The sequence below is a fragment of the Mizuhopecten yessoensis genome, unplaced genomic scaffold, assembly GCF_002113885.1.
Source record: "Mizuhopecten yessoensis strain PY_sf001 unplaced genomic scaffold, ASM211388v2 scaffold716321, whole genome shotgun sequence".
Taxonomy (NCBI): domain Eukaryota; kingdom Metazoa; phylum Mollusca; class Bivalvia; order Pectinida; family Pectinidae; genus Mizuhopecten; species Mizuhopecten yessoensis.
Window position 1 is genome coordinate 29,520 of NW_018480058.1, and position 72,089 is coordinate 101,608.

General features: G+C 35.5%; 6 protein-coding genes and 1 pseudogene across 6 annotated transcripts in view; 3 read left to right on the forward strand and 4 right to left on the reverse strand.

The window, feature by feature from the left end:
- Window positions 1-12,876: 12,876 nt before the first annotated feature.
- LOC110443036 lies at window positions 12,877-19,379 on the reverse strand. Its single transcript, XM_021486985.1, has 3 exons — window positions 19,226-19,379; window positions 13,729-14,092; window positions 12,877-13,481 (listed from the first exon to the last, which is right to left on the reverse strand). Exons 1-3 carry the CDS (start codon window positions 19,328-19,330, stop codon window positions 12,997-12,999), a joined length of 954 nt encoding a protein of 317 aa, XP_021342660.1. The 5' UTR covers window positions 19,331-19,379; the 3' UTR covers window positions 12,877-12,996.
- A 5,056-nt stretch (window positions 19,380-24,435) lies between these two features.
- Window positions 24,436-31,627, forward strand: LOC110443026 (perlucin-like protein). Its single transcript, XM_021486976.1, has 5 exons — window positions 24,436-24,540; window positions 27,236-27,333; window positions 29,970-30,060; window positions 30,797-31,026; window positions 31,503-31,627. The coding sequence occupies exons 1-5, from the start codon at window positions 24,489-24,491 to the stop codon at window positions 31,533-31,535; spliced, it is 504 nt and encodes a 167-aa protein (XP_021342651.1). The 5' UTR covers window positions 24,436-24,488; the 3' UTR covers window positions 31,536-31,627.
- Window positions 31,628-36,445: 4,818 nt separating this feature from the next.
- Window positions 36,446-41,313, reverse strand: LOC110443016 (TCF3 fusion partner homolog). The gene is given in 4 exon segments (XM_021486957.1): window positions 36,446-36,727; window positions 37,039-37,108; window positions 38,852-38,922; window positions 40,969-41,313. Coding segments are annotated over 4 exon segments (693 nt in total). The 3' UTR covers window positions 36,446-36,520.
- Window positions 41,314-41,875: 562 nt separating this feature from the next.
- On the forward strand, window positions 41,876-43,075 carry LOC110443017 (uncharacterized protein DKFZp434B061-like). The gene is made up of 2 exons (XM_021486958.1): window positions 41,876-42,548; window positions 42,648-43,075. Exons 1-2 carry the CDS (start codon window positions 41,876-41,878, stop codon window positions 43,073-43,075), a joined length of 1,101 nt encoding a protein of 366 aa, XP_021342633.1.
- A 1,982-nt stretch (window positions 43,076-45,057) lies between these two features.
- LOC110443037 lies at window positions 45,058-46,141 on the reverse strand. The gene is made up of 2 exons (XM_021486986.1): window positions 45,911-46,141; window positions 45,058-45,497 (listed from the first exon to the last, which is right to left on the reverse strand). Exons 1-2 carry the CDS (start codon window positions 46,039-46,041, stop codon window positions 45,212-45,214), a joined length of 417 nt encoding a protein of 138 aa, XP_021342661.1. The 5' UTR covers window positions 46,042-46,141; the 3' UTR covers window positions 45,058-45,211.
- A 13,499-nt stretch (window positions 46,142-59,640) lies between these two features.
- Window positions 59,641-66,523, reverse strand: LOC110443040 (annotated as a pseudogene).
- A 4,933-nt stretch (window positions 66,524-71,456) lies between these two features.
- Window positions 71,457-72,089, forward strand: part of LOC110443034 (perlucin-like protein) — a 7,388-nt gene continuing 6,755 nt past the window's right edge. Inside the window, exon 1 of the mRNA XM_021486983.1 lies at window positions 71,457-71,564. Coding sequence (XP_021342658.1) covers window positions 71,513-71,564 — 52 coding nt within the window. The 5' untranslated portion in view covers window positions 71,457-71,512. The remainder of the gene's footprint in view (window positions 71,565-72,089) is intronic.

Genomic DNA, 72,089 nt, shown 5'->3' on the forward strand with positions numbered 1-72,089 from the left:
ATGTATGTATGTATGTATGTATGTATGTATGTATGTATGTATGTATGTATGTATGTATGTATGTATGTATGTATGTATGTATGTATGTATGTATGTATGTATGTATGTATGTATGTATGTATGTATGTATGTATGTATGTATGTATGTATGTATGTATGTATGTATGTATGTATGTATGTATGTATGTATGTATGTATGTATGTATGTATGTATGTATGTATGTATGTATGTATGTATGTATGTATGTATGTATGTATGTATGTATGTATGTATGTATGTATGTATGTATGTATGTATGTATGTATGTATGTATGTATGTATGTATGTATGTATGTATGTATGTATGTATGTATGTATGTATGTATGTATGTATGTATGTATGTATGTATGTATGTATGTATGTATGTATGTATGTATGTATGTATGTATGTATGTATGTATGTATGTATGTATGTATGTATGTATGTATGTATGTATGTATGTATGTATGTATGTATGTATGTATGTATGTATGTATGTATGTATGTATGTATGTATGTATGTATGTATGTATGTATGTATGTATGTATGTATGTATGTATGTATGTATGTATGTATGTATGTATGTATGTATGTATGTATGTATGTATGTATGTATGTATGTATGTATGTATGTATGTATGTATGTATGTATGTATGTATGTATGTATGTATGTATGTATGTATGTATGTATGTATGTATGTATGTATGTATGTATGTATGTATGTATGTATGTATGTATGTATGTATGTATGTATGTATGTATGTATGTATGTATGTATGTATGTATGTATGTATGTATGTATGTATGTATGTATGTATGTATGTATGTATGTATGTATGTATGTATGTATGTATGTATGTATGTATGTATGTATGTATGTATGTATGTATGTATGTATGTATGTATGTATGTATGTATGTATGTATGTATGTATGTATGTATGTATGTATGTATGTATGTATGTATGTATGTATGTATGTGTGACTGCGTGTGGACATACATGACTATGTGCGAATGTATACATACATGCGTGCGTGTATGTATGTATGTATGTATGTGTGTATGTATGTATGTATGTAATGTATGTATGTTATATACATTGTAGGTATGTTAATTATGCATGTATGTAAGTAAGTATGTATGTATGTATGTATGTATGTATGTAGTAAGTATGTATGTATATATGTATGTATGTATGTATGTGTGACTGCGGGTGGACATACATGACTATGTGCGAATGTATACATACATGCGTGCGTGTATGTATGTATGTATGCATGAACATGTATATGCAACATGTGTACATGCGTATGCATGAATGTATGTATGCATGTATGTATGTATGTATGGATGTATGTATGTATGTATGCAATGTATGTATGTTATATACATTGTAGGTATGTTAATTATGTATGTATGTAAGTATGTATGTATGTATGTATGTATGTATGTATGTATGTATGTTAAAATACACGATTTTAATCTTCTATTTAATTTCAATATCTGAAATCAGAAATGGCCTATCGATTCTATCTTGTTTAAACCTATAAAAGTCAGGCATTTTCCACATTATACACATATTGTAAAAACGTGATGAAGGAGGTTCTTTTACTGCTAGCTCTCTGTCAGACGGTGTGGGGACACGGGCGAATGCTTGAGCCCCCCGGGCGGTCCTCAGTGTGGCGTTTTTACCCGGGGGATGACCGGAAAGGGCTTGATATAAGTTGTAAAACTTGTGCCCAATTCCATTACTATGTAAAAAAGGCAATAAAATATGTTTAAAACAAAACCGCTTTCTACCCAACTATTGTTCTGTGGAGGGTTTTCGGTAAGTTTATACATTCTTTATGGCGCAGAAGTTCATGGTTCCACTCCCTGTGTTAGGTCGCGGAATCGAACCCTGATATCTTTTCATGATAATGGATTGTGCGGTTCTGTTTTATTTTGTAAAACCTTCCTATATTTGGAGAACGGGCATACATTTGGATGAGTAGATTAAATACTCATAAGTACTCGGCACAGACTGAAATACGTAGACTGTGCATTAATCAATAATAAATATTAAATTTCATGGAATATGAAACAACACTCAAAGAAGGAAACATGGCAGAAGACGACTCGGGATGTCGATCATTAGATGTATGGGAAGCGATGTAGTACAATAGCTGAATACGAGATTCTGATCAAGAAGATTATTTAGGACTTTGGTAAAAATAGAAGATTTATATGATTTCTACATTTAATTCATATACTAGTAGTGAACTTCCAAGTGTAACAACAAACATCTGTGGTAGATAGTATAAGTCCTAAATACGCCAAATTCACTCCTACCCTCCGAAAAGATTTTGTTTCTCTTTTATGTCCTAAATACGCTTGTATTTTCTGATTTTTACAAACAAAGTACTACTAGTTAATGGAACGGCTCTACGTTATTTGGAGGCTTCTGGACAACCCTTTAAAAAGTGGTTAGTAGCGTGGTGCCAGCCTTAAGAAAGATTGGACATTCTGACAAAATCACCAAATTTTGCATGTATCAGTACATACCAATGCCTTTACTTTTAAACAACTTAAAATTTCCTACTTTGCTCTTGAACTTACACTTTGTGAAGCAAGGTATACAATTAAATTGCTTTGATTATGATGAGGGGATTATATCCACCAAAGTAATATAGGGAGATAAAGGTGTTTTACATGGGGAGCCCCCATCACCACCACGACCCCCAAACACGTTTTAAGCACGTGCCGCCTTAAAATAAATATTGCTTAGTTGTTATTGAAAATACGTTAATAAGAATTTCACCACTGTGACCAGTCTGGTTTTGGAAAAAAATTTCTGCTAGACAGATTAATTCAGGTGATTGGCAGGTGTAATTTGCTCTAAAACCAGACAGAGTACGAAAACAAGATGACAGTGATGAATCGGTCGGAACCATTATTAATCTGCTTTTGTTGGTTCTAGATTTTCGTTACACAGTTTTAAAATAATAAAAATGTTTGACAAAAAAACACGATCTGAAAGTAAACAAAATAATAAGTGGCAGCTTGCTTTAGTTTGAATTATCTCTTTACAAAAGTCAAACATGATGATAGCATACCAACACATTGTACCAGGTTTGGTCATTATACATAGAGTTAGTTTGTGTGTAAACAGCACAATGTAATTTACACTGACGGTATGTACATTAGTCTGAAACAGTTATCTTATATCATTTCAAATATATTTGTCTGTTGCAATTAACAATAGGATTGGGCACAGGCATTGCCTTTAACAACTCTTGCCATATAGAAAGACACACATTTCTAATATATACTGCATGTAAATTGAAGATGTAATATATTAAGTTTAGGTAGTACACTGAAGGGTAGGCTGAACCAATAAGCCAGCTTTATATATATGTACATAGCAGTCTAATTGGAATATCAGGAATATCAGAGATTTTAACAGGGTAGATATAGTGTTTGTTTAGGGCACTTCAAAGTCACTACACACAGTGCCATATTAACCAGTTACACAAGGATTGCAGGCAATTAATGGTACATAATATAATATGTGGTACAATATGGCTAAAACCTTCCAGATTTTTCTATATCATCCAGGACAGAAGTGAGAACAAATATAGTTAGTTTGTACTATATGCGCGTCAATTAGGCAGGATGCCAGTCCATGTGGGGTCTGCATTTGTTCCAGTTGGCGTTCTTGTTGGCTATGAGTTACAATAGAGTTTTACCTTAGGTATTAATGTACAGTTAGCCAATAATGTATCCTTAAGTATGGTTAGCTACCATAAACAATGTAGGTTTTAAATAAAGTAGATAAATAAGAAGAAATTTGACCGAAATAACTGATGTTTTACAGATATTGTAACTCGGCTAAATCTCTGACAGGGTTGACATCGCCACCATACATTGAGAGATCGAATCTCAATCTGACTATAAATATACATCTGTATTTTAATCAGATTGTATCCCTCTAGATATGTTATTATTGACAGTAGTTTGTCCCAATACATGGACATTAGAAAAACGATGACACACATTTGCCATCTTTCTATAGGCAATTTCTTTACTGTCGACTGATGGTAAAGTTTTTGAATAAGCAATTTTAAAGCCCTTTTACCTTTATTTTATACAACAAAGCCTTGTTTTACACCTATAGTCATCCCACAAATTGATAATTTGGCGTTGAAAAAACACAATGTTATATAAATTTATTTTTTGTTTGCGAGTAAAGCCTTCGAACGTGTTTAATATTGAAATTAAAATTCTATGGAATTTCATATGTTTGCGTATATAGTTAGATTGTATTTATAATTCCTAGTATGTAGTCTTATTTGAAGCAGGAATTCTTCAGGGATAAGTTATTGAACCATGTATATTAAATCAGCCTTTCTTGTTTTACAGATGATAAATCACTTTTAATGTCACCAACGTCTCGTCTTTTAAATTCGAGAAATGTTGAATAGAATAGAGCTCTGGAGACGTAAATACTTGGTGAATAGAATACAGCTCTTATTTGAAGCAGGAATTCTTCGCTGTCCTATAAAAACAGGACTTCAGTCAAATGCCTGTATTCATGAGTCGTGTTATAAAACAAATCTAGAAGCTAACCTATAACCGAACAAAATCTGTTATGCTTAAAAAAGATGTGTAACAAAAAAACTCCTGCTTAATTCAACAATCGTCTGTTGCCTTTATTGGAGAACATATCCATCACTCTGTGTAAGAAATGATAACTATGCAAGTTACTACAATTTAGGCTCTCTCATGCCATATCTGTTAGTTTTCCTACTCTTTATAGCAGAAAGTTCAGTGCAATCACTATATTAGCGTCTCGCCATCACTTATCTGTTTATAAGGCTGATAAATTGTAAGTTAATTATTACATACAATTTTGTAGCTCTGTTTACTTTTCAGAGCAAGTGTTGTTTATAGAGCAACTTGTTATAGTATATATCCTTGTGAACATGTTTATTACGAACAATTTAGAAATGCAATATTCATTCAGCATAGACTTTGATATCAAACAGTATTTTATTTAATCATTTTGCTTTTTCTCGTAACAATATACGGTGTAAATTTATTAGGAAAAGGCGTTAGTAACTCTTAATAACTGGTGCTTCATCCATTGCTCTACGTTTGGCAAAGGTCGGTTTCAATTAGAATTTGTACCTAAGTATGATATCGACCTTAACACTTCGGTGTACTGTGATGATAACTAAGACATCGACTAACTTAAATCCGCTTAGACAAATCTAGCTCTAGTCCAATAAATTGTGTACTGTTTTGACATTTTTGATTATTCCTTTCATTACAAATTGAGGACATGTCATCATTGTTGAATCTCTTTTCTCCAGACAATGGTGAGTAATGTCGGGAAATGTGGTACGTGTGGTGACCCATATAACGGGGAGCGTGAAAACGAGGCTGGCGGCAAATACGCAACTGGGTTCATCGCCCGGAACTACGAAAAAGGGAGATAATCGATATCACTATTGATCTCACAGCTGCACACATGGGGTTCTTCGAGTTCAAAATATGTGCCAACAATGACGTAACAACACCAGTAACTCAGGATTGTTTGGATAAGCATGTTCTGAAATTTACAAACGGGGATTTGAAATGGCCGATTATAACTACTGGGTTTTACAATGTCAAGCTTCAGTTGCCGCCGGATATGACGTGTGATCAATGCGTCCTTCAGTGGCACTATAAAGCAGGTAAGATGTTAATATATGAAAGGTCGTTATTTACGACATAGGATATGCAAACTTAATCAAAATTTGTCTTATTTGGTGATTTAATTACATAAAAAAGATATCCTTAATTTTTTTTCTTGTTGCGCAATTGTTAAGTCATACAATATGTCGTCTCAAAGTTTTGACACGGGTACATCGCATTATTATGAATAACATGACGTCACAAATAAAATCTTTTCACGGAATTCAGATACAAACAGACACCAATCGACATGCTGTTAAAATGAAACAATTACAATGTCCATCTCCTGTTGGCAGGTAACAGTTGGGTCGTGGATGAAATAACCGGAGAAGGATGTCTCGGATGTGGTGACCAGGAAACTTTCATTAACTGTGCAGACGCTAGCATATCCGGTACTGGTGGTCCAACTTCCGGACCACCACCCCAACAGACGACTACAACTGCGGAACCAACACCCCAGCACAGACAACTGCACCGCTAAGTCCAGAATCCACTTCCACCTCATCACCAATCACGACACTGTTGCCAGGTAGTAGCTCGTGCCTGGCTGGTTACAGGACGCGTTGCCGGGGTGAGGGAGTATTTGACGAATGTTGTAACACTCTCCGCCACAATCACGCCTGCAATCCGGCCTTTGTAACGTGCGACTGTGTTCCGGATATGACGTGTGAAGGCATAGGTCCCTTAAGGAACTTGCTATTTGCCGATGAGTATTGTTATTATCACTGTCCGGGAGGCTGGCCCGAGTTAAGTAACAGTTGCTTATGTCGTTTGAATTAGACAAACTATTCAAAAGCACGTATATTATGTATACATATGTATATGATGCTGCATAACTCTTGACACCATTGCAACTGTCATTGAAAGAAACCATGTAATATACTCAACCTATAATCAAAACATGTTGCTCGAAATAGTGCTCGAAAAAATCGTAATCTAAAATCCTACAAAGTCTAGTGAAAGCACTGTATAGTCAACGCGACTGTACGGTCTGAATATGGAAATATATTATCTAATTCTTTTTCATAGAAAAGAATAAATCAGGTCACTATTATAATTAATATCACTTGAAAATGGTGTCCGAAATACAACGTGGCGAATGTCTATATCAACTTGAACATCAATACAGGCAAACATCCTCCAGGCACATGTTTACAATGGGCGAAGTACTACCTATCCCATCCTCGATACTCCAGGGTTTACTCTCACTTCTGACCTCTGAACCCCTGGAATATGTCATAGCAGAATTAAAGAATTGATTGGTCTCAACTTTGGAAACAACTGACCAATCGCTAGGCTGATACCTGTCCTTTGAAGGTTACAGAGTAACGACACAGACTTCAAAGCCCGTCAATTTTACCGTTACGCGACTACTACATAAAAGGATCAAACTAGCTAGTCTTTTTGTCTCATACACAAAATGGTATCCACTGAGCCTTCAGTTTTGCTATAACATATTCCAGGTGTGAGAGAGCAAAATTGAGCGTAACCCCTGGAGTATCGATGATGTACATGTACCTATCATCTGTTCATTAATACACTTTACCACACATTATTGTATCCGGGCATTAGTTTTAGTAGACATTTCAACATACAGCTCTTTTACGTGTTTTTTAAAAGTTTTATACAATGTGTTTTAACACCATGGATGATTCGGAAGTGGACGAAATGGCAACAGGTTATTTCAGGTAGAAAAGTATCTGGCTATGGCCGTCCGCATTGACATACTAAACTTCCAAAACAAAAGTGCTTCCTTCTTCGTATTTGAAGCCCATATTTTTCTTTCCTTTTCTCTGCATGATTGATGATGTAGGTTGCCTATCATTTATTAACACTTAATCAGTCTGTTTTTCAAAGATAACAGCATGTCACACGTCCAACGGAAGCAAGTCAATACTAGCGGAAACGACAAGGTAGCGTACTGGGACCTTTATTGTTTGTTCTATACTTAAATGACCTACAGTACCAGATCTCATTGATTCGAACGCCCTGCTGTTTGCTGGTGACAGAGATATTCAGCAGGATTTAGAACTGAAGTAGAGTGCATGTATATGATTCACCCAGCCTGAATAAATCAAGGAGCAGACTAAACATTAGAATAGACTCTTTTACTCAGCGGGTTGTTACTGCAGCACTGAAATTCCCTTCCCGAGAGCAAGATTCAAGCGCCAAAACTAACGACATTTGAAAAAAGTCTTCATAAATTTTGGAGTAGTAAAAAAGGGTATTCACAACATCCGAGTGACATCACATCACAGACACTGTTATATACCTTAAATAAAATATGAGCTAAGATCTGTATGCTTCTTATTGTACAGCTACAGGTTACTTATTGTACAGTTACATGTAACTTATTGTACAGCTACAGATAACTTATTGTACAGCTACAGGTAACTTAATGTACAGCTACAGGTAACTTATTGTACAGCTACAGGTAACTTATTGTACAGGTAACCTATTGTACAGCTACATGTAACTTATTGTACAGCTACAGGTAACTTATTGTACAGCTACAGGTACATTATTGTACAGCTACATGTAACTTATTGTACAACTACATGTAACTTTAGTGTACAGCTACAGGTAACTTATTGTACAACTACAGGTAACTTATCGTACAATTACAGGTAACTTATTGTACAGCTACAGGTAACTTATTGTACATCTACATGTAACTTATTGTACAACTACAGGTAACTAATTGTCCAGCTACAGGTAACTTATTGTACAGATACATATAACTTATTGTACAGCTACAGGAATCTAATTGTACAGCTACAGGTAACTTATTGTACAGCTACATGTACTTTATTGTACAGCTACATGTAACTTATTGTCCAGCTACAGGTAACTTGTTGTCCAGCTACAGGTAACTTATTGTACAACTAAAGGTAACTTATTGTTCAGCTACAGGTAATTTTTTGTACAGCTAAAGGTAATTTATTGTACAGCTACAGGTAACTTATTGTACAGCTACAGGTAACTTTTGTACAGCTACAGGTAACTTATTGTCCAGCTACAGGTAAATTATTTTACAGCCAAAGCCGATACCTCAACATTCTACTGGATATAATACAAAGCAATTAACAACTACCAAAATAAAGGTTTATTGACGAAAACAATTCATAAAACAGGAACAAGCTAGTAAATATTCCAAAGTCTTCAAATGTAGACCAACTGAATTCCATAACTTCACGATTTCTTTTAATTTTCCCTGTACCAAATTATCCATTGTTAAAATATGTTGGTGTTATTTCACGTTTTCTTGACTTCAACACATTATTTTATATGTATCAGAAATTCATGGTAAAAGACACATTTCCAGTATTTACACTTATTTCCTGTGCACTCGAATTTTCCATTGACACAATTTGTTTTGTTTCTTTGGCTATAAAACACTTTGATCCGTCTTACTTTGCAATTATATTAAGGAACTGACATTAGCCATATGTTCATCATTCGTCCTTTTATATGAGGGCACAGCAGCAGGATTATGACCCGTTTTCTCCGCCACTAGTTTGTCGTCCACACCAGCATGATACAATCTTGTTACATATGTAGCTTCCAAAGAATGGTTGCTATACAAACCAGAAAATGCTGCAGATTTACAAAGCCTACGAACTGTAAACTGATGTACACCTGTAGGCGCTTCACTGTACCATCAGCCAGCCATCGGGTATATTTGAAATGGCAATATATTGCAATATGTTTTCAATTTATTGTTTGGGAGTTTAAGCAAAGTTATGAAATAATTTTACAGCATTAACATAAAGATTGAATCAATTTTATCTTAAAGCAGATGCTTGATGCAGGGGCGTAGCTGGGATATAAATCTTGTATAGGCACTTGAGCAATTTGCTGAAAAATTAGCTGTTTTCTTCTAGTTTAACGTCAGCAGTTTTAAAGTTTAATAAAATCCGTTGATAAGTGTACCAGTGCGTTTTATGTTAGCAGGATATTTAAACTCATTTCCACTGACGGCAACATTTATGAAATGATTTTAAAGTAGAATAACCACTCCCTTTTATCCAAAAACATATAAACTAAATCAAAACTCTTACTGGTAGGAGAGTGGTCCTTAAAATAATGGAGAATACCGAAGCGTAAACGAAGTGTGAACTCAAAATCGATAAAAGGGCAAAATTTGAATAAAGGCATGGCGACCATTGAAAAAATACAATGAAACAAGACCAGGTGTTCCGGAAGGGTAAATGTCTTCTGTATCAAATATAGGTCAAATCCTAGATAGTCACGTCCATAAAGCGAGAACTGGTGAAGTGACAACAAAACGACACTAATAAACATAATCATGAACATTAACCCTTATATCACGCACCCTTGTCAATAGTAATTCTTCATTAAGCTGCATCTTTAAAAACATGTGTTGTAACTTTGTCCGTCAGCAGTCTACATCTTTGATATCATGATGAAGTCTTGAAGTTATAACGTTATGCTTGCCACAAACTCTTAAATACAGACCGAATCAACATTGAAAACTGGGTTGTTACTGTCAAGAAAGAGAAAGATCACAATCGGAAAATCTAAATAGTCACGCTTATCGACGCGTAGTTTTAAGAGGTGTCTTTTCATTTTGATTTGAGCAAAGATTACGGAACGTGACTGGGGTAGAAGAGCCTGTAGTTTCCGTATTTCAAGCTCGGAAGGGTATATAAGATCGACGCGGTCAATAAAATTCTTGTAATTTACAGACAGCATACTGTCGATAGATATATTTGAATGTTAAATTGAAAGAATTGCAAGTGGCTAAGGTTTTTTGTCCTGATTGCATATCAATAAATTTATCCTCTTATGAACACCAAAAAAGTCGGCCTGGTTGAATATCAAGATGAGCCCGCGATAAAACGTTATTTGTAAGGATTCTGGCAAAATTCCACTGTCCAATACAGACGACGTACAGGTCCGTATCCTTATCCATCAGTGGCATCAATCACGCTTCTCTTTTACAATCTTTCTGAATACCCACTAATGGATAAGGATACGGACTTGTACGTCGTCTGTATTGGACTGTGGAATTTTGCCAGAATCCTTACAAATAACGTTTTATCGCGGGTTCATCTTGATACTCAACCAGGCCTTTATGCAAACCTAGTACAATTTAAACAGGGTTACTGCCGTATTGTGACTGTTCGGTAAGTGGAATAATTGGATTGTGGAATTTGAAGATTTCAAAGGAACATCTTATCGACCTTGAACATCCTCCTCTTTAATATGTTTTTTCTATCAAGCTTTTTTACTTTTTGACCCTGTAGTGTCTTACCGACGTGTTACCGAATCTGTCGTGGGGTTCAATAACAACACAAGAGGCCATCTTGTGAATCAACACAGTAATGACTTTATTGGTATTCAGAAACAGAGGAGTTCCACACGGAATGGAATGGAGCACGGAACGGTGCGGATACATGACAGACCCTTAACACAACAATTTCTCATACCAAATAGGAGGAACGCCTTTAATTCGTTTTCTTATTATGAAAGGGTTCTTCTCAAAAAGAAGGTCAAACAGCGATAGAAATATATGATTGCAAATTATTTTGGAGCATATTTTCTGAAAAGCACTTCAAAGGCTAAAATGAATAATTGAGTTCCTGGTTGAGTTCGTTATCAAGCCCAGTGGCAAGACTTTCCACCAGTAAGCTGACTGTAGGCATTCATATGGGAAGAAACTGTGCCCTCGTCTGGCCGACTGTTTTGGTGTTCATAAGAGGATAAATTTATTGATATGCAATCAAGACAAAAATCTATCCAATTGCAATTCTTTCAATTTAACATTCAAATATATCGACAGTATGATTTCTGTAAATTACAAGAATTTTATTGACCGCGTCGATCTTATATACCCTTCCGAGCTTGAAATACGGAAACTACAGGCTCTTCTACCCCAGTCAATTTCCGTAATCTTCGCTCAAATCAAAATGAAAAGAGACTTCTTAAAACTACGCTTCGATAAGCGTGCCTATTTAGATTTTTCGATTGTGATCTTTCTCTTTATTCTCAAACAATATCGGTCCCTGTACGCTGCCTTGTGATATTCCACTAGTATTGACTTGCTTCCGTTGGACGTGTGCAATGCTGTTATCTTTGATAAACAGACTGAGTAAGTGTTAATAAATGATAGGCAACCTACATCATCAATCATGCAGAGAAAAAGGAAAGAACAATGTGGGCTTCAAATACGAAGAAGGAAGCACTTTTGTTTTGGAAATTTAGTATGTCAATGCGGACGGCCATAGAAGGTAATTTTTATTTAAACATATTGCCATTTCGTCCACTTCCGATTCATCGATGGTGTTAAAACGCATTGTATAAAACTTAAAAAATACAACAAGTAAAAGAGCTGTATGTTGAATTGTTCATTTGTACACATATATAAGCTGTCTACTTAAACTAATGCTCGGATACATTAATGTGTGTTACAGTCTCTTCATGAACAGAAAATATCGAACGCGTAGCTATAATAGGTACATGTACATCATCGATACTCCAGGGGTTACTCTCAATTTTGCTCTCTCACACCTGGAATATATTAAAGCAAAACAGACGGCTCTGTGGAAGTTTTGTGAATAAGACAAAAAGACAAGTTAGTTTGAGCCTTTTTATGTACATCAAAATAATCTCGTAGTCGCGTAACGGTAAACCTGACGGGAATTTGAACTCGGTGTTGTTCCTCTGTAACCTTCAAAGGACAGGGATCAGCCTAGCGATCGGTCAGTTGTTTTCCTGAGACCAATCAATTATTTAATTCTGCTATGACATACTCCAGGGGACCAGATATCAGAAGTGATTGTAAACCTTGGAGTATCGAGGATGTAATAGGTACGTAATACTTCGCCCATTTTAACAATTTGCCTGGAGGATGACTGCCTGTATTGATGTTCAAGTTGATATAGGCATTCGCCACGTTGTATTTCGGACACCATTTTTCAAGTGATATTAAATATAATAGTGACCTGATTTATTCTTTTCTATGAAAAAGAATTAGATAATATATTTCCATATTCAGACCGTACAGTGGCGTTGACTATGCAGTGCTTTCACTGGACTTTGCAGTATTTGGAAAAAAAGTATTGTTATTACTATTGGTAGCAGAAAATAACAACAAACAACATGTTTTGATTATAGATTGAGTATATTACATGGTTTCTTTCAATGACAGGTGTTATGGTAACTGTGTCAAGAGTTATGCAGCATCATATACATATGTATACATAATATACGTGCTTTTGAATAGTTTGTCTAATTCAAGCGACATAAGCAACTGTTACTTAACTCGGGACAGCCTCCCAGACAGTGATGATAACAATACTCATCGGCAAATAGCAAGTTCCTTAAGGGACCTATGCCTTCACACGTCATATCCGGAACACAGTCGCACGTACAAAAGGCCGGATTGCAGGCGTGATTGTGGCAGAGAGTGTTACAACACTCGTCAAATACTCCCTCACCCCGGCAACGCGTCCTGTAACCAGCCAGGCACGAGCTACTACCTGGCAACAGTGTCGTGATTGGTGATGAGATGGAAGTGGATTCTGGACTTAGCGGTGCAGTTGTCTGTGCTGGGGGTGTTGGTTCCTTAGTTGTAGTCGTCTGTTGGGGTGGTGGTCCGGAAGTTTGACCTCCAGTACCGGATATGCTAACGTCTGCACAGTTAATAAAGGTTTCCTGGTCACCACATCCGAGACACCCTTCTCCGGTTATTTCATCCACGCCCCAATTGTTACCTGCCAACACGAGATGGAAATTGTAATTGTTTCATTTTAACAGCATGTCCATTGGTGTCTGTTGATATCTGAATTCCGTGAAAAGATTTTTATTGTGACGTCATGTTATTCATAATATAATATAATTCATAAGAAAAATATTAAAGGATATCTTTTTATGTAATTTAATCACCGAATAAGACGAATTTTGATTAAGTTTGCATATCCTATGTCGTAAATAACGACCTTTCATATATAACCATCTTACCTGCTTTATAGTGCCACTGAAGGACGCATTGATCACACGTCATATCCGGCGGCAACTGAAGCTTGAGATGGTAAAACCCAGTAGTTGTTATCGGCCATTTAACATCCCCGTTTGTAAATTTCAGAACATGCTTATCCAAACAGTCCTGAGTTACTGGTGTTGTTACGTCATTGTTGGCACATATTTTGAACTCGAAGAACCCCATGTGTGAAGTTGTGAGATCAATAGTGACATCGATTATCTGCCCTTTTTCGTAGTTCTGGACAATGAACCCAGTTGCGTATTTGCCGCCAGCCTCATTTTCACGCTCCCCGTTGTATGGGTCACCACACGTACCACATTTCCCGCCATTACTCATCATTGTCTGGAGAAGAGAGATTCAACAATGATGACATGTCCTCAATTTGTAATGAAATGAATGATTAAAACTGTCAAAACGTATAAGATATCTTTTAATGAAAAACACTCATTTTTGTTTACCAATGTTTGCAGATCTAACGCTTGGAAAAGATTGTTGTAAAAGTTGATCATGATTTTCTGAATGTTACAAAAACCTGATAAAAATCAGACCTGGAGTTAATTTGAACCTCAGAAGAGTAAATGTTAACTGCTTAAGGGACAAATAGACTTAATTTAAGTACTCTAGTTTGCTGTATTTCGTGCTAGAGAGAGATGAACATTAATGTGACAGACTGACATTGTAACAGTGTGTTACGACAGCATTGTCCGTGATACGTTTTACCGTCACGGAATAAACCAACTCATGAATTTAAACCTCAGTTTCCACAAAGGATTACATATGTTTATAAATGCGTTCAATACCTATATAAAACAGACTTAGAGGGCTTTTACTTTCAAAAGAATCGTGATATGTAACATAAATATAGATTCGATAAGTTCCGAATAAATAACTTCATATATATGAATACAATATAATCCCTGCCTGAAAGGGTGTTCACGATGCTATTGTACATGTAAAAAAAATAAAAAAATTCATACACTTGATTAGAGATGTATAGATATAAGGAATTAACAGGTGGTTTTATTACATACATAACAAGCAAAAAAGGATGTTTTTATTTAACCTCTTGTTCTACTTAAACCTACATGTATGAAGCTCACGATCAAAATGTTCCGCTGAACTTACGATGAATGCGACTTGCAACTGTGTCAAATATTGATTTCATTTGTATGTTAATTTTATTTGTATGTTAATTTTATTTGTATGTTAATTTCGTTTGTATGTTGATTTCATTTGTATGTTAATTTCATTTGTATGTTGATTTCAATTGTATGTTCATTTCATTTGTATGTTCATTTCATGTGTATGTTGATTTAATGTGTATGTTAATTTCATTTGTATGTTGATTTCATTTGTATGTTGATTTCATTTGTATGTTAATTTCATTCGTATGTTAATTTCATTTGTATGTTCATTTAATTTGTATGTTGATTTCACTGGTATGTTGATTTCATTGGTATGTTAATTTCATTGGTATATTGATTTCATTTGTATGTTGATTTCATGTGTATGTTTATTTCATTTGTATGTTGATTTCATTTGTATGTTGATTTCATTTGTATGTTAATTTCATTTACTAAAAAAAAGAAAAAAAAGTACATCATCCATTGGATTAGTGCTAGATTTGTCTAAGTGGATACATGTTAGTCGATGCCCTAGTTATCACCACAGCACACCGAAGTTTTAAGGCAGATATCATACTTAGGTACAAATTCTAATTCAAATCGACTTTTGCCAAACGTAGAGCAATGGATGAAGCACCAATCATATAAGTTATTAATGCCTTTTCCTAAAATACATTTATACCGTATATATTGTTACGAGAAAAAGCAAAATAATTTAATAAAATACTATTTTATGTCAAAGTCTATGCTGAATGAATATTGCATTTCTAAATGTTCGTAATTAACATTTTCACATGGATATCTACAATGATAAGTTGCTCTATAAACAACACTTGCTCTGGAAAAAAACCTGAGCTATATATGCAACATATTCAATTTACAATTTATCAGCCTTATAAATAGATAAGTGAAGGTGACGTCAAGTTTGGTGCTAATATAGTGATTGTACTGAACTATCTGCTGAAACTATCAGATATGGCAAAAGAGAGTCTAAATTGTAGTAACTTACATAGTTATCATTTCTTACAGAGTAATGGATATTTTCTCCAATAAAGGCAACAGACGAGGAGTTTTTTTGTTACACATTTTATCTAAGTATAACAGATTTTGTTCGGTTATAGATTCGCTTCTAGATTTGTTTTATAACACGACTCATGAATACAGGCATTTGACTGAAGTACTGTTTTTATAGAACAGTTTCTCTTTGCTCCAAATTATCAGATTAAAATTTATCATAACTGTGTCATAACTTGTAATCATATTTTTAAAACTGGTAACTTCGACTTTACTTTTCTCATTATAGAAGTAGAAGTGTAATCTCATAGACACGTTAGCACTTGAATAAAAATTACTCCTACATTGTGAGGATAATCAATGAAATTCAAGATTTTACCATTATCATACACTATGTCCCCATAATTTGAAATAAATATCCTATCTGCTCTTTTACCATTAAAAATAACCAATCCCTGTTAGACCAAGTATTTACGTCTCCAGAGATCTATTCTATTCACCAAGTATTTACGTCTCCAGAGCTCTATTCTATTCAACATTTCTCGAATTTAGAAGACGAGACGTTGGTGACATTAAAAGTGATTTATCATCTGTAAACAAAGAAAGGCTGATTTAATAAACATGGTTCAATAACTTATCCCTGAAGAATTCCTGCTTCAAATAAGACTACATACTAGGAATTATTAATACAATCTAACTATATACGCAAACGTATGAAATTCCATAGAATTTTAATTTCAATATTAAACACGTTCGAAGGCTTTACTCGCAAACAAAAAATAAATTTATATAACATTGTTTTTTCAACGCCAAATTATCAATTTGTGGGATGACTATAGCTGTAAAACAAGGCTTCGATGTATAAAATAAAGGTAAAAGTGCTTTAAAATTGCTTATTCAAAAACTTTACCATCAGTCGACAGTAAAGAAATTGGCCTATAGAAAGATGACAAATGTGTTTCACTTTGGGACAAACTTCTGTCAATAATAACATATATAGAGGGATACAATCTGATTAAAATACAGATGTATATTTATAATCAGATTGAGATTCAATCTCTCAATGTATGGTGGCGATGTCAACCCTGTCAGAGATTTAGCCGAGTTACAATATCTGTAAAACATCAGTTATTTCGGTCAAATTTCTACTTATTTATCTACCTTATTTAAAACCTACATTGTTTATGGTAGCTAACCATACTAAAGGATACATTATTGGCTAACTGTACATTAATACCTAAGGTAAAACTCTATTGCCAACACTCATAGCCAACAAGAACGCCAACTGGAACAAATGCAGACCCCACATGGACTGGCATCCTGCCTAATTGACGCGCATATAGTACAAACTAACTATATTTGTTCTCACTTCTGTCCTGGATGATATAGAAAAATCTAGAAGATTTTAGCCATATTGTACCACATATTATATTATGTACCATTAATTGCCTGCAATCCTTGTGTAACTGGTTAATATGGCACTGTGTGTAGTGACTTTGAAGTGCCCTAAACAAACACTATATCTACCCTGTTAAAATCTCTGATATTCCTGATATTCCAATTAGACTGCTATGTACATATATATAAAGCTGGCTTATTGGTTCAGCCTACCCTTCAGTGTACTACCTAAACTTAATATATTACATCTTCAATTTACATGCAGTATATATAAGAAATGTGTGTCTTTCTATATGGCAAGAGTTGTTAAAGGCAATGCCTGTGCCCAATCCTATTGTTAATTGCAACAGACAAATATATTTGAAATGATATGAGATAACTGTTTCAGACTAATGTACATACCGTCAGTGTAAATTACTTTGTGCTGTTTACACACAAACTAACTCTATGTATAATGACCAAACCTGGTACAATGTGTTGGTATTACCAAACCTGGTACAATGTGTTGGTATTACCAAACCTGGTACAATGTGTTGGTATGACCTGACCTGGTACAATGTGTTGGTATGACCAAACCTGGTACAATGTGTTGGTATGACCAGACCTGGTACAAGGTGTTGGTATGACCAAACCTGGTACAATGTGTTGGTATGACCAAACCTGGTACAATGTGTTGGTATGCTATCATCATGTTTGCATTTTGTTAAGATATAATGCAAACTAAAGCAAGCTGCCATTTAATATTTTTATTACTTTCAGATCGTGTTTTTTTGTCAAACATTTTAAAACTGTGTAACGAAAATCTAGAACCAACAAAAGCAGATTAATAATTGTTCCGACCGATTCATCACTGTCACCTTGTTTTCTTACACTGTCTGGTTTTAGAGCAAATTACACCTGCCAGTCACCTGAATTAATCTGTCTAGCAGAAGTTGTTTTTTTCCAAAACCAGACTGGTCACAGTGGTGAAGTTCTTATTAAGGTATTTTGAATAACAGCTAAACAATATTTATTTGAAGGCGGCACGTGCTTAAAACGTGTTTGGGGGTCGTGGTGGTGATGGGGGCTCCCCATGTAAAACACCTTTAGCTCCCTATATTACTTTGGTGGATAGAATCCCCTCATCATAATCAAAGCAATGTAATTGTATACCTTGCTTCACAAAGTGTAAGTTCAGGAGCAAATTAGGAAAATCTAAGTGGTGTACAAGTAAAGGCATTGGTATGTACTAATACAAACAAAATTTGGTGATTTTGTACAGAATGTCCAATCTTTCTTAATGCTGGCACCACGCCACTAGCCACTTTTTAAAAGGTTTTTCAGTCGCCTCCAAATAACGAAGAGCTGTTCCATTAACTAGTAGTTCTTTGTTTGTAAAAATCAGAAAATACAAGCGTATTTAGGACATAAAAGAGAAACATTTTTTTTCGGAGGGTAGGAGTGAATTTGGCGTATATAGGACTTATACTATCTACCACAGATGTTTGTTGTTACGCTTGGAAGTTCACTACTAGTATATGAATTAAATGTATAAATCATATAAATCTTCTATTTTTACCAAAGTCCTAAATAATCTTCTTGATCAGAATCTCGTATTCAGCTATTGTACCACATCGCTTCCCGTACATCTAATGATCGACATCCCGAGTCGTCTTCTGCCATGTTTTCTTCTTTGAGGTGCTGTTTTATATTCCATGAAATTTAATATCTATTCTTGATTAATGCACAGTCTACGTATTTCAGTCCGTGCCGAGTACTTATGAGTATTTAATTTGCTCATCCAAATGCATGCCCGTTCTCCAAATAAAGGAAGGATTTACAAAATAAATCAGAACTACACAATCCCTTTATCATGAAAAGATATCAGGGTTCGATTCCGCGACCTAACACACGGAGTGGAACCATGAACTTCTGTGCCATAAAGAATGTATAAACTTACCGAAAACCCTCCACAGAACAACTCCATGTCGTTATAGTTGGGTACAAAGCGGTCATCCCATGGGTAAAAACGCCACACTGAGGACCGCCCGGGGGGCTCAAGCATTCGCCCGTGTCCCCACACCGTCTGACAGAAAGCTAGCAGTAAAAGAACTCCCTTCATCATGTTTTTACAATATGTGTATATTGAGGAAATTACCTGACTTTTATAGGTTTAAGCAAGATAGAATCGATAGGCCATTTCTGATTTCAGATATTGAAATTAAATAGAAGATTAAAATCGTGTATTTTAATGTTGTTCGTGGAATCGTTTCTATTGAACATATGGTACTATTAGCCAGCACATTGTCAGGCCTGGGGTATGGACTTGTCCGTAAACACACGAGGATGTTTATAATTAGTATCAGTTTAACAGATACATTGTAATAAGTATAATAAGTTGTAAAGCTGGCCTAGTGTACGCGGAATTGTTCACATTACACCTGTTGTTGCCAGGAGCCCCCAGGTTTGGTTCGCAGTAATACGCATCCCACGTAGATTTATTTTTCAATCGGGAAGATAAATCGCTGAAGGCGATGAGGACGACGACGAGCGGCAGGCTTATGTCGGATACACGTTATCAATTGATGACGTCACTGATGGTATTGCTGTGGGTAGATAGTCGTAAACTTGTTTTGCACCTGAATTCTTTTCATAACTATGTAACCTCTTTTAACTGGGAAAACTCAATAATTAGATATCACACCGGAATTGGATGGTCTATTTAGCGGCTGTTATTTGGTAATTCAAAAGGATATGAGCAGATAAATGGCGTTTTCAAAAAAAGCCATCAAACAACGTCCCTCTTTAACGGTTAAATGTAATGGAACGCTCGTGACGTCACATTTTCAGAACCAAAAGACAACAGTGAAAATGGCCACCGATGACAGTCGTTTTTTTGTTGCAAAGAGGAGTTACAGCAGATTTTGAACGCTAAACGTAGCTTAAATACAAAAGCTGTTATAAAGACTGCAGTGAATTCACTTCAAACTTATTTAACAGAACGGAATGCCGGAAGCGTTGACGATTAATTAGGGTCAAGAAGGTTCAGAGGAGGTGAACGAGTGTCCACGCAAGTTTTAAGCAGAACTTAGAAAAGTGGATGGGACTAGATATACTCATATAGTAGGAAAACAATGGTGACTATGAGATACAGTCTATAAAAACACTGCTTGAAAGCTAGAAATGAAGATATCATCAACGACGATGCATACAGTACTTCCAATTGTTCATAGATATTGCCTGGTCCTTTAGCCTGAACAGTCAGTACATATGAACGAAGTCGACTCTGCCCGTCTCGCACCTGTCGTCCGTAATGCTCTTTTCATATCAATCAATCAATCAATATTTTATTATATAGTCATGCATCATTGAATTCACAAACAATCATTCATAAAACATCATATACAGCTAGTTTATAAAAGATGCCCAGCCGATATCGGCTTTTAAGACATTTATAACTATTTGGATGCACATCATGTGTGAAATGAAAGTGAAGACCTAGCATATGTGCATATTAAATATCCTCATAGAGTATTACATGTAAAAAAAAATGATAGAATAGTAGAATCACATTTCTTTCTTCATCACATTACAATTAAATCAATATTGCGATACATTATAATTTACAATTGTATATTTACACATTTAAAAGCGACCGCCTCCGTCTCATCTTAGAATAAATGGTTTTAGAAAGCGAAAATTGAAGCGCATTATCCTGCAATAAATAAAACAACTTTTCAGTTGAAGTAAGTTCATTAAAATAACTAAAGGAGTTCACTTCGTTTTTTAATAGATCATATCTTATATCACTATACACAGGACAGTCACAAAGGAAATGAAACTCATCTTCAACTGTGTTTTAACCAGAAAGGGCATTTCCTTTGCTCTACTGGCAACTTACTGTAGCGTCCAGTTTCCAACATTAAGGGGAGACGACCGAGTCTGAGTTAAGCGAGGTGGCTCCGATAGTGACGTGTATAAGTGACGTTATATAATGTTCCGTTATCTTGTCTTTTTTATATCTTCTGTATGTTCTTGGTTTGCTGCTTGCAATACTGTCGTTGCATGATTTCGAGAACCAAAAAGTTTCGTCATTCCCGTTAATGGAACCGGTAATTATACGTAGTTTGGTTTTAACAGATACGCAAGTGTTAAGTATATTTAATACCTTAAGTTTGTTTCCTAAATTGCGGACACGCCCTTCCCACGAGTTCCTTCTCCTAGATGACCACCTGATATACACCTTATGTAGATCAATATCTGTATCCGCATTTTGTAGTCTACAGTAAAGTCTAAAAACTTCTTTGTGTTGTTTTGCCCGACAAGATGACCATCCAAAATTTCACATTTCTTTTATGAAACGAGCTTTAGCGAGATTGCTTAAAGTTGATTAAACGACATTAATTTTTTTTTTAAACGAGTTTTAGCGGGATTAATAAAAGTTGAATAAACAACATTAGCGGTGTTTTTTTAATAATACATGGCACATACATAACGGGACCGGGTTGTATAATGGAATACATAACAGGTTTGTCTTCTGGTTGATATCACACACATACGTATTGAAAATGTATTATAACACGTCATAGCAGCCTGCGTTTATATGATAAATTGGGGTTATTTCATTGTGAAACATTGTGATTTGCATTTTGATGAGTACGCACATTACATTTGAGTTTAGTTAATGTACCGTACATTTTTGTATATTATATCATTTATTTCCTGTAAGATTCAATGTCCGCATGTACGCCTTGATTAACTTGCATTACGTTTTCAATTAACTACGCCTTTAAGACTCGTGGAAACCGTCAAACAATGAATGTAGTACTGATGTTAGTTAATAGTGGGAGAAGAGTTTCATTCTGGTATATTACAAGAGATTAAAATTCGTATGAAATGAATATAAACTTTATTTATTTTACAACAATTATGAAACAAGGTATATATACTTATACTAATCACTCTTGTTGGCCGGACGTTAGCGAATAGGGGGTCTTAATGTGGGAACAAACAGGAGTATCCGCAGAAAACCAACGTGGACGGGTAGGTGACCACATACCTTTTCAATCGAACCCCTGACGTCTTGTAGAAGGGCGAGTGCGCTATCCACTGCGCCACCTGGCCACCCAAGATTCGTAAGACTCGTATACCGTATTGCAATGTTGGTCTACCAATATCGTATACATATACCATAGTATTACCCAATACACAATTATCTGTCATGATTGATTTTGCTTACAAAATGTCTAAGAAAACACGAAAATAAATCAACAGAAATTTCAAACGTTGAGAATGCCTTGTCCTATCATTCAACGACCCATTTAGATGTGTAAACCACACGTTACTGTCATTACATTAAAGACAAAAAAGATCCTGTATATTATTATTCCAAAATCCAATGATTTAGAAGAAATTTAATGCCGGTCGATCCTTTCACAGAATGTGATTGAAAGACAAATCAGAGCATGGTCACGACTTTGTTTCATTTCCCTACATATTAATATGCTGCTACAATATATCATTTAAAGTAAATTTTGTATCAGTAAAGATAAAGTCGAGTGGTTATGGTTTGTGTGTGATAGAGTTTCGTTTCTTTAGATAAACATGTAAGCGGAAGGAATGGATATTTAGAATAAATCAAAAATTTGCGGTAACAAGACCGGTTAGCATTATTGAAAACATTATTGACTGGATAATACGGAAGCACTTCGATGTGCATGATAATGAATCAAATTATATATTCTTTTGGTTTTGTTATAACACCAAAAAATATGTGTATTTTTTTATTATAAAATCTTAATCTTTTTCGACAAGGGGGGATGTGTATGTTTAAGACTGTCTTATTAATGCTATAAAAATATAAATATTGCAAAACTGATTCGGGAATAAATAAAGATCGCACTTCAGGGCCCTTATTCATGAAACTATTATCATACTTTATCTTCCGGCGATAACTTGATTAAGTTTCACATTTTGTCTGTGATTAAGAAGAATTTTCGAGAGATTTAAAGTAGAATCCTTTTTTGCGATACTTACACTACTTTTTACCTTGTCTCATAATTTAAGAAAGTTTAAAGAAAGTTTATTTGAGCACATAACCCATGCATGAGCATAAAAACGGTTACAGGAATACCAAGGCCCGTATTCATGAAACAATTCTCGGCTCAAACTCGGATTTTGTGCTCCAACCCAATATCTTGTTTTTGTGATAAATCATTAAAAAAATACATTTTGTCAAAGATATGGAAGACAGCTGAAACCTGTTTTCAATGCGATAGCTTGATTTTTTGACCGTATTATATGATTAAAGAATTACAAGAAAGTTGGCTTGAGCACAAAATTCATGCTTGAACATGAGAATGGTTTCTTGAAGACGGGCTCAGGATTAATCGAAGAACTTTGGCCTTCGTATAATTAGTTGATGATTTCCAGGTGGTAATATTGGCAATGAAATATAATGACAGAGGTGTTATTTATTGACTTCCTTAATACGTGATATATCTGAGTTTACCTCAGGACAATTGGCCATTTTCAGAGCAATAGTCTGTCGACATTCTAATGAATCCTTCACTATTTCCCAACGTATACGTACTAGCCGTCAATGTCGAACAGAAGACCACATTAGATTTACGTGTAAAAGTGTTCGATAGAATGGAGTATATGCCAGTATGAATATGGAAGAATCACATAATAGTATACTGCAGAACATATTGATAAGAAATGAGTGATTTTTTAAATCATTTATTAGAAATACTTCTCCAATATGTTTCATAACATACACAATACGTGAAAAAACCCCAATAGGGCCTGGTTTAGAAATAGTCGTTGAAACTTTATAAGTAGCACATACACTATTTGCACTTTTATTCTTTATGAACTCCAGGTGAAGAGATTTTAACGCTTCATTAAATGACGAACAACTTAAGGAAGAATACGTTAACACTCGCGGAGGTGTTTGATTGGGTTAAACTCCAGTCCGGGTAACAGGTGTGTTGTCACAAGGAGAGGAATTACAACCTTACTACATGTTAATTTGAGGTTCATTGACCAGTCACAAGTAAACATAATCACGGATTGAGGAGATAACATAAGGTGTACATACCACGATACATGTTTGTGTTTTTAATGCTCTCACCAGATGTGACTACGTAACACCTACCTATAAAACAGGTGCCCGCCTTCTCCTCACGCATTCCTCTTGGTAACCACTGACTACGTCGAAGATGAATGTCCTGTTGATGTCCCTGGTGTTTAGTGCCATCATGGTCACAGAAGGTATGGTTCAGTACATAGAGAAAACAAATTGGATAATCTGTATTTCTTTTTTTATAAGTTTATCATTTTACATGTATTGTCATTTTTATCAAAGAGTCAAAGTCAAGAACCGTTTTATATTTTCAGATGTTTTATATTTAATGATAATCTTTCAAAAATTCCAAATAACTAATCGTTTATCGTATTTATTAAGTTTGATAAAGTGCTAACTTTAACCACAATTTGGACCTGTTTGTATAGTGGTCGACGTCATTGTCTATGTGAATATGGTGTAGGCGAGCAAGGTATTTCTCCTCGAAAAGGGCTCCGTGAAACCTTCGATCTCGTTTATATAAAGACTTGGTCGAAATCAAGTTAGCATCTACTTTTTTTCCGGTTAGTATCCCACGTTGGACAACGCTCGGCAGCGCGGTACATACCAAGGATCGGCAATGCGGCGCTCGGTCATGATCACTTGATGATCAGCGTTTGAACCTTTGCGTCATATTTATAGAAAGTTTATTACAATGAATTCATTTTCTCATATATATAGGATCTTACATGAGTTTTCATTTCATATTAGATTTATGAAACGAGACTTTTTTCAATTTAGCGAGCCTCTGGCGAGCTAAAATGAAACATTTGTGACGAGTTTCATAAATGAAAACGAGTATAAGATCCTTTTCATCACATAATCAAGATTAGTGGCATTTATTCGTGTAAAACGACAATTTTCATACAACAATGAAATGAAAAAAGCCGCCGTTTTGACTCCAGCGCGTAAGTTTGTGACGTCATGTACTTGTCCTAGGCGCGACGTCACAATTGAAACAATTGAAACTTATAACTAATCACAGGGCTACTAGGTCATATTGCATGGGTTAATATGCAAAAAAAGACATGGGTATATTCACTGGATAACACAGTACATTATGTGATAAAATATTATCTTGAAAAATCATCTAAATACAGCGCGAGGTGCCGCCGGGTTTGATCTGTAAACACTTCAAGTACTTAAAGTACGTGTGTAAAAGCCTTCTGGGAAATTGAGGCCGCATACTGTCTACAAAAATATGATGGTTAACCCTATGGTATCGGTATTTATTACACTTTACTAGTGAAATATCATGAATTCTCCATATCTTCAATGCAGTGAATATAAACGAAATAGTATATCTTCCCAATTGAAGACGTCACTCTAAGTAGTGTCCAATCCGAACGGTATATTCTATTCTCTGCGGTGTTTTTCAGTTTCAAGTTTAGATGAAATGACGGCAGAAAAGTGGTTGTGTTGTCTACCATTGCAGAATACATTATTGCTCTTACATAACTACACTATAAATATCATTTTTGTCTGGAAATTTTACCAGATTGTAGCAGCAAATGGCAAAATTGCCGTAAAAATCCATTCAAAATGGTTCTCTGATTTGCTGTCAAGAATGACGTCATTAGAACTTGGCGTCAAAAACTACGCTACACATTCCCGCGTTTTTCTAATGTAGCAATATTTGGGTGGTGTGACGAAAAAAAGGGGAGAAATAGACAATTCCATGGTTGTACCGTTCAATACGATATATTTATTTCACTTGTTTAAAACGAACATATGTGTTAACAACCAAAAAAACAGCGTTGTAACGAAATGTGTCTTCGTAGCTTTCTCGTGACGTAATAACTATTATTCAAAGGTGCGGGGGACTACGATTGACGCTTTAACCTAGAGGACGGTTGATATTTTATCCAAAAATAGTCAAATAGGTACACATTGTCAAAAGTAATATTTGCAAAAGTCGCTGCGATTTTGACAAAAGGTATAAATGATATTTTATGTAAATTATATTATGTCCGGCTTCTCTCTCTCAGAAGCTTAAGATGACATTATTATTAAATCGTTAACAGTTATGCCTAAACGTGCGGTTAAAACTAATTAAATAATTTCGAGTATACAGGATCCGTTCTCTCGTGGTTGTTGGACTGTCAGTACGTCATTTGCATAAACAGATTTGGTGTCCAGCAGCTTTGCTGCATTTTCTTGTTTTGGTTTTTGATGCTTTGATATCTTGTTGGATTTTTTAAATAAAAACTATAATATTTATAAAATATTTAGATTTTTGGGTATTTTGAAATTTTACATAGGTGTTATACATACGGATCTTTCCCAAATTGTACGTAGAATATCATTATTAATTAGCGTGATTGCGTTTTTCGGAAAGTTAGAGTTTCTATAAAAGACGTGTTTACTGTTCCTGTTATGATGATTGCAGACATATTGTCTTTGATTAGTCTGGAGACAGCAGGTCGGATGCCACACATGGTGCGGAGATCACTGAGCCTTCCGAAGCTTTATTTTTCTCTGTTTACTGATTCTTGTCCTGTTGATGTCTCTCGTATTATTTGATCTAGCGTATCACCGATATTTTCAAATGTTTAGTTTTATTTTGTCCTTGTATGTTACTGATATACTTTAATTGCATTTTGTCCTAGCGTGTCACCGATATATCTTTAATATTTTTAATTTCATTTTGTTCTTGTGTTTCAGTGATATTTTTTTTATCCATTTTACTTCTTATACAACACCATCAGCGAACATCTTGTATCAGAAGTAAAATTGATCGAAACAAAAATTTGAAATGATTTGCATATTTTCCCAAATTACCTTTGTCCTCTTTCCACAAAGTATCAAAATTAACATAGGGTGGTCCGATATGTTTTGTTTCAGTGGCTGGCTGGGCCTGTCCGAGGGGATGGGTGCCTTTCTGTAACCATTGCTATTACTTCAGCAATTCATACGAAAAACAGTCCTGGTTCCAAGCATCGGTAGGTACATTCAAATAGAAGATTCAAGCAAAATGGGATAAATATATTTGATAAAAAACCCACCTGAACATGTCTTAATCTGTCAGTAGCTTATTTCAAATTGTAGTTCATCCTGATAACAGACATTACGTACTTTAGCTGTTTTCTACGCTGATTGGCTGGTTCTGTGTGAATGGTATTTATACGCAAGGGTACTACCTACTTCTTGTCACTAAGTAAATGTCCCGTCCATTATTGGTGTATGACGTCACTAAGTAAATGTCCCGTCCATTGTTGGTGTATGACGTTACTAAGTAAATGTCCCGTCCATTGTTGGTGTATGACGTCACTAAGTAAATGTCCAGTCCATTGTTGGTTTATGACGTTATTAAGTAAATGTCCCGTCCATTATTGGTGTATGACGTCACTAAGTAAATGTCCCTTCCATTCTTGGTGTATGACGTTCCTAAGTAAATGTCCCGTCCATTGTTGTTGTATGACGTCACTAAGTAAATGTCCCTTCCATTCTTGGTGTATGACGTTACTAAGTCAATGTCCCGTCCCTTGTTGGTGTATGACGTTACTAAGTGAATGTCCCGTCCATTGTTGGTGGATGACGTTACTATGTATATGTCCCGTCCATTGTTGGTGGATGACGTTACTATGTATATGTCCCGTCCATTGTTGTTGTATGACGTCACTAAGTAAATGTCCAGTCCATCGTTGGTTTATGACGTTATTAAGTAACTGCCCCGTCCATTATTGGTGTATGACGTCACTAAGGAAATGTCCCGTCCATTGTTGGCGTATGACGTTACTAAGTAAATTTCCCGTCCATTGTTGGTGTATTACATTACTAAGTAAATGTCTCGTCCATTATTGGTGTATGACGTCACTAAGGAAATGTCCCGTCCATTGTTGGCGTATGACGTTACTAAGTAAATGCCCCGTCCATTGTTGGGGTATGACGTCACTAAGTAAATGGCCAGTCCATTGTTGGTTTATGACGGTATTAAGTAAATGTCCCGTCCATTCTTGGTGTATGACGTTACTAAGTATATGTCGCGTCCATTGTTGGTGTATGACGTTGCTAAGTAAATGCCCCGTCCATTATTGGTGTATGTCGTCACTAAGTAAATGTCCCGTCCATTGTTGGGGTATGACGTTACTAAGTAAATGTCCCGTCCATTGTTGGTGTATGACACCGACAGTGGGTGAACTACGTGTCTCCATTTCCTCGCCAAGTGACGTCACATACGAAGTGCGCTCAATTTATTGAACTTTTATTTTAATTGCAAATAACAATTTTACAGTTGTAAATCATTCTATGTGTGTGTTAGATACAGGACGATATGACTGTATACAATTAAAACGTCAACTTCCTTAATTTAGGTTATATATAGAACTATTTCTCCTTTCGTCGGTAAATTGGGCCTACTTCGGGTTTTGCAAAATGTTGACGATCAGCTTACGATGACAGATGGCAAACAAACTATGATGAAGTTAAACAATGGTTATATGTCACGTGGTAAATCAAATCTGTCATTGATATCCCTTCATATAAGATTAAGGATACAGAGGCTTGCAAAAATAATAAAAAATAAATATAAACTCGTCTCATAGATCTTATATGAAGGGAAACTCATGACATATTCTCTATACATGTTTCTTTTATGCATTGAATTTAATAAGCAAGACATTTTAGTATTAACATTATAAAATACGTTGCAGTATTATTATATGTTAGAAGTTAAAGTATTATTATATGTAAGACGTCCTTGTATTATTTATACATAGGACGCTCTAGTATTATCATATATAAGATTGTCTAGTATTATATATCCGACGTTCTTGTCGGATTTTTCTGGTCGGTTATCATATTTCAGACAAGGGAAATAATTTTGCATCGTTTCCAGAAAATATGATTTGAGTATAAATAATTGCTAAAATATTATAAAAAAAAATATAAACAGGAAATATTACTTAATAAAAATCCAGTTGATCTATGAAAATGAAGTAGATAAATAATTTATCAATGAATTTCAAGCATGCACAAAAAAAAAGCCTTCATAGGTTATCAACCCGTACAATGTTAAATGAAAACGTACAAACAGAATAAGACCATGTGTTCCTGGAGGATAACAGCCTTTTGCTGCAGACACAGCACCAGTTATGTAAAGTTTGATAAAATCCAAGTAATGTCATGTCCTTAAGGCAAGAATCAGGGCAGTGATAACGAAACAACAAACATTAATGAGCATTATCAATAAACATTCTTTATATAGCACAAAGAATATTTCCAATGAGATCATGATGATGACCTCAACACTTTTCATCAACCTTCACCTCTCCAAACCGTGCGTTTGTCCGTCATTGTGGAAATCATGATATTCCAGACAAGCTCTTGAACACTTAATCAACTGAGACATGTAAACAGCAATGGGGAAGCAGTAAAGTTACCATCAAGAAAGAGAAATTTCATGATCGCAAAATCATATTTTTATGTTTGAGTTAAAAAAAAAATTGACGACCAAGATTAGATTTTTAAATTGTATCTTGTATCTAACCAATTTATTCATGGATAATTCAAAATGCATTATGAGTTTATATTTATTACCATTCTGACAGTAGTTATATATTACCTTTATTTCACACAGTATACCTGTGCTGCTGCGGGAGGGGCTCTCGTCTCATTTAATAGTCCATCGGAGTTACAGTGGGTCAAGGGATACGCCAGAAAATTATGCCGTAAGTATTTTTACGATTCAAGTTACTATGATTTCTATTCCCATTAAACAAATTACAGATATAGAATTTACCAAACACGTAGCTTATGTACAGACACATTTTGTATATAATTTCTTAATGTTACCGTTTACTTTTTTCAGATGAGAGTTCTCCTTGATTGATAATTACTGTGAAAAAATAAAAAATGGTCATCTGAACACTTACATAATTCCACTGAAACGTTAAATTTATTTAAAGTAACCCACAATAACTAGATATAACCATTTGAATGGTTACATTAAACACTGCTCTGTAGAAATTGTATAGAATATGTAAAATGCCCACGTAAATCTGCGTCACGAGGGTTTGACCTACGCCAGAATAACAAATCGTTGACGGACTATTCGGAATGGGTGGTAGGATATAACCTATTTCTTGACGAAAAGGGGTTCTAAATGAGCTAAAATGTCCATGTTTTTTTTAAAGAACAATGATAATGATATGTAACAGGCTTTTTATTAGCCCCTTAATCGTATGTTTTAAACTCCCCCAATGTGTCGTTTATATTTGATATGTGTTTTTACTCCTAAATTTCTGGGGTAAACATTATTTTACAAATGTACTTCTGAAAGAGCTTAATACCATGGATCAACTGAAATGCCTATTTAAGAAGCATACCCCCTTGTTAATGCATTTCCATTATAACATTGTGTCTCTTACCACGTGTCTTACGAGTGCCTTACGTACATCTCTTTAGGGGGAGATTTCTGGCTCGGCGGAAATGACATCAGACAAGAGGGGAAGTGGGTGTGGAATCCTTCAAACGGATTCCCTGTCAACAGAGACTGTACAGACTGGGCCAGTGGGGAACCAAACAGCTATAAAGGTATAAACCAGGACTGTATGCTGATGTGGGCCAAGAGGGACTTCCGCTGGGACGACGAGCAGTGCCACATTCAAAGGTCGTTCATTTGTGAAAGATACATGGTAAATATATTTTTCGGATTATTTAGTTCGATTGAAATACTTTTGGTAATCTGTCATTGATTAGTACGATTTTGTTTGTGGTTTTTGCGATAAGTTAAAAAAGAAAACACACACAACTCATACACATACAACTCATAAAAACAAAGCACAGGCTTAATGGACCGAAACCAGGTGCTTCGATATCAAGAAAAATGTTAAGGTTCCGACTTCCTTGCTCCGGGAACCATAGCTTATTGTTCGAACGATCTATATTTTCGATAGTTTATTACATCTACTATAGAGGTATGGTTTCAAGTTTATTAAACACTTTCATTAGCTGTCTGTGATGAGGTCAGTAAAAACCATATTTTTCAACTACACATAATTTATGTACACCATCTTTTTTTTCGAAACGATTTATTTATTTGTATAATTTCGTACTTGTTATTTTTGAAAATACAGCAATTCTTACGGAATTAACCATGATGCTGTTTTAGTTTTCAGAAAAGGTGTGCAGTTGTCGGGTGTAGGAGGTTGACACGCTCACAGTATATATCAAGTACGTGTATAGGCAGAGTCACGGAATGTACCAGTAGAACAATAAAGAGTCCTGAAGACATTATGTACTCATCTGTGTTTTCTTTTTGTCTGTTCAAGTCACTTCAGATTAACCATTTCATATCAGTTATATAGAGTGTTAGAATTGACCAACCAAGCTAGAACGAGTCTTCCTAAATCACACACTTTCCGGTTGATGTTTTATATGCCTATTTCCACCATTTGTTCAGCTTTTTGTGCAACATTATATCATACATTTTTTTACCTTGGTAAAATCTGGAATAAAGTATTAGTTTTCCATTCAATACGATATATCAGTCTGGAAATATTATCAGTTTGGAGATACACAAACAATTTACGCATTGGTATTCATTTCCTGACAACGTGACCAGTCGGTCTTGAAACGTTGTGACACGTTTAATACATACATTATTTGTGTAAAAAGTAAAAGTTTGATATTATTTGCTTTACATATAATGCAGATGACTGTATATTGAATATCATTATAATTGAAATGGTATGGTTTCTGTCTGGCTTTGCAATAAGTTTCTATCTAACACCCTAATTATAATAACAGACAAGTCTTATGTCCATTATCACATTAGTGCTAGCTTTGAATCTGAAAAGTCCGTTTTATAGTGTAACATGACTTCCATCCTATGTAAAATACATAACAATGTAACTGTTTTCTTTTTAATTCTCGGACGGGTCATCGGACAAGTCTTACTGATATATCAAGTTCGAGAACGCAATATTCCTTGTTTATTCCATATTCAGGTTTCAGGTTTGCCACGGACTTAGATCTAACTCCGTGCTTTTGCTGAGCATTTTAACCTTTTCCTTTGAGTCTCCATGACAGCGTTGATTATATTCGAAAATTTGTCAAATTGCTCAATTCTTCCATAGAAAAATTGGACTCGTCATCCGTTGTCATGACCACGGTATTCATTCGATAATACGCAGTCGGTTATAATTTGGTTGTTGCATCACGTGACTTGAAATCGCTGGACAGAGGTCGAATTTACACTTGATGAACTCACGAAAATGTGTTGCTGTTTAAAACCACAAGTGAGCAATGTTTAATCATATTTACATCTTTATACCAAACGAGTTAATAACCGTAGTTTTAAAATCTTAGAAATGTTAGAAGCGTCTTCTGCGTGTTTCTTAATTGTTTGGTGCGTACATGTCCAATATCAGTCGTTTTGCATGAAAAAATATTTTGCAAGATATCTGTATTGAGATTGTTAATTAACAAGATTTTTTCTTTTTTTTTTAATTCAAGTGTCTTACAGAAATACATCTTTACAGCTCAAGAATCAGGAATGTCTTTTAAAAACAGTTTTCTTTGTCTGTAAAGTATATTTTACTGAATACAGCAAACCAGGAATAAAATGCTCTGGTATCTGTTACACACAAGTGTCTTTCAGATTTTTGACGTTGCATGTCACAAGCTGATGCTAATGAAAATATTAGTTACTTATTAATATAATACATTGCATCAATAAAGTTGAGGTTAATCAGCCAGCAAGTTGTGTCATATCAAACACAGGAAGAAAACATCCATGTACATTAATGTAGAGTTATCAGAGTGGTCAGGTGTCAGGTTGATAGACCCAACAACATGTGTAGGAATCAGGAAGATTTCCTGCTTAATTCAAGATTCCTCAGATGGACCTACCGATCAGTCAACTAGGTAATGGGCTTATTTTTTTTAGCCAATCAGAATATGTGTTACAAAGAGTTGACATGATTAACATGTTGTCCATCAATTAAGAAAAAAAATGTGAACACATGACCAACCTTGTAAGTCCCCGCCCATCTACTATACTACATACTTATAATCAAAAATATGTATCATCATTTTATTTTCAATTTGAAATTCAAATGCTTGGTTTGTAGGTATACTTGGAGGACCATAGCATTCTTGTCTGCAAAGTATATGTTACAAAGTGTGGCAGTAGGCCCAGACTTATTGTCTGCAAAATATATGTTACAAAGTGTGGCAGTAGGTCCAGACTTATTGTAAGTCTAGGAAAATAGAATACGTTGGTGTCTCTTACATATATAACCAAACAAGTATTTTGTGGTTGCATTACTGTTGAAGGGTGTTTTACAGAAAAAAATCTAGTGATATCTGCTGCTGGTATAATACATGTCAGTATTGCTGCTATAAGTTAAGTTGAATTTTATTATTCAAAATGGATAAACCATCTACAAACTTGTACTGATATTGCACAATTTCTTCTGCAAGGTAAAGCAAAAACTAATGTTGATATACCATTTAAGACGGCATGCAAACAGGTGCAGTTTCAATAATATTGCAAATATGAGATTCTATGTGTCCATGATGATTGCGTTGACAGCACTATGAGCCTAAGTAGCCATGGCAACAGCACTCGCCTCACTTGCAGTTTTCTCAGCTGTGGCACTGCCCTCTCGCTCATGGTATTCCATTACTTCTCGGTCATATCTTTCCTTCTCCTGCTCGTACAAATCATAAAACACCTGTAACCCAGAACAAATACCAATAACTTTCATCACCTACAATTTAGGCCTTATGTTAAGTAGACACTATAGTCTATAACATTTGGGGAATTATAATTATATTTTGGTGTTCTGTTTTTCATTTTTAGAATAATAACTGAAACAAGTGACACAACAAAATGACTATACAGATGTGCTATGAATGTCCAGAAGGCAACAACTTGGGTGTGAAAATATTTCGGTTTATAATTATATCACTGTACAGTAAAACCTCAAAATAATGGTTCTTGCGTCATAGGTCAACGTTGTACCTTAATCTTCCCTTTCTTCCTTTTTCTCACCAATTCCTTTATACATAGATCTATCAGTATATTGTGAAACCATTGCTGAACAAATTCTGGTAATATAGTGAGATGTTACACATGCTCTATATCTAGTAGTAATCACACAGTTTCAAGATAGTGCCTTATTGACACACATTTTCAGCATGTTTGTCTCAATTATTTATTAAACTTTTTGCTATAACGCAGATTTATTATATAATTCTAATAAGATAATGTAGCCCACCAGCTTAGATGATACAAGCAGCTAAAGATAATACATCAATATGTTGATCTTTGCAAGTTATCCAATCTTTTTGATTTGTCAATCCTATAGAGTTAACCACTGTGTAAACTGTAAGTAAGTACACATATTGGAAACTGGTATTTTTCTGGTATGACTATAGCTTTGATAAATCATTTCTGAAAAGAAAAACATACCTTGCAGGACTTTCATGAGACATAATAGATAAACAAATGTTGAAATGTAAATTAACAACAGTGTTCCGAGTGCAAAAATGCAGTGGGGCCAGAAAGGGATTCACACCCTAGACTTCAAATTGTTCTACAGTCATTATTTTCAAATGAAAGATAAGGGGAGGTTACTGTATATAGGACAAACCATAGTGCAGTGGGACATGGATCCTTAATATGAAAATGTGTACAAGTTTTGCTACATCCTCAACTCACCCTTTTTGTTCTGGATTTAGACTGTTCCACAGGTGAGCCAATCTTTTAGTCAGCTCATGGTTTGAGATCTCTTTTTGCAGACATAAAACAATTCCATTATGTGAACAAGCTTGATCAAGTGACCAACACCAAAGTCTCACATTTACCTTGCTATAACAAATACACTGTAAAAGAATGTTGAGTGTGAATCACTTGGTGTCATTCATACTTAATTTCCACAATTATCATCACTAAAAGTTTGGAGAGAAAAAAAAAAGATATTATTATCACAATAATTTTGCTCAGTTTGTCTGAAATTCAAATATTCATGATAATTTCTTTGTAATCAGCCTTCTGCATTAATTATACATAATAAATAATTATTCTTGAGATCTTTGTGTAAATAATTATCGGCGTAACCCAATTACTTGTGAAGTATTTTGTTACTGACTTTGTGCTAGAAAGATTAATGATTCGTAGAGATATTCAAATTTGTGATTAACTCTATATATCTCCAGCCTTCAATGGTTGAAGTTTGGTAAGATATTCCAATTCATATTTAACTATCCAAATGAATCAACAATTGTTTAAAAGCTATCTTAATTTGTGATTAACTTCATGCATGAATGATTCATTGTCCATGATATACAGTCGAACCTCGTTTTCTCGAACTCGTATAACTTGAAGACCCCGTTTAACTCGAAGTATTTCATCGGTCCCAGCCAAAACTCTTCTTAATCTTAGTAATAAAAACTCTGATAATTCGAACTCTGAAAACTCGAAAAACTCGGATATACCGAAGTGAAACATCGGTCCCAACAACATAAATCCTACATGAAAATATCTCCTACCTCGAAGTTTCTTAAGATTCACAAGTCTATCATGTATTCTTTAATTATTTGATACATATTACACGCAGTGCTACGGTAAATATCGTTCTTATTGAGCAGCTTACGCTCGGTCATAATTACTTCGATTTAAAAATATTAGCCACACCTATGGCATTAAAATGTGTTTGACTGTAAAAACATTGAATTATTGAATTAAATTTCTGTTAGATATTCTCCAGCAATGATTTAAACAATACATGTCAAGATATTAAAATTTGTGATTAATATCTAGTGACATTAAGCCACAGTGATTGTGTTAAAATGATAGCTATATACATTGGGATTAACCTTGAAGTAAGCCTCCTGAACAGTCGTCCTCTGTTGCTGACAGAACAAGAGAAAGGCATTGGCAGTTTTTTTTGGATCGCTGGGATCCTTCTCCTTGTCAGACTTTGCCTTCTTGTGTTGATGATAGTTATGCGTTTCGTATAAATATACTAGTCTGTATTTTATATACACCGATTCTGTAATATCATGTAACCTCTATCCCATAATACTCTCTCGTGTAATAAAGATGGCTACCTGCTAGTATTGCCTGTAACACGTGTTTGTGTTTGTGTGAGTTCTCCAGTCAGTAGAACGTCCCAGAACTCAACGATTTCTGGATTTTCCAGAAGATGTAGCTGTCGGACTACCATGGGATCCAACTTCCGCCATTCCATGGGCAGCCAAGATTGGATTTATTGAAGATAAAATGTCTGCCACTGGACGCTCCTGTTTGATCTTTGGTGGCTGGGTATCTGGAATAAGCTCCCCTCCATTCTTTGTTGGTCGTATCCTTTTAAAGATCTGATCCTCCTAGAAAATAAATTTGTTTGTTAACATGTAAATGCTTTTTAACAAATCTGCAATTGTTTATGTAACGAGGAAATCCTTCTTATATGAATTTTTTATCAAAGTTCTGAAAGAATATGTTATCCAAAAATATAATAGTCCTCAAGTACAATGTTTGCAATAATATTAAAAATATCAATAACAAACTTACTTTTAAGCCGAGTCGATGACATACCTTTGTACAGAGAAGTTGGTGTAAAAACAATCACAAACATAAGGTGAAAGCTTGCTCAATGAACTTTTACAATGACAAGTTTTAATTTCTATTAACTAACCTCCCACATGAGGGGCACTTGTGACTCCTGATAAGAATCACCGTACTCGTCTAACTTACTGGCCAGATATCTAAAACAACAATGTCAATCATAAGAGTACACATCACACACTCTGTGTTGTACAATATTTAATGTACCTCAAGCATTGACAAATTACTTATGATAAGCTAATTTATATAATAATCAGCTATAACGGATAATCTTGCAATTGGATTCAAACTAAACTGTGTGATAAATGGCAAGGGTTAATATAATTTCTCATAACCAATCATTGTTAACAGAGTTCACCGATCAGGATGTGGATCCAAGGGACCAATAAAAAGCTATAGATAATGTGAATACACAATAATCAGGTAAAGTCATTGAGAAGGGGAGAAGAGAATATCATTTGTGATAGCTCGATGTTCCAGGCGTATTTGTGTTATTATATACATCTAAATGAGTAATGACCGAATGCTTGTGTAATGGCAAATTGGTGGTGCGAATTGGCACAAAATTCATGTGTTACTATAGCTAGGTATCATCACACTAAAACAGACTCGGGGATCAAGCTATCATATTTATCTCAACCATGGTTGTTAATTTAAAATTGTCAACAGATATTGAAGTTTTACTGTGCCTCAGAAGAGAAGAAATCTTTAGTAAGTAAGTGAGAAATCTGTTTCTCATAGACCCATTGTTTATGGTGTGGAAATCCTCAGTTCTAAACTTACACTGCCAATAGGTGTAATTACCAAGGCTACAAAATAAATAATTATTACGAGGTAATATGGTTCATTATTGGCCCTTTTATGGAAACAATTCCCTTCTAAATGTATTTTTAACAACAAAAGGCCCAATGGGCCTGCATCGCTCACCTGGTATAAATCTCACACTTGTAACCTTCAAAGTCATTCACTTTAACAAACATATATAGTAGTCCTTGATCCCAGCATGCTACTGACTAAATATCATCACCCTGGGTATTTTAATTATTCAGAAGAGGTTGTTTAACCCTTTCACCCCTATGTAACTTTAGTAGACTCTACCATGCATTGATATGGATGAGTCCATTATGGTCTACAGTGTTAAAAGGGCTAAAGTTTTTAACATATTTGACCCCTGTGACCTTGCATATGGGTGAAGGTCATTCATTTGAAAAACTTTGTAGCCCTTCATCTCAGCATGCTACTGGCCAAATATCATCACCCTGGGCATTTTGGTTATTGAGAAGAAGTTGTTTAAAGGTTTTTTTTAAACAATTGACCCCTGTAACCTTGAATATAATTGAAGGTCATTCATTTGAACAAACTTGGTAGCCCTTCACCCAAGCATGCTACTGGCCAAATATCATCACCCTGTGCATTTTGGTTAGTGAGAAAAAGTGGTTTAAAGTTTTCAAACAAATTTGACCCCTGTGACCTTGAATATGGGTGAAGGTCATTCATTTGAACAAACTTTATAGAACTTCATCTCATCATGCTACTGGCCAAATATCTTCTCCCTGGGCAGTTTGGTTGTCGAGAAGTTGTTTAAAGTTTTTAACATATTTGACCCCTGTGACCTTGAATATGGGTGAAGGTCATTAATTTTTACAAGCTTTGTAGCCCTTCATCTCAGTTTGCTTCTGGCCAAATATCGACACCCTAGGCCTTTCGGTTATTAAGAAGAAGTCGTTTAAAGTAAAATATTGACGCTGGATGGACGCCGCGCCACAGCATAACCTCACTTGGCACTTCGTGCCAGGTGAGCTAATAAGTTATTGTTTCACACTTAGGGTTATCACAGATGCTGTTTATTTTTAGATTATGTAATATCAGATGTGATTTTATACCTTCGTTCTCTCTTCCATCTTTTAATGAGCTTCTTCACATGCTGAATTCTGTTCACACCTTTTTCATTTGCCTGCAAAATAAAATGAATAGTTTAGATCTTGTTTCTTCCTAACTAATGCATAATGTGAACTTGCAACCAAATGTTCTTCTGTTAGATTTCCTGCATATCATGATCATCCCCCACTTTTAATTCAAGAGTTAATCGCTATATTCAAAACATATTTAACAGTTTTAATTAATATCTGACAAGATATAACTCTGAAAATGATTGTAGTCCTTCAGACATCTTTGCGTTCTTTGACCTTCTTCATTAATGCGAAATATTTCCATACTCATGACTTTCGCTGCCCTGGGTACAGATGCAAGTATCGCTTGGTCTGCCTGCTGTTTTAAACATGATTATTACGGGAATATTTTTGTACCTAGCTATTTGACCATTAAAACCTAAATGTTGTCTTGATTGGAAACTGTCATTTTCACCAAATTACAACTAAAGTATGCATTGAATTGTTTATTCTTATGCAATGAACAGTTTTGATAATCGGAGAACACCAATACGTGTATACCAAAATTAAAACAAGTGTCAACCTAAATACCCATTTTTTTCAGTGAGTCAAGATCATGATAACCTTAGGCTGAAACATACCAAATTTTTGCTTTGGTCTTGCTACAAATATTTTTCCTGTTAGAATTATCAATCACTAAAAAATTAAGACAGTGAGGCAAAATTGGACTGGGGCTATTGTCAGCGACCAGGTAGCCCAATTGGTAGAGTGTCTCTCTGGAGTTTGGAGGTCCCAGGTTTGAATCCTAGCCTGGACATGTATTTTTAGAGTACAAGGTGATCAAGAAAGCTAGGTAATTGGGGATACCCAAACATGAGTTGTCAATAGTGTTATCGCTGGGGCGAAAATTCAGAAAAGGAGACAGTTCGGAGCGTCCCGGTTTCAATCCCAGTCTAGCTGTGCATAATATTTTTGCTCTTTGGTTATATATATGTAAAACAGGCCAATGAAAATATCATTTGGAATTTAAGCTTTATCATATTTAAGAAATCTAATTTAATGTACATTATAAATATCCTCAATGCATGTCAGTCGATGGGAGTATAAATTCCAAGTTCTAAGACTGCAGGTGTCTTGTTTTAGTCAGTACATACAACACTACTTTATATACGCATCCATTTCTCATATCTGAAATGGAAAGGATCAATTCTATTTGCAGTGCTCTTATGCTGTGCGCATGTGCTTGCGCGGCTGAAAGGTTTTTCCAGACCATCTCGGAAAGTCGAGGGAGTCCGCACAGCCCGTTTAAAAATATATTTAAATCAGTTCAAAAACATTTCATTATCTCATGCAAAGTACTATTTTATATCAATTGGTGTCAATATTTTTGCGCTGAAGTTGTTAGATATCAGAAGTTCAAGGAAGAATCCTGCTGCACATGAACAGGTTGGGCACAACAGCGCATATGGGTAATAATGCTGCTTTCGGGTAACAGTTACCAGTTACCAATTTCAGTAACAATTTTATAACTGAAATGGGGAATTAAGTGAAATAAAAACACGCAAAGTTCTTTTAAACACTTGGAGCAAAAAGGGTGTCATTCTGTAAACTAAATCAAATAAATAACACAATGAAGTACATTTTACTACAATCTTATCTCCCCCTACTGCCCTAGTTTAGAACTTTAAGGATCAGACATCCAAATGATCAGCATTTTTTGAGTTAAAACTTTTTTCTTAATAATTCAATATTCTAGAGCCGGTGGCCAGTCTAATGTGACAGGTGAGCATGCTTTTTTATGTGTGCTATTTATAGCTTCTGTACAACACACTATAAGCAATGGAGGTGATACAATTTGTCATTTTCATACATTTACATTTGACAATTGTTACAGTACCTCATTGTATTTTTTATTTGATTAACGCCCTTTTTTGTTCATAATGTGTTTAAGAACTTTGTGTATTTATTTCACTTTATTACCCATTTCAGTAATAAAACCAACCTGCTGAAGAGGCGATTCGTCGAAACAGGTAACTTGAAAAACAGAATGATAAAAACACTGTTTTCAGTTCAATCAAAACACTATATACTAGCTTCCTGATGATACATACTTGTTGTAGTTGTTCACATTTCGTCCTTAGTGAAAATTATTTCTTCAGAAAAGCATTTTCGTTTGCTAACACTGCTAGCTGCGCTTCCCGAGGCCAACTCGATTTGCACTCTTCTACTTCTAGAATATAACTTCCGGTCACTCGATTTGTAGCTTTTTTGCTTCTGGAGGGTCTTCTACCTCTGCCGTCTCGGAGCGGGAAGATTTCTATTCCAAGATGGCGGCGACCATGTTTATATGTGCGACATGTGGGGTATTGAGTTTTACTAGAGAAGTTTTCATGGCAAATGCGTGTACAGGTTTGTGTTACAGTGTTAATCAGGTTACAGTTATCCTTCGAACGCATTTTAGAAGTTCTAAGGTTAAGAGTCGTTTCGTTTTTGTAACAATGCGTGGTGAAATCGGGTTCTCCAAAAAACACGCATAGAAAGATTTTTATATAAAATTAGAGTCTAGTAATTTATTGACGTTAATATATGTTAAGATGTATCGGATGTTTTACTAGTCCCATAATATAAGACGGTATTAAGGTTCATATCGTGGATTTTTAAATTTTTAATTATTATTGGATACTAGTATGTTCATTTTTTATTTACTGTGCTGTATGTAATAAAAAACGATCACAATATGAACCTTTTTAAGTATTATGAATCACAGGACTAATGTTTTTATTTACTCTCTTTTGGAATATATTTTTATTGTTATTAAATTTTATTGTTAAGTACATTTTCTTTCAGATACCCCAGCAAGTGCAAGTATTACAGTAGAAAGTGCAAGTACAAGTACAAGTGATACAGCTGGCAGCAGCACTAATAATAAATTAACATGGACAGACAGTAAGAGCAGGACATTATTACACCTGTACAGGGACAGTCTTGATGGGTTCAACAGTTCCTCTGTTAAAAACAATGGACTATGGGAGGAAATTAAAAAACATTATAAACAAATCCACCAACTCCTCCTTCACAACAACACAAGTTGAGGGCAGGTACAAAACTATTTTGGCCGCCTACAGGAAACATAAAGACAACATGAAGAAGACGGGGGCTGCCAGAAAAGACTTTCAATTTAGAACAGAAATGGATGAAATAATGGGTGACTCTCATTCAACTACCCCAAAGTTTGTTTTTGGAAGTGCAGAATTGGCTGGTCCCAGTACTAGTGCAGAATTGGCTGGTCCCAGTACTAGAGCAGAATTGGCTGGTCCCAGTACTAGAGCAGAATTGGCTGGTCCCAGTACTAGTGCAGAATTGGCTGGTCCCAGTACTAGTGCAGAATTGGCTGGTCCCAGTACTAGTGCAGAATTGGCTGGTCCCAGTACTAGTGCAGAATTGGCTGGTCCCAGTACTAGTGCAGAATTGGCTGGTCCCAGTACTAGTGCAGAATTGGCTGGTCCCAGTACTAGTGCAGAATTGGCTGGTCCCAGTACTAGTGCAGAATTGGCTGGTCCCAGTACTAGTGCAGAATTGGCTGGTCCCAGTACTAGTGCAGAATTGGCTGGTCCCAGTACTAGTGCAGAATTGACTGGTCCCAGTACTTGTGCAGAATTGGCTGGTCCCAGTACTAGTGCAGAATTGGCTGGTACCAGTACTAGTGCAGTATTGGCTGGTCCCAGTACTAGTGCATAATTGGCTGGTCCCAGTACTAGTGCAGAATTGGCTGGTCCCAGTACTAATGCAGAATTGACTGGTCCCAGTACTAGTGCAGAATTGACTGGTCCCAGTACTAGCGCAGAATTGGCTGGTACCAGTACTAGTGCAGTATTGGCTGGTCCCAGTACTAGTGCAGAATTGACTGGTTCCAGTACTAGTGCAGAATTGGCTGGTCCCAGGACTAGTGCAGTATTGACTGGGCCCAGTACTAGTGCAGAATTGGCTGGGCCCCGTACTAGTGCAGAATTGGCTGGTCCCAGGACTAGTGCAGAATTGGCTGGTCCCAGTACTAATGCAGAATTGGCTGGTCCCAGTACTAGTGCAGTATTTACTGGTCCCAGTACTAGTGCAGAATTGGCTGGTCCCAGTACTAGTGCAGTATTGACTGGTCCCAGTACTAGTGCAGAATTGGCTGGTCCCAGAAACATCTCATCGGACAGCGATGGCCATGACTAAGGTGATGACATATTACAAGGAAGTGATGAAGGTAAAAGGAAAAAGAAGGGTTGTAAAAAACAGTCTAAAAAGAAATGAACATCTGGTGCAACTCAAATGATTGAATTCCTTGGAAGGTTCACCGATAGATTAGAAAAAAAGAGATGAAGATGCTAAGAAAAAGACTGATGATGCACAGAAAAGGGCAGATGAAAGACACAATGAACAAATTAAAATGATGCAAGGACTAACAGCAGCTTTACATAGTTTTGCGAAGTCGTCCGACAAAAAGAACTGAACAAACTAATGGTACTAGCTAGTTAATATTGACTCACTGTTTATAATGGTCTTTTGTTCTTCTCTGAAATGGGTATTACACTAATTGGAATTAATTATTAATTACAAATTATAAATATTGTACGACACATCTATAAAAAAACTATTGTGACGTCACAAATACTTTATGAAGTCATAAAATATATGATGTGGCGCATTTGTCTGAAAAAAAATTTGAAATTCCTGGCTCATATAGAAAGAAATTTTGAAATTTTGACTGATATCTTCATAAAACTGAGTTATGTGATAAACAGATTTTTTTTACTTTATGATAGGAAAGTTATAAAACTTGTTAAATAATTTGATAGTCACTACTAGCTCGCCTCAATTAATTGAAATCATGTTCATTTAACAAATTTCATAACATATATATTATATTCACACATGTAATTAAAGATCCTCCATTTACTCTGATTTCGCATTTCAGACTTCAGCCAGGATTCTTCAGATGTAGCAACAGTGATGGTTGATGATGATGACACAGACAGTGATGGAACATTAACAGGACTTCCTATTTCATGTGTATGGAAAAGGTGCAGTTAGAACTTAGAAGTGGATTTCTTATATGATCTTGTGACAATTTTTTAGTTTCTTTTACATGAATTAACAGTAGGTAGATGATCAAAATGGACTGACCTGATGATCACCTTAATAATTCAAAGAGTTTGTGGAAAACTATAAACCCTTACAGTGTAAGAGTACACAAAATTGTGTGTATAAAATGCAATAATACAAATATATACTTCATTTTATTTTGTGTGTGTGCGTGTGTGTTTAAAATGTTAAATCTTAGAGATTCATTCGTTTCTTATGATGTTAACGTTACAGATAGTAACCTCTAGTCAAATATATAGCTTCAAATTATTTTATTTCATTGATACCATTTTTTTACATGTTATTTTTACATTCTTGTTCCAAAATAATTAAAATTCATTTGTGATAACTCATTGTTTTTTTGTCTTAATTGTATCCTGAAAGAAGTCTTCATATTAACTCACTGTAATTCATAGATGAAGCTTCCATGTTTTACTCTACGCATCTTTTACAAGTTAACTAACTGCCAATGATTTATTACATCATGATGATATCACCTAGTATTCATTAACTGACGAGTAAGTAGCATGCGTTTCAATGTCCCTTCAGCCTCATCTGCAGGGATATTTATGCAAATAATATCATCTTCAACTGCTGCGTCAATACTATCATCAAGTTCATCTTCATTTAAGATACAGATATTGTGCAAAATGCAGGATGTTACAACAGTTTTTACTATATATTCAATGCTATGCAAGTTTATGTGTTGAAGTCTACGAATTCGCCCTTTCAGCATGCCAAATGCATGCTCGATGACAGTTCGAGTACTACACAATGATTTGTTGAAAAGTTTTTCAGCATTTGTTAAATGGTCTGTGTCTCTGTATGGCTTCATTAAAAATCTCGAAAGGGGATATGCACCATCACCAATTATATGATTCTGTCCAACTAAAGCAGGAAAATTTCACTCAAATGGGAATTTCGGAATACACGGGCATCATTGACTCGTCCTGGCCAGCCACAGTAAATATCTGTGAACGCACGGTCATTCTTGCACACAGCTTGTAATATGATGGAATGAAAGTTTTTGTGGTTTGCATAATCTGGTTCGTTATCACTTGGTGGGGTCATTGGAATATGGGTTCCATCTACTGCACCAATTGTACCAGGAAATCCCTTCACACTTTCAAAGGCTCTTATCACTTCTTGTTTTTCAATGTCATTAGGCCACTTGACAAACTTCTTGCACAGATATTTACAAAAAACATCTAAAAGTCTCCTGTTGTGTCATATAAAAGTAGACTCTTGCACATCAAACCTATCACATATTGATTTTACAGTTTCCTGAGTCCCTAAAAACCAGAGGGTCATAAGTAATTCTCTTTCAAGTGAAATTTGTGGTCTACCAGCTTTAGTTTGTCGTCGTGCAAGTTCAGGTATAGTTGCTAAATGATGAAGAAGTATCTCAAATGTTTCTTGAGAGAGTCTAAAACATCTTTTGAAGTCATCAGGTAGATAATTATGCACCACATCCTGGACATATTTTTCAACTTTTTTCCTGTCGTCTCGGTTTCTGTAAGAAACAAAGTTAAATGCAGAAATAAAAGAGACAGCCACGAATTTATATTTTTTGTAATGATAACTTTAATGTATACAGATTAAGCCAATTAACTCAATACATTTTTGTCATGGTTGTCTTGAATTAATATTAAAGAAATATTTCGTACTTGCCATAATCAATTCTTTTCTTTACAGTGGCATTACAAAATCTTTGATTTATATAATAATAATAATTTATTCAGACAAGACATGATTATTTACATTCATTTTCACATGTTATAAAATTATTTGTCACAAATTATGTAAGAATTAGGCCTAAATATCGTTATGAAATAAATAAGACTATTATTCAAAGCCCACGGCGTCAATATACATACATGATTAAATAATGGCTCTTTAACCGTGTTATACATGTACGTTACTTACACAGCAGCGCATACTGCTGTTATAGCTATCAGTTCGGCATTATCGCCATCATTGACGTCTGTAGCTAATGGTTCTTCAAAGTCTCCAAACAGAGTCCCAACCATGCCAAGGGTCACGACGATATCCTCCATGTTATTTTGAAGAAGATCTTCCAGCGAACTCGATTTACTTCCCTTAGAAGGCAACCTATCGTGTAGACTTCCCTTCTGAGAAGAGCGCAAATCGAGTTGACCTCAGACCTTCCGACATGATTGAGGGGAGCTTACTCCAACATACTCTAAAACTAAATTATCTAATGATGAAATGGAAGCGGAGAAAATATCCGGAATCTCGTTACAGGAATCACGCAACTAATTAAAATTGGCAAATCAGTAGTCAGTGTTTGTACTTTCAACGTAAAATTAGGGAAGAATTTAAAATGTAGCGATTATGACAGATGTTTGAATTATTGAAAACAATAGGTACTTGTAACTTACAAATTAAAATATTGCAGGTAGACTACTGTACTAATATGTCTGAACGGAAGTATAAAAAAGGAAAAAGAGGGACTTTCCGAGTCATTGGTCAACGGTTGCACTACAAGTTCGGGTCCCCTTCTATGTTATGTGATTCTTTCTGAAATTAGTATTTTAATAAAAGTTTAAGTAGCTTTTGGTGTGTTGTTCTTGTGTATATAGTAAATACAAGATACATTTTTTTAAATTTAGAGTCGTATATGTTGTAACGGAAACATTAGCTCTGTAGAGCTATTTTTACGACAAACAAAGGTATAAAAACAGGATATATAAGACAATATGCAGAAAAATCAGGCATATAGTAAGGTTAATACACACACAGACAAGAAAAAATACGTAAGTTTGACGTGCCATCCGTTTATTCGGTCAATAAAAATGCTGTTTTACAACTTTAGGAAATTTAAACGAATAAAATGTGTGTTTTTTTTCTTGGCAACATAATCCAATGTCTCCGGACAGATCTCCTACATACAGCAAGATGTGAGGTTAATGACGTCGTGCAAATACGCCTACAGTATCAAGGTGAATAACGTAACCTCATACCGTCGTTAATATATAATACGCTATTACGTATAGACAACGTACTCTTGCAGAATTTTAGTCTGTGTAGTCTGCATTACCTCACTACAGGGCCATGTATAGACCCAGTCTACGATACACCCCTGCAGGTCGGGGATTGAGAAAGGTGATCGTAAGAGGCGACTAATGGGTGATCCCCCTGCATGATTGGGGACTTGCTTTAACGACCAATATGAATCTGCTGCACCCATTGCAATATCTGGGATCTTTATATTTCCCTCTACTTCTAACTACATATTATTTCCTAGCGCATTGCTTAGCAACACCTCACTTTTGGCTTTAATGTTGAACGTTCGCCCAGGTGAGGAAGGCAATGGATTCTGTCCCTAAGCCGGGACATACCAAAGTTCTTAAAAATGTAGCTGTTATTCCCAGCTTAACGTTCAGCGTTTGGGGCAAAGGCAACAACTGGTTCACCCGTTGTCAGTATAATGTGACCGGGCGGAATACTGTGCTTGGTGCCTTCGGCATTTTATTACAGTGAGGTAGCACTCTAAAGCCGGCATCGGATCCGCACTTCCATAAGGAGGCAAACACACCAACACACCATGCCTCCAGCACACAGCAAACAAGATTGCATACACAACACATATGGAGGCACGTCCTTATATGACATTAGCTGTTAAAAGGACTTCAAACAAAATAAAAACCAAAACTAAACACCAAAAGCTTAGAATCGCACTAACACTCCTTGACAGATGCAACAACATCATCACAGAGCAGGGCAATAGACCCAGAAAGGAACAGCACTTAAAAGACACACTGGTCCATTGACAAATTCAAAAGTGTTATACACGAATAGGCAGAAAACAAGAAACAGGGACAAAAGAAAAAAGATTAGAACCAAACCAAATGCAAAGACTAGTTCACAATACCCCTACATGAAAGGAATGTCTGGGGCGTTAACCCGGGTGATGAGGAAACACCATTTCAGCACCCCGAAGAGGCCATTAACAGGGGCGTAGCTAGGCCCATCGTAGTCCGAATTATTCTGACGTTTTATCGACATTTATTTTATATATCGGTCGAAGCCCCCCGACGGAAAGTGAGTTTTAAGATTTGACGAAGCATTCAAATTGTTATCCGAGACAGATATTTAAAGACATTTTTTTGTGTCAAATGCGCTGAAATGAAGAACATCACATAACTTATGTTCGTTATAATATTTATTTCATACTACACGTTGCCCAGCCAACATGCAATTTACAGCTTACAGCTAGAAATGTCTAAATAGGAATTTCTCTGTGAACATGCAGCATTGCTAGCGAGGAAAGACGGTCTTGGTTTATCTTGTAACTATTCAGTAAAAAATGTAAAGTAAAACCGACTTCCGCTGAACTATAGTTATATATATAATAAATTTCTTTTCTAATTATGATTTTAGACATTGCTTATCAGACGCCTTTTGAGTACGTTAATAAAAGCAGCTCATAAAATCAAATGAATTAGTCCCACTCCCTCAAAAAAGAAGCAGAAAAATATATAATTAAAGTTCTATAAGTTATAAGTATATAAATCCCGACTGATCTACCCTATTTTTTCAGTCATGCTATAACCAGAAGTTTGTTTTCTATCTAACCAGTCTAAATACCATGAGGGTCCAAGCAAGTGCTTTGCTGTGTGATGTTTGGACCTGCGGATGGACTTCAGCAATATTTGCATATACCGGGTTTTTAGTAACATGATGTCATTTTTTTGTTTGTTTCAGCGGCTACTTTTTTGACAAATGGCACACACGGTAAGCCCGGATTTGTTTGTATTCTATGGACGCTACGCCCCTGATTGATAACACTTGGACAGTTACTCGTGCACCCAAAATACAAGACGGACTTTATAGAAAGAAACAAGAATCGTATACCAAATTTCTTGCAAGAATTGTCAGCAATGATATGTAGGAGAAACTGTGATATTTGGAACTAAAAACACATCAAAAGGACGATAGAAGGGAACATGAGCAACACCAATTTTACCGGAAACACTCACAAAACATCCGTCAACTAGTACTAGAAAGGAACAATATCATATCGTCGATTGGGACAGTTACACAATAGGTGAAAGGGAACACTATACATATAATGAGAAAAAAATAAAGAAGCAGTCGAAACCAGGAAAACTCCTAACAATAGCAGAATGAGCTGTGTGAGTGCACCAGCCTAAGTCATCTGTATGACCAACTACCAAAAATTCACAATTTCGTTACATCGCTTATTGGAACATTGTTTGTGTACCAAGAAATAGAATGTCTGTGTATTTTTATCTTCGAAAATAGATGGATTCAGTCCGTGCTGACCTTTAGTTTACAAATGTTGATTTATTCTGTTTGTCATTATTGACAGGTCGTGCTCTTCACGATTTCGAAGATTGTCCATGCCAACTACTTGTTTGTTAATAGCTTCACATCATGTTAACATATACATGTTCAAATGCGATACAGTTGGTATGCTTTGTACTACGATCACAGTAAATGCATTTTGTTTTTAGTTCAATATGTTGTGAGTTGTTGTGAACTCCAGTAATAATAAATATATCTAAGAGTGTGTACATATTTAAATATGACCCCCACTTGTGCCAATTGGGAAACAAACCTTCCATATCGTCATGGAAAATACATAACTATCCTCGAATGAAGGTATTTTTACGTACTCAACATTAGATTTTTTCATGAATGCACCCAAAATACGCTAAATGGGGTTTGTGGGATGTCCCTTATTTCTTACATGTTTATACCACACAATTACATGCATCAAGATCACCCATGCAGATCGGGGATTCGGAAAGGAAAACACCTGACGTTACCCACTACATGTATCGTAAGAGGCGACTAATGTGGGGAAACCCCTACAGAATTGGGGATACGATTTTTTGCTCTCTACTTACGGATATAAAAGCGACCATAATAAATCTGCTACACCAATTACGATATTTAGAATCTTTATGTTTCTCTCTTCTTCTAACTACTGTTATATTTCCTATTGCCTTGCCTGGCAAACACCTCACTTTTGGCTTTAATGTTGAACATTCGCCAAGGTGTGGAAGGCAATGTGTTCTGTCCTCAGGTCGGGACATACCAAACCCCTTAAAAAAGTAGTTGTGATTCCCTGCTTAACGTTCAGTATTTAGGGAAATGGCAAACACTAGTTCAACCGTTGTCAGAATAACATGACCGGGCGGAGTGCTGTGCTGGGTACATGCGGCATGGCATTTCAGCGAGATAGCACTATGAAGTCTGCGCTATCACAAGAAGGCAAATGCACCAACACATCCTGTCTCCGGTTCACATTAGCACATGCACGCATACAAAACATAAACGGAGGCACGTTTTTAAATGAACTAAGCTGTTGATAGGACGTTAAGCAAGATAAAACCAAGACCAAAACTTACCAAGGTCATACTTAAAATTAGGTGATAGCGATGAAACGTAGACACAAATTCTAACGTTGATAATCATGTCTCATGCAAATAAACAATTACTAAATCCCGTTTTGAATTATTGACACGTAAAATGTTACATGTAACTGTTTTTTCAATGTCTAAAATTATTCATACAAATATAGGCTATTCTCAGACATCTGAGACGTATACTTTATATTGACTTTGAGTGGTATGACGTCAGTTTTAAAATGAATTTAATTTTAAGAAAGAAACCCTTTGTTTAAATAATAATAACGTATATCGATTCTTGAAACGTCATATGCACCAGGAAATAAACACGTCAGTAACAGTCGGCACAACCAGAATACAAACAAAAGCTAGTGGTTTTTTCCAACGAAAAATGTCAAAATTTAATACCCTGTATTAAAATGAATTTAATCAAGAATACAAAAGAATTACATAACAGTCTATGGTTCACTATTTATTCCTACTGAAAGGATATGTCGTACTATCAAACTGTTGCTCTCAATCGATTCTAGTAACCAATCACAAATAAAGAACTCGAAATAAACAGCTGTTTACCGTGTAAACGTATCTTTCTAAATACGATCTATATACTTTGAAACAAAAGAGCAGACGTCTCTCTCGAAGTGGCAGTAACAAAACACCGTCCAAAAACACCCGGAAGAAGCAAGCCATGCATACTTTGTCAAGAAAGGAACTTATTTTGATCGATGTAAAACACAATGAATGCTTTATTGATGCTGGTAACACACCCGGTATTGGTAAACAACGACTTACCGATTAGTTAATTCATTCTGTTTATCTTTTTAACTATTAATTATATAAGCGTCGAGTCGTCATATTTTAAACTTATATTATATACGTTTATTTATGTTAGCAGGATAATTCTTAAGGATTTAATTAATAGTTTAAGACATGCAATAAAACATACACAAATAAGGTAACAATACACTCTGCATCACAAGTTAATCACTATTTTACGGGCTACAATTGCTCCTGATTATACAGCATTACCAAGCATTGCCATTCCTCCACCCCAACAGACCTACGCGGATATCAATCACTTGCGATTCAATCTGATACTGTATGATCACAAGGCAACGGAACACATGTCCTTTAAGTTATTGGAAGTACGACTTGAATGGTAGCTGTTGATCAGGACAGAAAAAAGTAAAATCATATTGACAAAGCAATTTGTAGATCAGACAAAAAAGTAACTAGAACAGACCGACCCTACCAAATCAAACAAATGAGGCAATGTTTTAGTGCATGCCCACAAAACTATTGTAGGAAAACTTCTTTAAATTTAATTATGCACAGCAAAAGCATTTACAAACATTTCCTCAAAAATGTTAAAAGTAATTACATAACAAGAGGCCCATGGGCCTTAACGGTCACCCGAGTTCTGATATATTTATACAGAGAGTTGATTTTTGTTTTTAAAACATGAACAGAAGTATTATTCAAAGTGACAAAAAACAATAAAACAGCCTTATTTAATATCTAGCATACAGATTTAAGACCGAAAAGGATTTGCAACTAGCACCTCTGATTCTAAACAAGGAAAATGAAGACTTTTTAGCACACCGACTCCTTTGGGCGCCCTTGGGGGTAGAGCTGGCTCAAAATTTTCAAAGTATCAAACTGTCACCTCAGGGTTATAATTCCAATCAAATTATCAACATGTAATATTCAAAGTATAATTTACCATAATCAATTGTGCCCCCAATCCTTCCCAAGGGGTAAAATGAGACCCTAAGGTCATGAAATTTACAATTTTGGTAGAGCACCTTAAAACCCTTCCATTACTGAAGAGTATTTGATTTTACCATATCTGGGTCTTGATAAGAAGATTTTGAAATTTCAGTCAATTCGACCCTTTTTGGCCCCACCCATCAGCCCCACGGGGTCAGTCAGGGCTGATATTGACATACCATCAAACTGCTATCCAATACTAATAATGCTAACCCAAATTGAATTACTTCCAATGGAAATTAAACAAATGTTGGTCCAAAATGTGATTCCCCTATATAAACTATAGTAAAGATTACCCCCTCCCCAGGGGGAAACGTGAAACCCCAGGGTCATGAAATTCACAATTTTGGTAAAGCACCTTAGGACCCTTCCATAGATGAAGAGTATTTGATTCTAGCGTATCTTGGTCTTGAGAAGAAGATTTTTGAAATTTCAGTCAATTCGACCCTTTTTGGCCTAACCCATCAGCCGCTGGCGGTCAGTAATGGCTGATATGTGCATACCATCAAACTGCTATCCAAAACTGATAATGCTAACCAAAATTGAATTACTTCCAATGGAATTTAAACAAATGTTGGTCTGAAATGTGATTTCACTTTATAAACTATATTAAAGATTACCCCCTCCCCAGGGGGAAACGTGAGACCCCAGGGTCATGAAATTCACATTGTTGGTTCAGCACCTTAAGACCCTTCCATCTATGAAGAGTATTTGATTCTACCAGATCTGGGCCTTAAGAAGAAGATTTTGAAATTTCAGTCAATTCGTCCCTTTTTGGTCCCACCCATCAGCATCTGGTTCTGGGGGTCAGTCAGGGCTGATATGTGCATACCATCAAACTGCTATCCAAAACTGATAATGCTTACCCAAATTGAATTACTTCCAATAGAAATTAAACAAATGTTGGTCCAAAATGTGATTCCCCTATATAAACTATAGTAAAGATTACCCCCTCCCCAGGGGGTAACGTGAGACATCAGGGTCATGAAAATCACAATTGTGGTAAAGCACCTGAATACCCTTCCATCTATGAAGAGTATTTGATTCTACCATATCTGGGTCTTAAGAAGAAGATTTTGAAATTTCAGTCAATTCGACCCTTTTTGGTCCCACCCATCAGCATCTGGTTCTGGGGGTCAGTCAGGGCTGATATGTGCATACCATCAAACTGCTATCCAAAACTGATAATGCTTACCCAAATTGAATTACTTCCAATGGAAATCAAACAAATGTTGGTCTAAAATGTGATTTCCCTATATAAGCTATACAGTAAAGATTACCCCCTCTCCAGCAGGAAACATGAGACCCCAGGATCATGAAATTCACAATGTTGGTTAAGCACCTTAAAATCCTTTCATCTATGAAGAGTATTTTATTCTAGCATATCTGGGTCTTGAGAAGAAGATTTTTGAAATTTCAGTAAATTCGACCCTTTTTTGGCCCCACCCAGTAGCCTCTGGGGGTCAGTCACGGCTGATATGTGCATACGATCAAACTGCTATCCACTACTGATAATGCTTACCCAAAGTTAATTACTTCCAATGGAAAACAAACAAATGTTAGTCTAAAATGTGATTTACCTATATAAGCTATACAGGAAAGATTACCCCCTCCCCAGGGGGAAACATGAGACCCCAGGGTCATGAAATTCATAATGTTGGTTAAGCACCTTAAAATCCTTCCATCTATACTTCCAATGGAATTTAAACAAATGGTGGTCTAAAATGTGATTTCCCAATATAAACTATAGTAAAGTTTACCCCCTCCCCAGGGGGAAACATGAGACCCCAGGGTCATGAAATTCACAATGTTTGTAGAGCACCTTAAAACCCTTCCATCTATGAAGAGTCTTTGATTCTCCCATATCTGGGTCTTGAGAAGATTTTTGAAATTTCAGTCAATTCGACTCGTTTTGGTCCCACCAATCAGCATCTGGGTCTGGGGGTCAGTCAGGGCTGATATGTGCATACCATGAAACTGCTATCCAATACAGATAATGCTTACCCAAAGTTAATTACTTCCAATGGAAAACAAACAAATGTTAGTCTAAAATGTGATTTCCCAATATAAACTATAGTAAAGATTACCCCCTCTCCACCAGGAAACATGAGACCTCAGGATCATGAAATTCACAATGCCAGTTAAGCCCCTTAAAATCCTTTCATCTATGAAGAGTATTTGATTCTACCATATCTGTGCATACCATCAAACTGCTATCCAATACAGATAATGCTTACCCAAATTGAATTACTTCCAATGGAATTTAAACAAATGTTGGTCTAAAATGTGATTTCCCTATATAAGCTGTAGTAAAGATTACCCCCTCTCCAGCAGGAAACATGAGACCCTAAGGTCATGAAATTCACAATGTTTGTAAAGCACCTTAAAATCCTTCCATCTATGAAGAGTATTTGATTCTACCATATCTGGGTCTTGAGAAGAAGATTTTTGAAATTTCAGTCAATTCGACCCTTTTGGGCCTCACCCATCAGCCGCTGGGGGTCAGTCAGGGTTGATATGTGCATACCATCAAACTGCTATCCAATACTGATAATGCTTACCCAAATCGAATTACTTCCAATGGAAATTAAACAAGTGTTGGTCCAAAATGTGATTTCCCAATATAAACTATAGTAAAGTTTTCCCAATATGGAGAAATGACGGTCACTTTGCTAATTTGCATAATCCGCCATCTTGGATAAAATGGCGGCCATTTGGCCCATTGGGATAACATTATGGGCTTTAAGTTTTTGCGTTTATCGACTGGATAGTAATCCGGATATTATTTGCTGGGATGTCAAATTTCCCTACACACCGTCTAAATATGGGTTACAAGTAAATTAGTGCGATCCATTAAAAACTCGAGGTTCCTGGAGTAGATGAACTTTTGAAGCGAGGGCGCCTATATGTTCTATGCAATCGAATACTGGAAAACGACCAAATAGCCATTTTCTTTACTTTCGATCGAATTTTTCGATGCTGTCTCCGTGATCTAGATAAGTTGCCGAGATTCGCTCGGTAACTTCCGGTTTAGAAAAACACAGTTTATGAGGTGTTTTAAGAATATTTGCAATATCCGAGGTTCCTGAAGCATTTGAAAAGTGGATTTTCTTAAGCTTGACGTAAAATCAAAGGGGCATCAAAGGGGATTATGTAAAAACATCGTATTCTTCTGAAAGTGAAAGGAGTCTCCATGTTTTTGTGACACTCTATCGACTTGATAGAGGTACCAAAAGGATTCATATAAAATATTTACTTATTCAATCCTTTCAGATAAACTGAATTTGTTATATATTACTGTGGGTAGAAGTACAAGAATGCTATTATAAACGAATGGCCACATGATTTGAAAAAATAGCTTACATTAACAACTTCTCACTGATCCTACATGTTATTTGTAAATTAATTAATATTTCTTTTTTGTTATTTTTTCCAGAACATGCCGTGATATAAAGTTTGTCCCTGTTTCAGACAACGTTGTTAAATAAATGTGTAGACAATCTTTTATTCTAAGTTGGTATACGTATCACATATGAACATACATGCTCGATCACCTCATAATTTGTATACGTCAAAATAGGAGCAAAAACGGATTTTCAGGACGAAAAATTAAAGCATAATGATACATGTACTTGAAGCTAATCCATGTTGTTATATTTTTTAATTTATAAGTCAATCCGTCTGCCTTATTGTTGAATGAGATATGTTAATTTATCAGTCGTTCCAACTATCTTTATTTAAATTCAACATTTGAAAAGGAGCTGGTATTCCAGCCAAGCCTCCGAAATGATCATCTGAGACATATAAATGTAATCCTTCTCTCCGGGGCAGTCTGGTTCTCGTATTGCACCTTTGATCTATTACATATAAATAAACATTGTCCTCAGTATATTAAGAAACATCCGTCAGCCCGTGATTATTCTGTCCTGATTGTTTTAGAATCTCTGTATCACCACGGACTTAGATAATCTAATTCCGTGGTGTCATGTATACTAACTGTACTACTGCAATAAATATGAAATTGCAATCGTCATATTTGGTCTTGTTTTATTTTAATTATGCAACTTTTTAAGATACCACACATTTTATTTTTGTACACAAGTTTGATCACAACTTATAGGCTATAGATTCACTTGTTGGAATTTTATTTTAAAACCAATCGTGCAGTTGAATTACATTACCCCTTCGGGGGCCCCTTGAACTTTCGCAAATTTCTGATTTTAAAACACAAGTTTCTCGTTAACCACGAGGATTTTGTAGGTTAATGTTTCAAAACTAATATCTTAAATGTCTTCTTACATATAAATAAAATACGATTTGTATATAGTTTTGACGTAACAAGTACAAAATGCACATTATTTATGCTCTTTCATCGGAAGTATAGAATGTGCGAGAATGACAGCTGTCTGGCTATATATTCCATATTTTCCCTTATATTAAGAAGTTATGTAACTCCCGTTCCCATTATCTTTGATAAATCTTGTTCAATGTGACCAGTTGGTTAATTTTATTCTACAGATTTGTCTTAAAATACGCCAAAATCGTAACTAAAATGAGCCTGGGAACAATTTTTTCTGTTGGTTGCCATGGTGGCGCGGTAAAAACTCTGATGATCACGTGATCAAATATGCTCCGCCCCTCATTAATATTCATGAGCAAAAGTGGCCCTCATTTCTCCATATGCCCTCCCCAGGGGGAAATGTGAGACTCCAGGCTCATGAAAATCACACTTTTGGTTCAGCACCTTAAGACCCTTCCATCGATGAAGAGTATTTGATTCTACCATATCTGGGTCTTGAAATTTCAGTCAATTTGACCCTTTTGGCCCCGACCCTCAGGCCACTGGGAGCTGGGGACTAATCATTCAAAATTGTTGTTGACCTTTGGCCATGGAAGGTTTCTGAAAAATTTCATTGAATTTGGTTCATTGGTTTTGGAGAAGAAGTCGAAAATGCAAATTGTTTACGGACGCACGACGAACGACGGACGACGACGGTGACTTTGTCTCAGGTGACCTAAAAAGCATAAATATCTGGTTTCTAAGAATGAATTTAGGCAAAAAAAACCAAAAAAAAAACCAAACAACTTTATTTCAACTAAGAAACAATTTACGTTAATCATTTTTGTTGGTCCGCATGAAAGTACTAAGGGGGTCTTAACGTGGGAGTACACCGGAATACCCGGAGAAAACCCATGTGGCCATCCGTTACCTTTTCACGTCCGATCTGGGAGTCGACGTACAGGTCCGTATCCTTATCCATCAGTGGCATCAATCACGCTTCTCTTTTACAATCTTTCTGAATACCCACTAATGGATAAGGATACAGACTTGTACGTCGTCTGTATTGGACTGTGGAATTTTGCCAGAATCCTTACAAATAACGTTTTATCGCGGGCTCATCTTGATACTCAACCAGGCCTTTATGCAAACCTAGTACAATTTAAACAGGGTTACTGCCGTATTGTGACTCTGTATGTTCGGTAAGTGGAATAATTGGATTGTGGAATTTGAAGATTTCAAAGGAACATCTTATCGACCTTGAACATCTTCCTCTTAAATATGTTTTTTTCTATCAAGCTTTTTTATTTTTTGACCCTGTATTGTCTTACCGAGGTGTTACCGAATCTGTCGTGGGGTTCAATAACAACCCAAGAGGCCATCTTGTGAATCAACACAGTAATGACTTTATTGGTATTCAGACACAGAAGAGTTCCACACGGAATGGAACGGAGCACGGAACGGTGCGGATACATGACAGACCCTTTACACAACAATTTCTCATACCAAATAGGAGGAACGCCTTTAATTCGTTTTCTTATTATGAAATGGTTCTTCTCAAAAAGAAGGGCAAACAGCGATAGAAATATATGATTGCAAATTATTTTGGAGCATATTTTCTGAAAAGCACTTCAAAGGCTAAAATGAATAATTGAGTTCCTGGTTGAGTTCGTTATCAAGTCCAGTGCCAAGACTTTCCATCAGTAAGCTGACTGTAGGCATTCATATGGGAAGAAACTGTGCCCCTCGTCTGGCCGACTGTTTTGGTGTTCATAAGAGGATAAATTTATTGATATGCAATCAGGACAAAAATCTAGCCAATTGCAATTCTTTCAATTTAACATTCAAATATATCGACAGTATGATGTCTGTAAATTACAAGAATTTTATTGACCGCGTCGATCTTATATACCCTGCCGTGCTTGAAATACGGAAACTACAGGCTCTTCTACCCCAGTCAATTTCCGTAATCTTTGCTCAAATCAAAATGAAAAGAGACTTCTTAACACTACTCTTCGATAAGCGTGCCTATTTAGATTTTTCGATTGTAATCTTTCTGTTTATTCTCAAACAATATCGGTCCCAGTACGCTGCCTTGTGATATTCCACTAGTATTGACTTGCTTCCGTTGGACGTGTAACATGCTGTTATCTTTGATAAACAGACTGATTAAGTGTTAATAAATGATAGGCAACCTACATCAACAATCATGCAGAGAAAAAGGAAAGAACAATGTGGGCTTCAAATACGAAGAAGGAAGCACTTTTGTTTTGGAAATTTAGTATGTCAATGCGGACGGCCATAGAAGGTAATTTTTATTTAAACATATTGCCATTTCGTCCACTTCCGATTCATCGATGGTGTTAAAACGCATTGTATAAAACTTAAAACATACAACAAGTAAAAGAGCTGTATGTTGAATTGTTCATTTGTACACATATAAAAGCTGTCTACTTAAACTAATGCTCGGATACATTAACCTGTGTTACAGTCTCTTCATGAACAGAACATATCGAACGCGTAGCTATGATAGGTACATGTACATCCTCGATATTCCAGGGGTTACGCTCAATTTTGCTCTCTCACACCTGGAATATATTAAAGCAAAACAGAAGGCTCAGTGGAAGTTTTGTGAATGAGACAAAAAGACAAGTTAGTTTGAGCCTTTTTCTGTACATCAAAATAATCTCGTAGTCGCGTAACGGTAAAATTGACGGGATTTGAACTCGGGGTTGTTCCTCTGTAACCTTTAAAGGACAGGGATCAGCCTAGCGATCGGTCAGTTGTTTTCCTGAGACCAATCAATTATTTAATTCTGCTATGACATACTCCAGGGGACCAGAGATCAGAAGTGATTGTAAACCCTGGAGTATCGAGGATGTAATAGGTACGTATACGTAGTACGTCGCCCATTGTAACAATTCGCCTGAAGGATGTTTTCCTGTATTGATGTTCAAAATGATATAGACATTCGCCACGTTGTATTTCGTACGCTATTTTCAAGTGATATTAACTATAATAGTGACTTGACTTATTTTCTTCTATGAACATGAATTACATAATATATTTCCATATTTAGACCGTACAGTGGCGTTGACTATACAGTGCTTTCACTAGATTTTGCAGTATTTGGAAAAAATGTTGTTATTACTATTGGTAGCAGAAAATAACAACAAACAACATGTTTTGATTATAGATTGAGTATATTACATGGTTTCTTTCAATGGCAGCTGTAATGGTAACTGTGTCAAGGGTTATGCGGCATACTATATGTATGTATACATAATATTCGTGCTTTTGAATAGTTTGTCTAACTCAACCGACACAAGCAACTGTTACTTAACTCGGGACAGCCTCCCAGACAGTGATGATAGCAATACTCATCGGCAAATAGCAAGTTCCTTAAGGGACATATGCCTTCACACGTCATATCCGGAACACAGTCGCACGTACAAAAGGCCGAATTGCAGGCGTGATTGTGGCAGAGAGTGTTACAACACTCGTCAAATACTCCCTCAACCCGGCAACGCGTCCTGTAACCAGCCAGACACGAGCTACTACCTGGCAACAGTGTCGTGATTGGTGATGAGATGGAAGTGGATTCTGGACTTAGCGGTGCAGTTGTCTGTGCTGGGGTTGTTGGTTCCGCAGTTGTAGTCGTCTGTTTGGGTGGTGGTCCGGAAGTTGGACCTCCAGTACCGGATATGCTAACGTCTGCACAGTTAATGAAGGTTTCCTGGTCACCACATCCGAGACACCCTTCTCCAGTTATTTCATCCACGCCCCAATTGTTACCTGCCAACACGAGATGGAAATTGTAATTGTTTCATTTTAACAGCATGTCGATTGGTGTCTGTTGATATCTGAATTCCGTGAAAAGATTTTAATTGTGACGTCATGTTATTCATTATATAATATAATTCATAAGAAAAATATTAAAGGATATCTTTTTTTGTAATTTAATCACCAAATAAGACAAATTTTGATTAAGTTTGCATATCCTATGTCGTAAATAACGACCTTTCATATATAACCATCTCACCTGCTTTATAGTGCCACTGAAGGACGCATTGATCACACGTCATATCCGGCGGCAACTGAAGCTTGAGATGGTAAAACCCGGTATATAGTTGTAATCGGCCATTTTAAATCCCCGTTTGTAAATTTCAGAACATGCTTATCCAAACAGTCCTGAGTTACTGGTGTTGTTACGTCATTGTTGGCACATATTTTGAACTCGAAGAACCCCATGTGTGAAGTTGTGAGATCAATAGTGATATCGATTATCTGCCCTTTTTCGTAGTTCCGGACGATGAACCCAGTTGCGTATTTGCCGCCAGCCTCGTTTTCACGCTCCCCGTTATATGGGTCACCACACGTACCACATTTCCCGCCATTACTCACCATTGTCTGGAGAAGAGAGATTCAACAATGATGACATGTTCTCAATTTGTAATGAAATGAATGATTGAAAATGTAAAAACGTATAAGATATTTTTTAATGAAAAACACTCATTTTTGTTTACCAATGTTTGCAGATCTAACGCTTGAAAAAGTTTGTAAAAGTTGATCATGATTTTCTGAATGTTACAAAAACCTGATAAAAATCAGACCTGGAGTTAATTTGAACCTCAGAAGAGCAAATGTTAACTGCTTAAGGGACAAATAGACTTAATTTAAGTACTCTAGTTTGCTGTATTTCGTGCTAGAGAGAGATGAACATTAATGTGACAGACTGACATTGTAACAGTATGTTACGACAGCATTGTCCATGATACGTATTACCGTCACGGAATAAACCAACTCATGAATTTAAACCTCAGTTTCCACAAAGGATTACATATGTTTACAAATGCGTTCAGTACCTATATAAAACAGACTTAGAGGGCTTTTACTTTCAAAAGAATCGTGATATGTAACATAGATATAGATTCGATAAGTTCCGAATAAATAACTTCAGATATATGAATACAATATAATTCCTGCCTGAAAGGGTGTTCACGATGTTATTGTACATGTAAATAAAAAAATATTTCATACACCTGATTAGAGATGTATAGATATAAGGAATTAACAGTTGGTTTTATTACATACATAGCAAGCAAAAAAGGATGTTTTTATTTAACCTCTTGTTCTACTTAAACCTACATGTATGAAGCTCACGGTCAAAATGTTCCGCTGAACTTACGATGAATGCGACTTGCAACTCTGTCAAATATTGATTTCATTTGTATGTTAATTTTATTTATGTTAATTTTATTTGTATGTTAATATCGTTTGTATGTTGATTTCATTTGTATGTTAATTTCATTTGTATGTTGATTTCAGTTGTATGTTAATTTCATTTGTATGTTAATTTCATTGGTATGTTGATTTCAATTGTATGTTAATTTCATTTGTATGTTCATTTCATGTGTATGTTGATTTAATGTGTATGTTGATTTCATTGGTATGTTAATTTCATTTTTATGTTGATTTCATTTGTATGTTGATTTCATGTGTATGTTAATTTCATTTGTATGTTGATTTTATTTGTATGTTACTTTCATTTGTATGTTGATTTCATTTGTATGTTAATTTCATTTGTATGTTGATTTCATTTGTAAGTTGATTTCATTTGTATGTTACTTTCATTTTTATGTTGATTTCATTTGTATGGTGTTTTTTTATGTTAAATTTATTTGTATGTTAATTTCGTTTGTTTGTTGATTTCATTTGTATGTTAATTTCATTTGTATGTTAATTTCATTTCATTTGTATGTTAATTTCATTTGTATGTTAATTTTATTTGTATGTTAAATTTATTTGTATGTTAATTTCGTTTGTATGTTGATTTCATTTGCATTTTAATTTCATTTGTATGTTAATTTCAATTATATGTTAATTTCATTTGTATGTTCATTTCATGTGTATGTTGATTTAATGTGTATGTTGATTTCATTGGTATGCTAATTTCATTTGTATGTTGATTTCATTTGTATGTTGATTTCATGTGTATGTTAATTTCATTTGTATGTTGATTTTATTTGTATGTTACTTTCATTTGTATGTTGATTTCATTTGTATGTTAATTTCATTTGTATGTTGATTTCATTTGTATGTTGATTTCATTTGTATGTTATTTTCATTTTTATGTTGATTTCATTTGTATGTTTATTTCATTTGTATGTTGATTTCATTTGTATGTTAATTTCTTTTGAAATAAACATCTTGTACTAAAAAAAAGAAAAGAAGTACATCATCCATTGGACTACTGCTAGATTTGTCTAAGTGGATACATGTTAGTCGATGCCCTAGTTATCACCACAGCACACCAAAGTTTTAAGGTAAATATCATACTTGGGTACAAATTCTAATTCAAATTGACTTTTGCCAAACGTAGAGCAATGGATGAAGCACCAATCATATAAGTTATTAACGCCTTTTCCTAAAATACATTTACACCGTATATATTGTTACGAGAAAAAGCAAAATGATTTAATAAAATACTATTTTATGTCAAAGTCTATGCTGAATGAATACTGCATTTCTAAATGTACGTAATAAACATTTTCACATGGATATCTACAATGATAAGTTGCTCTATAAACAATACTTGCTCTGGAAAAACATCTGAGCTATATATGCAACATATTCAATTTACAATTTATCAGCCTTATAAACAGATAAGTGAAGGTGACGTCAAGTTTGGTGCTAGTATAGTGATTGTACTGAACTTTCTGCTGAAACTATCAGATATGGCAAAAGAGAGTCTAAATTGTAGTAACTTGCATAGTTATCATTTCTTACAGAGTAATGGATACTTTCTCCAATAAAGGCAACAGACGAGGAGTTTTTTTTGTTACACATTTTATCTAAGTATAACAGATTTTGTTCGGTTATAGGTTAGCTTCTAGATTTGTTTTATAACACGACTCATGAATACAGGCATTTGACTGAAGTACTGTTTTTATAGAACAGTTTCTCTTTGCTCTAACTTATCAGATTCAAATTTATCATAACTGTGTCTTGGAATCATATTTTTAAAACTGGTAACTTCGACTTTACTTTTCTCTTTATAGAAGTAGAAGTGTAATCTCAAAGACACGTTAGCACTTGAATACAAATTACACCTACATTGTGAGGATAATCAATGAAATTGAAGATTTTACCATTATCATACACTTTGTCCCCATAATTTGAATTAAATATCCTATAATAAATAACCAATCCCTGTTAGTATTAACGTCTCCATAGATCTATTCTATTCACCAAGTATTTATGTCTCCAGAGCTCTATTCTATTCACCAAGTATTTACGTCTCCAGAGCTCTATTCAATTCTACAAGTATTTACGTCTCCAGAGCTTTATTCTATTCAACATTTCTCGAATTAAGATGACGAGACGTTGGTGACATTAAAAGTGATTTATCATCTGTAAAACAAGAAAGGCTGATTTAATATACATGGTTCAATAACTTATCCCTAAAGAATCCCTGCTTAAAATAAGACTACATACTAGGAATTATAAATACAATCTAACTATATACGCAAACGTATGAAATTCCATAGAATTTTAATTTCAATATCAAACACGTTCGAATGCTTTACTCGCAAACAAAAAATACATTTATATAATATTGTGTTCTTTCAACGCCAAATTATCAACTTGTCGGATGACTATAGCTGTAAAACAACGCTTTGATGTATAAAATAAAGGTAAAAGTGCTTTAAAATTGCTTATTCAAAAACCTTACCATCAGTCGACAGTAAAGAAATTGCCTATAGAAATATGACAAATGTGTGTCACTTGGGACAAACTTCTGTCAATAATAACATATCTAGAGGGATACAATCTGATTAAAATACAGATGTATATTTATAATCAGATTGAGATTCAATCTCTCAATGTATGGTGGCGATTTCAACCCTGTCAGAGATTTAGCCGAGTCACAATATCTGTAAAACATCAGTTATTTCGGTCAAATTTCTTCTTATTTATCTACTTTATTTAAAATCTACATTGTTTATGGTAGCTAACCATACTTAAGGATACATTATTGGCTAACTGTACATTAATACCTAAGGTAAAACTCTATTGCCAACACTCATAGCCAACAAGAACGCCAACTGGAACAAATGCCAACCCCACATGGACTGGCATCCTGCCTAATTGACGCGCATATAGTATAAACTAACTATTTTTGTTCTCACTTGTGTCCTGGATGATATAGAAAAATCTGGAAGGTTTTAGCCATATTGTACCACATATTATATTATGTACCATTAATTGCCTGCAATCCTTGTGTAACTGGTTAATATGGCACTGTGTGTAGTGACTTTGAAGTGCCCTAAACAAACACTATATCTACCCTGTTAAAATCTCTGATATTCCTGATATTCCAATTAGACTGCTATGTACATATATATAAAGCTGGCTTATTGGTTCAGCCTACCCTTCAGTGTACTACCTAAACTTAATATATTACATCTGCAATTTACATGCATTATATATTAGAAATGTGTGTCTTTCTATATGGCAAGAGTTGTTAAAGGCAATGCCTGTGCCCAATCCTGTTGTTAATTGCAACAGACAAATATATTTGAAATGATATGAGATAACTGTTTCAGACTAATGTACATACCGTCAGTGTAAATTACATTGTGCTGTTTACACACAAACTTACTTATGTATAATGACCAAACCTGGTACAATGTGTTGGTATGCTATCATCATGTTTGACTTTTGTAAAGAGATAATTCAAACTAAAGCAAGCTGCCACTTAATATTTTGTTTACTTTCAGATCGTGTTTTTTGTCAAACATTTTTATTATTTTAAAACTGTGTAACGAAAATCTAGAACCAACTAAAGCGGATTAATAATTGTTCCGACCTATTCATTACTGTCACCTTGTTTTCTTACACCGTCTGGTTTTAGAGCAAATTACACCTGCCAATCACCTGAATTAATCTGTCTAGCAGAAGTTGTTTTTTTCCAAAACCAGACTGGTCACAGTGGTGAAGTTGTTATTAAGGTATTTTGAATAACAGCTAAACAATATTTATTTGAAGGCGGCACGTGCTGAAAACGTGTTTGGGGGTCGTGGTGGTGATGGGGGCTCCCCATGTAAAACACCTTTAGCTCCCTATATTACTTTGGTGGATAGAATCCCCTCATCATAATCAAAGCAATGTAATTGTATACCTTGCTTCACAAAGTGTAAGTTCAGGAGCAAATTAGGAAAATCTAAGTGGTGTACAAGTAAAGGCATTGGTATGTACTAATACAAACAAAATTTGGTGATTTTGTACAGAATGTCCAATATTTCTTAAAGCTGGCACCACGTCATTAACCACTTTTTAAAGGGTTGTCCAGTCGCCTCCAAATAACGAAGAGCTATTCCATTAATTAGTAGTTTTTTGTTTGTAAAAATTAGAAAATACAAGCGTATTCAGGACATAAAAGAGAAACATTTTTTTCGGAGGGTAGGAGTGAATTCGGCGTATTTAGGACTTATACTATCAACCACAGATGTTTGTAGTTACGCTTGGAAGTTCACTACTACATTGTAGTATATGTATTAAATGTATAAATCATATAAATCTTCTATTTTTACCAAAGTCCTAAATGATATTCTTGATCAGAATCCCGTATTCAGCTATTGTACCCGACATCACGTCCTGTATATCGATTGCCTCTTCTGCCATGTTTTCTTCTTTGAGGTGCTGTTTTATATTCCATGAAATTTAATATCTATTATTGATTAATACACAGTCTACGCCTTTCAGTCCGTGCCGAGTACTTATGAGCATTTAATTTGCTCATCCAAATGTATGCCCGTTCTCCAAATAAAGGAAGGATTTGCAAAATAAATCAGAACCACACAATCCCTTTATCATGAAAAGATATCAGGGTTCGATTCCGCGACCTAACACACGGAGTGGAAATATGAAAGTCTGCGCCATAAAGAATGTATAAACTTACCGAAAACCCTCCACAGAACAACTCCATGTCGTTATAGTTGGATAGAAAGCGGTCATCCCATGGGTAAAAACGCCACACTGAGGACCGCCCGGGGGGCTCAAGCATTCGCCCGTGTCCCCACACCGTCTGACAGAGAGCTAGCAGTCAAAGAACCCCCTTCATCATGTTTTTACAATATGTGTATATTTAGGAAATTGCCTGACTTTTATAGGTTTAAGCAAGATAGAATCGATAGGCCATTTCTGATTTCAGATGTTGAAATTAAATAGAAGATTAAAATCGTGTATTTTAATGTTGTACGTGGAATCGTTTCTATTGTACATATGGTACTCTTAGCCAGCACATTGTCAGGCCTTGGGTATGGACTTGTCCGTAAACACACGAGGATGTTTATATTTAGTATAAGTTTAACAGATACATTGTAATAATTATAATAAGTTGTAAAGCTGGCCTAGTGTACGCGGAAATGTTCACATTGCACCTGTTGTTGCCAGGAGCCCCCAGGTTTGTTTCGCAATAATACGCATCCCACGTGGATTTATTGTTTAATCGGGAAGATAAATCGCTGAAGGCGATGAGGACGACGACGAGCGACAGGCTTATGTCGGATACATGTTAAATAATTATCAATTGATGACGTCACTAATGGTATTGCTGTGGGTAGATAGTCGTAAACGTGTTTTGCACCTGAACTCTTTTCATAACTATGTAACCTCTTTTAACTGGGAATACTCAATAATTAGATATCACACCGGAATTGGATGGTCTACTTAGCGGCTGTTATTTGGTAATGTAATTGAAAAGGATATGAGCAGATAAATGGCGTTTAAAAAAAAAAACATCAAACAACGTCCCTCTTTAACGGTTAATTGTAATGGAACGCTCGTGACGTCACATTTTCAGAACCAAAAGACAACAGTGAAAATGGCCATCGATGAAGGCCGTTTTGTTGTAAAGAGGAGTTACAGCAGATTTTGGACGCTAAACGTAAACGTAGCTTAAATACAAAAGCTGTTATAAAGACTGCAGTGAATTCACTTCAATCTTATTTAACAGAACGGAATGACGGAAGCGTTGACGATTAATTAGGGTCAAGAAGGTTCAGAGGAGTTGAACGCGTGTCCATACAAGTTTTAAGCAGTATGTACATCATGTGTAAAATGAAAGTGAAGACCTAGCATATGTGCATATTAAATATCCTCATAGAGTATTACATGTAAAAAACAACTGATAGAATAGTAGAAAACATTTCTTTCTTCATCACATTACAATTAAATCAATATTGCGATACATTATAATTTACAATTGTATATTTACACATTTAAAAGCGACCGCCTCCGTCTCACCTTAGAATAAAAGGTTTTAGAAGGCGAAAATTGAAGCGCATTATCCTGCAATAAATAAAACAACTTTTCAGTTGAAGTAAGTTCATTAAAATAACTAAAGGAGTTCACTTCGTTTTTAGATAGATCATATCTTATATCACTATACACAGGACAGTCACAAAGGAAATGAAACTCATCTTCCACTGTGTTTAAGCAGAAAGAGCATTTCCTTTGCTCTACTGGCAAGTTACTGTAGCGTCCAGTTTCCAACATTAAGGGGAGACGACCGAGTCTGAGTTAAGCGAGGTGGCTCCGATAGTGACGTGTATAAGTGACGTCATATAATGTTCCGTTATCTTGTCTTTTTTATATCTTCTGTATGTTCTTAGTTTGCTGCTTGCAATACTGTCGTTGCATGATTTCGAGAACCAAAAAGTTTCGTCATTCCCGTTAATGGAACCGGTAATTATACGTAGTTTGGTTTTAACAGATACGCAAGTGTTAAGTATATTTAATACCTTAAGTTTGTTTTCTAAATTGCGGACACGCCCTTCCCACGAGTTCCTTCTCCTAGATGACCACCTGATATACACCTTATGTAGATCAATATCTGTATCCGCATTTTGTCGTCTACAGTAAAGTCTAAAAACTTCTTTGTGTTGTTTTGCCCGACAAGATGACCATCCAAAATCTCCAAGGACACCAGTATTGGAAGTATATTTATTCACTCCAAGATACACTTTCATTGCTCGGTTTTGAATGTTGTTGCTCCCTCCATACGTGTACATATATCGTCCATGTAGTATGTCGCCAGCCCAGTGTTCTCGCACCTGTTGTCATTAAAGCTCCTTTGCCCATATGTAACATGTTAAAAGGCCTAAATTACACATTTCTTTTATGAAACGAGCTTTAGCGAGATTGCTTAAAGTTGATTAAACGGCATTCAATTTTTTTAAACGAGTTTTAGCGGGGTCAATAAAAGTTGAATAAACAACATTAGCGGCGGATTTTTAATAATACATCCAGCTTTATAATGGCACATACATAACGGGACCGGGTTGTATAATGGAATACATAGCAGGTTTGTCTTCTGGTTGATATCACACACATACAGTGTACGTATTGAAAATAGATTATAACACGTCATAGCAGCCTGCGTGTATATGATAAATTGGGGTTATTTCATTGTGAAACATTGTGATTTGCATTTTGATGAGTACGCACATTACATTTGAGTTTAGTTAATGTACCGTACATTTTTGTATAATATATCATTTATTTCCTGTAAGATTCAATGTCCGCATGTACACCTTGATTAACTTGCATTACGTTTTCAATTAACTACGCCTTTAAGACTCGTGGAAACCGTCAAACAATGAATGTAGTACTGATGTTAGTTAATAGTGGGAGAAGAGTTTCATTCTGGTATATTACAAGAGATTAAAACTCGTATGTAATGAATATATACTTTATCTATTTTACAACAATTATGAAACAAGCTAGGTATATATACTTATACCAATCACTCGTGTTAGCCCGGACGTTAGCGAATAGGGGGTCTTAATGTGGGAACAAACCGGAGTATCCGCAGAAAACCAACGTGGACGGGCAGGTGACCACATACCTTTTCAATCGAACCCCTGGCGTCTTGATGAAGGGCGAGTGCGCTATCCACTGCGCCACCAGGCCACCCAAGATTCGTTAGACTCGTATACCGTATTGCAATGTTGGTCTACCAATATCGTATACATATACAATAGTATTACCCCATACACAATTATTTGTCATGATTGATTCTGCTTAGAAAATGTCTAAGAAAACACGAAAATATATCAACAGAAATTACAAACGTTGAGAATGCCTTGTCCTATCATTCAACGACCCATTTAGATGTATAAACCACATGTAACTGGCATTACATTAAAGACATAAACGGTCCTGTATATTATTATTCCAAAATCCAATGATTTAGAAGAAATGCAATGCCGGTCGATCCTTTCACAGAATGTGATTTAAAGACAAATCAGAGCATGGTCACGACTTTGTTTCATTTCCCTACATATTTATATGCTGCTACAATATATCATTAAAAGTAAATTTTGTATCAGTAAAGATAAAGTCGAGTGGTTATGGTTTGGGTGTGATAGAGTTTCGTTTCTTTTAATAAACATGCAGGGGGAAGGAATGGATATTTAGTGTAAATCAAATATTGCGGTAACAAGACCGGTTAGCATTATTGAAAACATTATTGACTGTATAATACGGAAGAACATCTATGTGCATGATACTGAATCAAATTATATATTATTTGGGATTTGTTATAACACCTAAAAGTCTGTGTATTTTTTATTATAAAATCTTAATCTTTTTCGACAGACAGGAATGTGTATATACAGTAACAGATGATATGAATGCAAAGCTGGTATGTTTAAGACTGTCTTATTAATGTTATAAAAACATAAATATTGCAAAACTGATTCAGGAATACCTAAAGATCGCACTTCAGGGCCCTCATTCATGAAACTATTATCATACTTTATCTTCCGGCGATAACTTCGATAACTTTTCGAGAGATTTAAAATCGTTTTTTAATTTAATCCTCTTTATTTCATATAGACATCGAATCAAATTCCATGCTCTTGCAATCGACTCGAACCGTTTTTTCATGAGTTACGTTTAAATAAATCGTTCATGTCCTGTTTTTTGTATAAAAAACTTGCCACCTTTTTGGTTCATTGTCGTAATTATGCTACGTGTCGCAACAGTAAAATCAGTAAAACCAGTAAAACCAGTACTTTTGTGGGATGTTGAAATGACAATTAGTAGATTCATTTTCTTATAATCTACTGGATTAAATTAAATTTGTTATTGATAATGATTTGTAACATGTCCTGTTGGATGCCTTCCTGTTCTAACAGTGCCATGTAAGGTACATTTTTTCTAAGGAGGAAATACAAATATCAGTGTACAATTTATATGCATTTGTCCTTAATTGTTTTCTCTTATAATTAGATTTCATATATGAGTTTTCAGCCATTTACAATGTTGACGTCAGGGGAACAACAGTACTTGGAGAGTATTTGGTCCGACCCCAAACATGCTGGGTCATTTACTGGTCCATACAAGTTATATCAGCTCGTTAAAAAGGAAGGGAAGTTTAAAATAGGCCTGACACGTGTCAGAGAGTTTTTGTCAGGTCAAGATGCCTATTCTCTACAAAGGACAGTCAAACGGACCTTTAAACGTAGACGGTTTTTTTAAAACGCCATTTATCTGCTCATATCCTTTTGAATTACTAAATAACAGCCGCTAAATAGACCATCCAATTCCGGTGTGATATCTAATTATTTAGTATTCCCAGTTAAAAGAGGTTAAATAGTTATGGAAAGAGTTCAGGTGCAAAACACGTTTACGACTATCTACCCACAGCAATACCATTAGTGACGTCATCAATTGATAATTATTTAACGTGTATCCGACATAGGCCTGCCGCTCGTCGTCGTCCTCATCGATTTCAGCGTTTTATCTTCCCGATTGAACAATAAATCTACGTGGGATGCGTATTATTGCGAACCAAACCTGGGGGCTCCTGGCAACAACAGGTGTAATGTGACCAGTCACAAGTAAACATAATCACGGATTGAGGAGATAACATATGGTTTACATACATCGATACATTTTTGTGTTTTTAATGCTCTCACCAGATGTGACTACGTAACCCCTACCTATAAAACAGGTGCCCGTCTTCTCCTCACCCATTCCTCTTGGTAACCACTGACTACATCGAAGATGAATGTCCTGTTGATGTCCCTGGTGTTTAGTGCCATCATGGTCACAGAAGGTATGTTTCAGTACATAGAGAAAACAAATTGGATAATCTGTATTTCTTTTTTTTATAAGTTTATCTTTTTACATGTATTGTCATTTTTATCAAAGAGCCAAAGTCAAGAACCGTTTTATATTTTCAGATGTTTTATATTTAATGATAATCTTTCAAAAATTTCAAATAACTAATCGTTTATCGTATTTATTAAGTTTGATAAAGTGCTAACTTTAACCACAAATTGGACCTGTTTGTATAGTGGTCGACGTTATTGTCTATGTGAATATGGTGTAGGCGGGCAAGGTATTTCTCCTCGAAAAAGACTTCGTGAAACCTTCGATCTCGTTTATATAAAGACTTTGTCGAAATCAAGTTAGCAGCTACCTTTTTCCGGTTAGTATCCCACGTTGGACAACGCTCGGCAGCGCGATACATACCAAGGACCGGCAATGCGGTGCTCGGTCATGATCACTTGATGATCAGCGTTTGAACCTTTGCGCCATATTTATAGAAAATGTATTACAATGTATACATTTTCTCATA

Coding starts and splice junctions, on each gene's coding strand:
- LOC110443036 (XM_021486985.1), bottom strand. CDS start 19,330: ATGCTTGAGCCCCCCGGGCGGTCCTCAGTGTGGCGTTTTTACCCATGG. Junction 14,093..19,225: donor TGTTCTGTGGAGGGTTTTCG/GTAAGTTTATAC, acceptor TCTCTTCTCCAG/ACAATGATGAGTAATGGCGG. Junction 13,482..13,728: donor TCAGTGGCACTATAAAGCAG/GTAAGATGGTTA, acceptor TCGTGTTGGCAG/GTAACAATTGGGGCGTGGAT.
- LOC110443026 (XM_021486976.1), top strand. CDS start 24,489: ATGAATGTCCTGTTGATGTCCCTGGTGTTTAGTGCCATCATGGTCACA. Junction 27,334..29,969: donor AGTCCTGGTTCCAAGCATCG/GTAGGTACATTC, acceptor TATTTCACACAG/TATACCTGTGCTGCTGCGGG. Junction 31,027..31,502: donor TCATTTGTGAAAGATACATG/GTAAATATATTT, acceptor ATGCTGTTTTAG/TTTTCAGAAAAGGTGTGCAG.
- LOC110443017 (XM_021486958.1), top strand. CDS start 41,876: ATGGACTATGGGAGGAAATTAAAAAACATTATAAACAAATCCACCAAC. Junction 42,549..42,647: donor TACTAGTGCAGAATTGGCTG/GTACCAGTACTA, acceptor GTACTAATGCAG/AATTGACTGGTCCCAGTACT.
- LOC110443037 (XM_021486986.1), bottom strand. CDS start 46,041: ATGGAGGATATCGTCGTGACCCTTGGCATGGTTGGGACTCTGTTTGGA. Junction 45,498..45,910: donor ACAGCAGTATGCGCTGCTGT/GTAAGTAACGTA, acceptor TGTTTCTTACAG/AAACCGAGACGACAGGAAAA.